This window comes from Periplaneta americana, chromosome 9 (genome assembly GCF_040183065.1).
Source record: "Periplaneta americana isolate PAMFEO1 chromosome 9, P.americana_PAMFEO1_priV1, whole genome shotgun sequence".
Classification (NCBI taxonomy): domain Eukaryota; kingdom Metazoa; phylum Arthropoda; class Insecta; order Blattodea; family Blattidae; genus Periplaneta; species Periplaneta americana.
In genome coordinates, this window is record NC_091125.1 from 3,868,180 (window position 1) to 3,940,268 (window position 72,089).

At 37.9% G+C, this 72,089-nt stretch overlaps 4 pseudogenes; all 4 read left to right on the top strand.

The window, feature by feature from the left end:
• Nucleotides 1–2,182: 2,182 nt before the first annotated feature.
• Nucleotides 2,183–3,144, top strand: LOC138705725 (NADH-ubiquinone oxidoreductase chain 1-like; annotated as a pseudogene).
• A 1,805-nt stretch (nucleotides 3,145–4,949) lies between these two features.
• LOC138705726 (NADH-ubiquinone oxidoreductase chain 1-like) lies at nucleotides 4,950–9,728 on the top strand (annotated as a pseudogene).
• Nucleotides 9,729–10,211: 483 nt separating this feature from the next.
• Nucleotides 10,212–20,439, top strand: LOC138705727 (uncharacterized; annotated as a pseudogene).
• Nucleotides 20,440–22,956: 2,517 nt separating this feature from the next.
• On the top strand, nucleotides 22,957–23,904 carry LOC138705632 (NADH-ubiquinone oxidoreductase chain 1-like; annotated as a pseudogene).
• The last annotated feature ends 48,185 nt before the right edge of the window (nucleotides 23,905–72,089 follow it).

Genomic DNA, 72,089 nt, shown 5'->3' on the forward strand with positions numbered 1-72,089 from the left:
CGTGATTTAATTATTTTTATCTTAATGATTACTTAATTTGTTGTTCTTTCGCAGTAATAAGTTTTGTAAATTTATGGGAATTTGCTTTGGTAATTTTGATTTATTATTGGTAAAATTTGTGCCAGAATCCGCGGTTATACAATGAATATAAGTAAATCTTTTTAGTTGAAGTAGTTAAGAGTTTTGTTAGAGGTTATTTTATTATTTTTGAGTGAAATCTTAATATTTATTATGACTCTATTTTATTTGAGGCTATGAAACCTTTTGTTTTAAACTAGGATTAGATAACCTATTATTTTAGATATAAATTATTTTTAACTTGAGTAGTATTAGTTAGGGTCTTGAAACTTAAAGAATTTGGCGGTATTTTAGTCTTTTAGAGGAATCTGTCCCTTAATCGAAAGTCCGGATTGAACCTTACCAAGATTAATATATGTATACCGCCGTTATAATGAAAATCTTCTTAGGGTTAATGACATTTTCTTAATTTAATTTTATAAATTATTTCAGGTCAAGGTGCAGTTTATGTTTTGGTGGAGATGGATTACATTTATATTTATTATTGGATTATTATTTGAAATTTTATTATGAAATTGGATTTAATTGTAATTTTTTGCAGATTGTAATAGTGATTTTGGCTCTAAAATAAAATGTAAACATCTCCCGTCGCTCTCATTCTTTATTAGTTGAGATAAGTCGTAACATAATGATTGTACCGGAAGGTGTGGCTGGGATAATAATTTAATACGGATTAAATCTTTAAGTTAAGAATTTAATTTACAATGATTAATTTCATCGTGCAATTCAATATAATCTGAAATATTATATAATTTTTCTTTCATTTTATTTTTATGTTAAACTTAATTAATTGTTTTTCTATATATTGTTGATTAAATTTTTTGCAATTATAGTTCAATTTTACTGTAAAGGTTACATGATTAACTTATAAAAGTAGATTTTTATTGTACCTTGTGTATCAGGGTTTATTAAATTATATAATAAATTTATTGTTTCCCGATTTTGAAGGATCTAATTAATTATTTTAGTTACTGTTTTATAATTATTAATAATTATTATTTAGTAGTGAAATGTTATTCGGCTTCAATGGTCTCTGGTTTTTCAAGAAATGAATTTAATTCATAGGCCTATATTATTATTATTATATTTCTATCTCTTTAGTTTTTATTTTATTAATATTAATGATATGGGGGATATGCTCTCTAACATATTTTTATAATTTTTATTATTATTTATTGATGTTGGTTTTATAATAACTATCATTTTAAATGAGTTAAATTTTTTTTTTTATTTCTTTTAGATTTTGATTTATTAATATTTAATTGTTGTATTGGAATTTTTTATTAAATTATTATTTATTGTAATTATGATGGAATTAGTAATTTTGTAATTGCATTATAAAATTTTTGTTATGATTTTAAAAGGAACTAGGCAAGTAAATTTATTCTCGCATGTTTATCAAAAACATCTTTTTTTGTATTCTAATATGAAATATGACCTGCGCACTAATTAGTTTTCAAGGGACGCCGTATTTTGAACGTGCAAAGGTAGCATAATCATTAGTCTTTTAATTGTGGACTGGAATGAATGGTCGGACGAGGAATAAACTGTTTCTTATTATTTTTGTTGAATTTAATTTTTAAGTTCAAAATCTTAAATTTATTTATAGGACGAGAAGACCCTATAGAGTTTATATATATTATTTTATTAATTTTGTTTGTTTATTTTATTTACTATTTGATATATTTTGTTTGGGGTGATGGGAAGAATTAATTAACTCTTTTTGTTTAATATACATTTATTTATGAATACTTGATCCAATTTTGTTGATTATAAGATTAAATTCCCTTAGGGATAACATAATAATCTTTTTTGAGAGTTCTTATTGATAAATGGGTTTGCGACCTCGATGTTGATTTAATTTGGGTGTAGAATTTCAATTTGTTTAGGTCTGTTCGATCTTTAAAATCTTACATGATCTGAGTTCAGACCGGCGAGAGCCAGGTCGGATTCTATCTATAATAAATTTTATATCTTAGTACGAGAGGACCAGATATTTGGAATAATGTTTTGTTTATGATTATTATTAATTGCTACTGTTTTGGCAGATAAGTGCAATGGATTTAGAATCTTTGAATATAGATTTATTCTATAAATAATATTTATGTTTAGGGAGATTTTTGGTTTATTTATTATTTTCATTTTACTAGTTATTTTTGTTATAGTTGGTATTGCCTTTTTAACCTTGTTGGAGCATAAAGTTTCCGTTTATATTCATATTCGTAAAGGTCCGAATAAGGTTGGTGTTATTGGTATTTTGCAGCCTTTTAGAGATGCAATTAAACTTTTTACTATGGAGCAGACATTTCCTTTCTTGTCTAATTATTTATGTTATTATTTTGCTCCTGTTTTTAGATTATTTTTGTCCTTGTTATTGTGATTTGTAATTCCTTACTTTACTGGATTTATTTCATTTGAGTTGGGTTTATTATTTTTTCTTTGTTATACTGGGTTTGGGTGTATATACTGTTATAATTGCTAGTTGGTCATCTAATTCTAATTATGCATTATTAGGGTGATTACGCGCTGTTTCTCAGACAATTTCTTATGAAGTTAGATTGGCTTTAATTTTGTTGTCTTTTGTATTTTTAGTAGGTAGCTATAATTTAATAATATTTTGTGGTTTTCAGATTTACATTTGAAAATTTTTTTTTTACATTTCCTTTATCAATAATTTGGTTTACTTCATGTATGGCTGAAACCAATCGCACTTCTTTTGATTTTGCTGTGGGTGAATCAGAATTGGTTTCAGGTTTTAATGTTGAATATAAAAGGGGAGGATCGGATCGTGTCGGGGATCGGATCGGATCGGAGATCGGGTTGGATCGGATCGGAGATAGGATCGGATCGGAGATCGGATCGCATCGGAGATCGGATCGGATAGTATCGTATCGGAACGGATCGGATCGGATCGGGGATCGGATAGTATCGGATCGGGGAACGGATCGGATCTGGGATCTGATCGGAGATTGGATCGGATCGGATCGGGGGTCGGATCGGATCGGATTTGATCGGAAAAGGAAAGAGATCTGTAGTTATACTGTTACTGTTAAAGAGAAGAGATAATTTTATTGTACACTAGTGGTCAATGCCTCAATTTTTTTTTATTAGTCCCGTAGTTTTAGATGTTTATTTAAGAGTTTAAGAGTTGATGTAGGAGTTGTGTTGAGGATACTTTGTGAGTTGGTTAAAATGTATGGACAAATTCGGGTTTTACATTTTTGTTTCATTTTATATAATCTTTATTTTTGTATTTAAGTCCAATTTTTGTTTTAGTATTTATTTAAATAAGTTTTATTCTTGCGTATTTATATGCTTTTAATTATTTATATGTAAGGTTTTGCGTGATTTAATTATTTTTATCTTAATGATTACTTAATTTGTTGTTCTTTCGCAGTAATAAGTTTTGAAAACTTATGGGAATTTGATTAGGTAATTTTGATTTATTATTGGTAAAAGTTGTGCCAGAATCCGCGGTTATACAATGAATATAAGTAAATCTTTTTTGTTAAAGTAGTTAAGAGTTTTGTTAGAGGTTATGTTATTATTTTTGGGTGAAATCTTAATATTTATTATGACCTTATTTTATTTGAGCCTATGAAACGTTTTGTTTTAAACTAGGATTAGATACCCTATTATTTTAGATATAAATTATTTTTAACTTTAGTAGTATTAGTTAGGGTCTTGAAACGTAAAGAATTTGGCGGTATTTTAGTCTTTTAGAGAAATCTGTCCCTTAATCGAAAGTCCGGGTTGAACCTTACCAAGATTAATATATGTATACCGCCATTATAATGAAAATATTCTTAGGGTTAATGACATTTTCTTAATTTAATTTTATAAATTATTTCAGGTCAAGGTGCATTTTATGTTTTGGTGGAGATGGATTACGCTTGTATTTATTATTGGATTAATATTTGAAATTTTATTATGAAATTGGATTTAATTGTAATTTTTTGCAGATTGTAATAGTGATTTTGGCTCTAAAATAAAATGTACACATCGCCCGTCACTTTCATTATTTATTAGTTGAGATAAGTCGTAACGTAGTGGTTGTACCGGAAGGTGTGGCTGGGATGATAATTTAATACGGATTAAATCTTTAAGTTAAGAAATTAATTTACACTGATTAATTTTATCGTGCAATTCAATATAATCTGAAATATTATATAATTTTTTTTTTCATTTTATTTTTATGTTAAAATTAATTAATTGTTTTTGTATATATTGTTGATTAAATTTTTTGCAATTATAGTTAATTTTTACTGTAAAGGTTATATGATTAATTTATAGAAGTAGATTTTTGTTGTACCTTGTGTATCAGGGTTTATTAAATTATATTATAAATTTATTGTTTCCCGATTTTGAAGGATCTAATTAATTATTTTAGTTACTGTTTTATAATTATTAATAATTATTATTTAGTAGTGAAATGTTATTCGGCTTCAATGGTTTCTGGTTTTTCAAGAAATGAATTTAATTCATATATTATTATTATTATTATTATTATTATTATTATTATATTTCTATCTCTTTAGTTTTTATTTTATTAATATTAATGATGTGGGGGATAAGCTCTCTAACATATTTTTATAATTTGTATTATTATTTATTGATGTTGGTTTTATAATAACTATCATTTTAAATGAGTTAAATTTTTTTTTTATTTTTTTTTTAGACTTTGATTTATTAATATTTAATTGTTGTATTGGAATGTTTTATTAAATTACTATTTATTTGTAATTATGATGGAATTAGTAATTTTGTAAATGTATTATATAATCTTTGTTAAGATTTTAAAAGGAACTAGGCAAGTAAATTTATTCTCGCATGTTTATCAAAAATATTTTTCTTGTATTTTAATATGAAATATGACCTGCGCACTGATTAGTTTTGAAGGGCCGCGGTATTTTGAACGTGCAAAGGTAGCATAATCATTAGTCTTTTAATTGTGGGCTGGAATGAATGGTCGGACGAGGAATATACTGTTTCTTATTATTTTTGTTGAATTTAACTTTTAAGTTCAAAAGCTTAAATTTATTTATAGGACGAGAAGACCCTATAGAGTTTATATATATTATTTTATTTATTTTGTTTGTTTATTTTATTTAATATTTGATATATTTTGTTGGGGTGATGGGAAGAATTAATTAACTCTTTTTGTTTAATATACATTTATTTATGAATACTTGATCCAATTTTGTTGATTATAAGATTAAATTGCCTTATGGATAACAGCATTATCTTTTTTGAGAGTTCTTATTGATAAATGGGTTTGCGGCCTCGATGTTGAATTAATTTGGGTGTAGAATTTCAATTTGTTCGATCTTTAAAATCTTACATTATCTGAGTTCAGACCGGCGAGAGCCAGGTCGGATTCTATCTATAATAAATTTTATATCTTAGTACGAGAGGACCAGATATTTGGAATAATGTTTTGTTTATGATTATTATTAATTGCTACTGTTTTGGCAGATAAGTGCAATGGATTTAGAATCTTTGAATATAGATTTATTCTATAAATAATATTTATGTTTAGGGAGATTTTGGTGTATTTATTATTTTTATTTTACTAGTTATTTTTGTTATAGTAGGTATTGCCTTTTTAACCTTGTTGGAGCGTAAAGTTTTCGGGTATATTCATATTCGTAAAGGTCCGAATGAGGTTGGTTTTATTGGTATTTTGCAGCCTTTTAGAGATGCAATTAAACTTTTTACTATGGAGCAGACATTTCCTTTCTTGTCTAATTATTTATGTTATTATTTTGCTCCTGTTTTTAGATTATTTTTGTCCTTGTTAGTGTGATTTGTAATTCCTTACTTTTCTGGTTTTATTTCTTTTGAGTTGGGTTTATTATTTTTTCCTTGTTGTACTGGGTTTGGGTGTATATACTGTTATAATTGCTAGTTGGTCATCTAATTCTAATTATGCATTATTAGGGTGATTACGCGCTGTTTCTCAGACAATTTCTTATGAAGTTAGATTGGCTTTAATTTTGTTGTCTTTTGTATTTTTAGTAGGTAACTATAATTTAATAATATTTTATGGTTTTCAGATTTACATTTGAATAATTTTTTTTTACATTTCCTTTATCAATAATTTGGTTTACTTCATGTATGGCTGAAACCAATCGCACTTCTTTTGATTTTGCTGAGGGTGAATCAGAATTGGTTTCATGTCTTAATGTTGAATATAGAAGTGGGGAATCGGATCGTATCGGGGATCGGAGTTCGTGTCGGATCGGAGATCGGGTTGGATCGGATCGGAGATAGGTTCGGATCGGAAATCTGATCGGAGATCGGATCGCATCGCATATCGGATCGGGGATCAGATTGGATCGGATCGGGGATCGAATCGGAATCGGATCGGATCGGGGATCGGATCGGATCGGCGATCGGATCAGGGATCGAATCTGAGATCGGATAGGATCGGGAATCGGATCGGATCGGATCGGGGGTCGAATCGGATTGGATTTGATCGGAAAAGAAAAGAGATCTGTAGTTATACTGTTACTATTAAAGAGAAGAGATAATTTTATTATACACTAGTGGTCAATGCCTCAATTTTTTTTATTGGTCCTGTAGTTTTAGATGTTTATTTAAGAGTTTCAGAGTTGATGTAGGAGTTGTGTTGAGGATACTTTGTGAGTTGGTTAAAATGTATGGAGAAATTCGGGTTTTACATTTTTGTTTCATTTTATATAATCTTTATTTTTGTATTTAAGTCCAATTTTTGTTTTAGTGTTTATTTAATGAGTTTTATTCTTGCGTATTTAATTACTTTTAATTTTTTTATATGTAAGTTTTTGCGTGATTTAATTATTCTTATCTTAATGATTACTTAATTTGTTGTTCTTTCGCAGTAATAATTTTTGTAAACTTATGGGAAATTGATTAGGTAATTTTGATTTATTATTGGTAAAATTTGTGCCAGAATCCGCGGTTATACAATGAATATAAGTAAATCTTTTTTGTTAAAGTAGTTAAGAGTTTTGTTAGAGGTTATTTTATTATTTTTGGGTGAAATCTTAATAATTATTATGACTTTATTTTATTTGAGGCTATGAAATATTTTGTTTTAAACTAGGAATAGATACCCTATTATTTTAGATATAAATTATTTTTAACTTTAGTAGTATTAGTTAGGGTCTTGAAACTTAAAGAATTTGGCGGTATTTTAGTCTTTTAGAGGAATCTGTCCCTTAATCGAAAGTCCGGGTTGAACCTTACCAAGATTAATATATGTATACCGCCATTATAATGAAAATCTTCTTAGGGTTAATGACATTTTCTTAATTTAATTTTATAAATTATTTCAGGTCAAGGTGCATTTTATGTTTTGGTGGAGATGGATTACGCTTATATTTATTATTGGATTATTATTTGAAATTTTATTATGAAATTGGATTTAATTGTAATTTTTTGCAGATTGTAATAGTGATTTTGGCTCTAAAATAAAATGTACACATCGCCCGTCACTCTCATTATTTATTAGTTGAGATAAGTCGTAACGTAGTGGTTGTACCGGAAGGTGTGGCTGGGATGATAATTTAATACGGATTAAATCTTTAAGTTAAGAAATTAATTTACACTGATTAATTTTATCGTGCAATTCAATATAATCTGAAATATTGTATAATTTTTTTTTTCATTTTATTTTTATGTTAAAATTAATTAATTGTTTTTGTATATATTGTTGATTAAATTTTTTGCAATTATAGTTAATTTTTACTGTAAAGGTTATATGATTAATTTATAGAAGTAGATTTTTGTTGTACCTTGTGTATCAGGGTTTATTAAATTATATTATAAATTTATTGTTTCCCGATTTTGAAGGATCTAATTAATTATTTTAGTTACTGTTTTATAATTATTAATAATTATTATTTAGTAGTGAAATGTTATTCGGCTTCAATGGTTTCTGGTTTTTCAAGAAATGAATTTAATTCATATATTATTATTATTATTATTATTATTATATTTCTATCTCTTTAGTTTTTATTTTATTAATATTAATGATGTGGGGGATAAGCTCTCTAACATATTTTTATAATTTTTATTATTATTTATTGATGTTGGTTTTATAATAACTATCATTTTAAATGAGTTAAATTTTTTTTTATTTCTTTTAGATTTTGATTTATTAATATTTAACTGTTGTATTGGAATTTTTTATTAAATTATTATTTATTTGTAATTATGATGGAATTAGTAATTTTGTAAATGTATTATATAATCTTTGTTAAGATTTTAAAAGGAACTAGGCAAGTAAATTTATTCTCGCATGTTTATCAAAAACATTTTTTCTTGTATTTTAATATGAAATATGACCTGCGCACTGATTAGTTTTGAAGGGCCGCGGTATTTTGAACGTGCAAAGGTAGCATAATCATTAGTCTTTTAATTGTGGGCTGGAATGAATGGTCGGACGAGGAATATACTGTTTCTTATTATTTTTGTTGAATTTAACTTTTAAGTTCAAAAGCTTAAATTTATTTATAGGACGAGAAGACCCTATAGAGTTTATATATATTATTTTATTTATTTTGTTTGTTTATTTTATTTAATATTTGATATATTTTGTTGGGGTGATGGGAAGAATTAATTAACTCTTTTTGTTTAATATACATTTATTTATGAATACTTGATCCAATTTTGTTGATTATAAGATTAAATTGCCTTATGGATAACAGCATTATCTTTTTTGAGAGTTCTTATTGATAAATGGGTTTGCGGCCTCGATGTTGAATTAATTTGGGTGTAGAATTTCAATTTGTTCGATCTTTAAAATCTTACATTATCTGAGTTCAGACCGGCGAGAGCCAGATCGGATTCTATCTATAATAAATTTTATATCTTAGTACGAGAGGACCAGATATTTGGAATAATGTTTTGTTTATGATTATTATTAATTGCTACTGTTTTGGCAGATAAGTGCAATGGATTTAGAATCTTTGAATATAGATTTATTCTATAAATAATATTTATGTTTAGGGAGATTTTGGTGTATTTATTATTTTTATTTTACTAGTTATTTTTGTTATAGTAGGTATTGCCTTTTTAACCTTGTTGGAGCGTAAAGTTTTCGGGTATATTCATATTCGTAAAGGTCCGAATGAGGTTGGTTTTATTGGTATTTTGCAGCCTTTTAGAGATGCAATTAAACTTTTTACTATGGAGCAGACATTTCCTTTCTTGTCTAATTATTTATGTTATTATTTTGCTCCTGCTTTTAGATTATTTTTGTCCTTGTTAGTGTGATTTGTAATTCCTTACTTTTCTGGTTTTATTTCTTTTGAGTTGGGTTTATTATTTTTTCCTTGTTGTACTGGGTTTGGGTGTATATACTGTTATAATTGCTAGTTGGTCATCTAATTCTAATTATGCATTATTAGGGTGATTACGCGCTGTTTCTCAGACAATTTCTTATGAAGTTAGATTGGCTTTAATTTTGTTGTCTTTTGTATTTTTAGTAGGTAACTATAATTTAATAATATTTTATGGTTTTCAGATTCACATTTGAATAATTTTTTTTTACATTTCCTTTATCAATAATTTGGTTTACTTCATGTTTGGCTGAAACCAATCGCACTTCTTTTGATTTTGCTGAGGGTGAATCAGAATTGGTTTCATGTCTTAATGTTGAATAAAGAAGTGGGGAATCGGATCGTATCGGGGATCGGAGTTCGTGTCGGATCGGAGATCGGGTTGGATCGGATCGGAGATAGGTTCGGATCGGAAATCTGATCGGAGATCGGATCGCATCGCATATCGGATCGGATCTTATCGGATCGGGGATCAGATTGGATCGGATCGGGGATCGAATCGGAATCGGATCGGATCGGGGATCGGATCGGATCGGCGATCGGATCAGGGATCGGATCTGAGATCGGATCGGATCGGGAATCGGATCGGATCGGATCGGATCGGGGGTCGGATCGGATTGGATTTGATCGGAAAAGAAAAGAGATCTGTAGTTATACTGTTACTATTAAAGAGAAGAGATAATTTTATTATACACTAGTGGTCAATGCCTCAATTTTTTTTATTGGTCCTGTAGTTTTAGATGTTTATTTAAGAGTTTCAGAGTTGATGTAGGAGTTGTGTTGAGGATACTTTGTGAGTTGGTTAAAATGTATGGAGAAATTCGGGTTTTACATTTTTGTTTCATTTTATATAATCTTTATTTTTGTATTTAAGTCCAATTTTTGTTTTAGTGTTTATTTAATGAGTTTTATTCTTGCGTATTTAATTACTTTTAATTTTTTTATATGTAAGTTTTTGCGTGATTTAATTATTCTTATCTTAATGATTACTTAATTTGTTGTTCTTTCGCAGTAACAATTTTTGTAAACTTATGGGAATTTGATTAGGTAATTTTGATTTATTATTGGTGAAATTTGTGCCAGAATCCGCGGTTATACAATGAATATAAGTAAATCTTTTTTGTTAAAGTAGTTAAGAGTTTTGTTAGAGGTTATTTTATTATTTTTGGGTGAAATCTTAATAATTATTATGACTTTATTTTATTTGAGGCTATGAAATATTTTGTTTTAAACTAGGATTAGATACCCTATTATTTTAGATATAAATTATTTTTAACTTTAGTAGTATTAGTTAGGGTCTTGAAACGTAAAGAATTTGGCGGTATTTTAGTCTTTTAGAGGAATCTGTCCCTTAATCGATAGTCCGGGTTGAACCTTACCAAGATTAATATATGTATACCGCCGTTATAATGAAAATCTCCTTATGGTTAATGACATTTTCTTAATTTAATGTTATAAATTATTTCAGGTCAAGGTGCAGTTTGTGTTTTGTTGGAGATGGTTTACATTTATATTTATTATTGGATTATTATTTGAAATTTTATTATGAAATTGGATTTAATTGTAATTTTTTGCAGATTGTAATAGTGATTTTGGCTCTAAAATAAAATGTACACATCGCCCGTCACTCTCATTATTTATTAGTTGAGATAAGTCGTAACATAGTGGTTGTACCGGAAGGTGTGGCTGGGATGATAATTTAATACGGATTAAATCTATAAGTTAAGAATTTAATTTACACTGATTAATTTTATCGTGCAATTCAATATATTCTGAAATATTATATATATATTTTTCATTTTATTTTTATGTTAAAATTAATTAATTGTTTTTGTATATATTGTTGATTAAATTTTTTGCAATTACAGTTAATTTTTACTGTAAATCTTACATGATTAATTTATAAAAGTAGATTTTTGTGTACCTTGTGTATAAGGGTTTATTAAATTATATCATAAATTTATTGTTTACCGATTTTGAAGGATCTAATTAATTATTTTAGTTACTGTTTTATAATTATTAATAATTATTATTTAGTAGTGAAATGTTATTCGGCTTCAATGGTTTCTGGTTTTTCAAGAAATTATTTTAATTCATATATTATTATTATTATTATTATTATTATATTTCTATCTCTTTAGTTTTTATTTTATTAATATTAATGATGTGGGGGATAAGCTCTCTAACATATTTTTATAATTTTTATTATTTTTTATTGATGTTGGTTTTATAATAACTATAATTTTAAGTTTGTTAAAATTTTATTTTATTTTTTTTTTTTAGATTTTGATTTATTAATATTTAATTGTTGTATTGGAATTTTTTATTAAATTATTATTTATTTGTAATTATGATGGAATTATTAATTTTGTATTTGTATTATAAAATTTTTGTTAAGATTTTAAAAGGAACTAGGCAAGTAAATTTATTCTCGCATGTTTATCAAAAACATTTTTCTTGTATTTTAATATGAAATATGACCTGCGCACTGATTAGTTTTGAAGGGCCGCGGTATTTTGAACGTGCAAAGATAGCATAATTATTAGTCTTTTAATTGTGGACTGGAATGAATGGTCGGACGAGGAATATACTGTTTCTTATTATTTTTGTTGAATTTAATTTTTAAGTTCAAAAGCTTAAATTTATTTATAGGACGAGAAGACCCTATAGAGTTTATATATATTATTTTATTTATTTTGTTTGTTTATTTTATTTAATATTTGATATATTTTGTTGGGGTGATGGGAAGAATTAATTAACTATTTTTGTTTAATATACATTTATTTATGAATACTTGATCCAATTTTGTTGATTATAAGATTAAATTGCCTTAGGGATAAGAGCATTATCTTTTTTGAGAGTTCTTATTGATAAATGGGTTTGCGGCCTCGATGTTGAATTAATTTGGGTGTAGAATTTCAATTTGTTTAGGTCTGTTCGATCTTTAAAATCTTACATTATCTGAGTTCAGACCGGCGAGAGCCAGGTCGGATTCTATCTATAATAAATTTTATATCTTATTACGAGAGGACCAGATATTTGGAATAATGTTTTGTTTATGATTATTATTAATTGCTACTGTTTTGGCAGATAAGTGCAATGGATTTAGAATCTTTGAATATAGATTTATTCTATAAATAATATTTATGTTAAGGGAGATTTTGGTTTATTTATTATTTTTATTTTACTAGTTATTTTTGTTATAGTAGGTATTGCCTTTTTAACCTTGTTGGAGCGTAAAGTTTTCGGGTATATTCATATTCGTAAAGGTCCGAATGAGGTTGGTTTTATTGGTATTTTGCAGCCTTTTAGAGATGCAATTAAACTTTTTACTATGGAGCAGACATTTCCTTTCTTGTCTAATTATTTATGTTATTATTTTGCTCCTGTTTTTAGATTATTTTTGTCCTTGTTAGTGTGATTTGTAATTCCTTACTTTTCTGGTTTTATTTCTTTTGAGTTGGGTTTATTATTTTTTCCTTGTTGTACTGGGTTTGGGTGTATATACTGTTATAATTGCTAGTTGGTCATCTAATTCTAATTATGCATTATTAGGGTGATTACGCGCTGTTTCTCAGACAATTTCTTATGAAGTTAGATTGGCTTTAATTTTGTTGTCTTTTGTATTTTTAGTAGGTAACTATAATTTAATAATATTTTATGGTTTTCAGATTTACATTTGAATAATTTTTTTTTACATTTCCTTTATCAATAATTTGGTTTACTTCATGTTTGGCTGAAACCAATCGCACTTCTTTTGATTTTGCTGAGGGTGAATCAGAATTGGTTTCATGTCTTAATGTTGAATATAGAAGTGGGGAATCGGATCGTATCGGGGATCGGAGTTCGTGTCGGATCGGAGATCGGGTTGGATCGGATCGGAGATAGGTTCGGATCGGAAATCTGATCGGAGATCGGATCGCATCGCATATCGGATCGGGGATCAGATTGGATCGGATCGGGGATCGAATCGGAATCGGATCGGATCGGGGATCGGATCGGATCGGCGATCGGATCAGGGATCGAATCTGAGATCGGATCGGATCGGGAATCGGATCGGATCGGATCGGGGGTCGGATCGGATTGGATTTGATCGGAAAAGAAAAGAGATCTGTAGTTATACTGTTACTATTAAAGAGAAGAGATAATTTTATTATACACTAGTGGTCAATGCCTCAATTTTTTTTATTGGTCCTGTAGTTTTAGATGTTTATTTAAGAGTTTCAGAGTTGATGTAGGAGTTGTGTTGAGGATACTTTGTGAGTTGGTTAAAATGTATGGAGAAATTCGGGTTTTACATTTTTGTTTCATTTTATATAATCTTTATTTTTGTATTTAAGTCCAATTTTTGTTTTAGTGTTTATTTAATGAGTTTTATTCTTGCGTATTTAATTACTTTTAATTTTTTTATATGTAAGTTTTTGCGTGATTTAATTATTCTTATCTTAATGATTACTTAATTTGTTGTTCTTTCGCAGTAATAATTTTTGTAAACTTATGGGAATTTGATTAGGTAATTTTGATTTATTATTGGTAAAATTTGTGCCAGAATCCGCGGTTATACAATGAATATAAGTAAATCTTTTTTGTTAAAGTAGTTAAGAGTTTTGTTAGAGGTTATTTTATTATTTTTGGGTGAAATCTTAATAATTATTATGACTTTATTTTATTTGAGGCTATGAAATATTTTGTTTTAAACTAGGAATAGATACCCTATTATTTTAGATATAAATTATTTTTAACTTTAGTAGTATTAGTTAGGGTCTTGAAACTTAAAGAATTTGGCGGTATTTTAGTCTTTTAGAGGAATCTGTCCCTTAATCGAAAGTCCGGGTTGAACCTTACCAAGATTAATATATGTATACCGCCATTATAATGAAAATCTTCTTAGGGTTAATGACATTTTCTTAATTTAATTTTATAAATTATTTCAGGTCAAGGTGCATTTTATGTTTTGGTGGAGATGGATTACGCTTATATTTATTATTGGATTATTATTTGAAATTTTATTATGAAATTGGATTTAATTGTAATTTTTTGCAGATTGTAATAGTGATTTTGGCTCTAAAATAAAATGTACACATCGCCCGTCACTCTCATTATTTATTAGTTGAGATAAGTCGTAACGTAGTGGTTGTACCGGAAGGTGTGGCTGGGATGATAATTTAATACGGATTAAATCTTTAAGTTAAGAAATTAATTTACACTGATTAATTTTATCGTGCAATTCAATATAATCTGAAATATTGTATAATTTTTTTTTTTCATTTTATTTTTATGTTAAAATTAATTAATTGTTTTTGTATATATTGTTGATTAAATTTTTTGCAATTATAGTTAATTTTTACTGTAAAGGTTATATGATTAATTTATAGAAGTAGATTTTTGTTGTACCTTGTGTATCAGGGTTTATTAAATTATATTATAAATTTATTGTTTCCCGATTTTGAAGGATCTAATTAATTATTTTAGTTACTGTTTTATAATTATTAATAATTATTATTTAGTAGTGAAATGTTATTCGGCTTCAATGGTTTCTGGTTTTTCAAGAAATGAATTTAATTCATATATTATTATTATTATTATTATTATTATTATTATTATTATTATTATTATATATATTATTAAAATTCTTTCTCTTTAGTTTTTATTTTATTAATATTAATGATGTGGGGGATAAGCTCTCTAACATATTTTTATAATTTTTATTATTATTTATTGATGTTGGTTTTATAATAACTATCATTTTAAATGAGTTAAATTTTTTTTTTATTTCTTTTAGATTTTGATTTATTAATATTTAATTGTTGTATTGGAATTTTTTATTAAATTATTATTTATTTGTAATTATGATGGAATTAGTAATTTTGTAAATGTATTATATAATCTTTGTTAAGATTTTAAAAGGAACTAGGCAAGTAAATTTATTCTCGCATGTTTATCAAAAACATTTTTTCTTGTATTTTAATATGAAATATGACCTGCGCACTGATTAGTTTTGAAGGGCCGCGGTATTTTGAACGTGCAAAGGTAGCATAATCATTAGTCTTTTAATTGTGGGCTGGAATGAATGGTCGGACGAGGAATATACTGTTTCTTATTATTTTTGTTGAATTTAACTTTTAAGTTCAAAAGCTTAAATTTATTTATAGGACGAGAAGACCCTATAGAGTTTATATATATTATTTTATTTATTTTGTTTGTTTATTTTATTTAATATTTGATATATTTTGTTGGGGTGATGGGAAGAATTAATTAACTCTTTTTGTTTAATATACATTTATTTATGAATACTTGATCCAATTTTGTTGATTATAAGATTAAATTGCCTTATGGATAACAGCATTATCTTTTTTGAGAGTTCTTATTGATAAATGGGTTTGCGGCCTCGATGTTGAATTAATTTGGGTGTAGAATTTCAATTTGTTCGATCTTTAAAATCTTACATTATCTGAGTTCAGACCGGCGAGAGCCAGATCGGATTCTATCTATAATAAATTTTATATCTTAGTACGAGAGGACCAGATATTTGGAATAATGTTTTGTTTATGATTATTATTAATTGCTACTGTTTTGGCAGATAAGTGCAATGGATTTAGAATCTTTGAATATAGATTTATTCTATAAATAATATTTATGTTTAGGGAGATTTTGGTGTATTTATTATTTTTATTTTACTAGTTATTTTTGTTATAGTAGGTATTGCCTTTTTAACCTTGTTGGAGCGTAAAGTTTTCGGGTATATTCATATTCGTAAAGGTCCGAATGAGGTTGGTTTTATTGGTATTTTGCAGCCTTTTAGAGATGCAATTAAACTTTTTACTATGGAGCAGACATTTCCTTTCTTGTCTAATTATTTATGTTATTATTTTGCTCCTGCTTTTAGATTATTTTTGTCCTTGTTAGTGTGATTTGTAATTCCTTACTTTTCTGGTTTTATTTCTTTTGAGTTGGGTTTATTATTTTTTCCTTGTTGTACTGGGTTTGGGTGTATATACTGTTATAATTGCTAGTTGGTCATCTAATTCTAATTATGCATTATTAGGGTGATTACGCGCTGTTTCTCAGACAATTTCTTATGAAGTTAGATTGGCTTTAATTTTGTTGTCTTTTGTATTTTTAGTAGGTAACTATAATTTAATAATATTTTATGGTTTTCAGATTCACATTTGAATAATTTTTTTTTACATTTCCTTTATCAATAATTTGGTTTACTTCATGTTTGGCTGAAACCAATCGCACTTCTTTTGATTTTGCTGAGGGTGAATCAGAATTGGTTTCATGTCTTAATGTTGAATATAGAAGTGGGGAATCGGATCGTATCGGGGATCGGAGTTCGTGTCGGATCGGAGATCGGGTTGGATCGGATCGGAGATAGGTTCGGATCGGAAATCTGATCGGAGATCGGATCGCATCGCATATCGGATCGGATCTTATCGGATCGGGGATCAGATTGGATCGGATCGGGGATCGAATCGGAATCGGATCGGATCGGGGATCGGATCGGATCGGCGATCGGATCAGGGATCGGATCTGAGATCGGATCGGATCGGGAATCGGATCGGATCGGATCGGATCGGGGGTCGGATCGGATTGGATTTGATCGGAAAAGAAAAGAGATCTGTAGTTATACTGTTACTATTAAAGAGAAGAGATAATTTTATTATACACTAGTGGTCAATGCCTCAATTTTTTTTATTGGTCCTGTAGTTTTAGATGTTTATTTAAGAGTTTCAGAGTTGATGTAGGAGTTGTGTTGAGGATACTTTGTGAGTTGGTTAAAATGTATGGAGAAATTCGGGTTTTACATTTTTGTTTCATTTTATATAATCTTTATTTTTGTATTTAAGTCCAATTTTTGTTTTAGTGTTTATTTAATGAGTTTTATTCTTGCGTATTTAATTACTTTTAATTTTTTTATATGTAAGTTTTTGCGTGATTTAATTATTCTTATCTTAATGATTACTTAATTTGTTGTTCTTTCGCAGTAACAATTTTTGTAAACTTATGGGAATTTGATTAGGTAATTTTGATTTATTATTGGTAAAATTTGTGCCAGAATCCGCGGTTATACAATGAATATAAGTAAATCTTTTTTGTTAAAGTAGTTAAGAGTTTTGTTAGAGGTTATTTTATTATTTTTGGGTGAAATCTTAATAATTATTATGACTTTATTTTATTTGAGGCTATGAAATATTTTGTTTTAAACTAGGATTAGATACCCTATTATTTTAGATATAAATTATTTTTAACTTTAGTAGTATTAGTTAGGGTCTTGAAACGTAAAGAATTTGGCGGTATTTTAGTCTTTTAGAGGAATCTGTCCCTTAATCGATAGTCCGGGTTGAACCTTACCAAGATTAATATATGTATACCGCCGTTATAATGAAAATCTCCTTATGGTTAATGACATTTTCTTAATTTAATGTTATAAATTATTTCAGGTCAAGGTGCAGTTTGTGTTTTGTTGGAGATGGTTTACATTTATATTTATTATTGGATTATTATTTGAAATTTTATTATGAAATTGGATTTAATTGTAATTTTTTGCAGATTGTAATAGTGATTTTGGCTCTAAAATAAAATGTACACATCGCCCGTCACTCTCATTATTTATTAGTTGAGATAAGTCGTAACATAGTGGTTGTACCGGAAGGTGTGGCTGGGATGATAATTTAATACGGATTAAATCTATAAGTTAAGAATTTAATTTACACTGATTAATTTTATCGTGCAATTCAATATATTCTGAAATATTATATATATATTTTTCATTTTATTTTTATGTTAAAATTAATTAATTGTTTTTGTATATATTGTTGATTAAATTTTTTGCAATTACAGTTAATTTTTACTGTAAATCTTACATGATTAATTTATAAAAGTAGATTTTTGTGTACCTTGTGTATAAGGGTTTATTAAATTATATCATAAATTTATTGTTTACCGATTTTGAAGGATCTAATTAATTATTTTAGTTACTGTTTTATAATTATTAATAATTATTATTTAGTAGTGAAATGTTATTCGGCTTCAATGGTTTCTGGTTTTTCAAGAAATTATTTTAATTCATATATTATTATTATTATTATTATTATTATTATTATATTTCTATCTCTTTAGTTTTTATTTTATTAATATTAATGATGTGGGGGATAAGCTCTCTAACATATTTTTATAATTTTTATTATTTTTTATTGATGTTGGTTTTATAATAACTATAATTTTAAGTTTGTTAAAATTTTATTTTATTTTTTTTTTTTAGATTTTGATTTATTAATATTTAATTGTTGTATTGGAATTTTTTATTAAATTATTATTTATTTGTAATTATGATGGAATTATTAATTTTGTATTTGTATTATAAAATTTTTGTTAAGATTTTAAAAGGAACTAGGCAAGTAAATTTATTCTCGCATGTTTATCAAAAACATTTTTCTTGTATTTTAATATGAAATATGACCTGCGCACTGATTAGTTTTGAAGGGCCGCGGTATTTTGAACGTGCAAAGATAGCATAATTATTAGTCTTTTAATTGTGGACTGGAATGAATGGTCGGACGAGGAATATACTGTTTCTTATTATTTTTGTTGAATTTAATTTTTAAGTTCAAAAGCTTAAATTTATTTATAGGACGAGAAGACCCTATAGAGTTTATATATATTATTTTATTTATTTTGTTTGTTTATTTTATTTAATATTTGATATATTTTGTTGGGGTGATGGGAAGAATTAATTAACTATTTTTGTTTAATATACATTTATTTATGAATACTTGATCCAATTTTGTTGATTATAAGATTAAATTGCCTTAGGGATAAGAGCATTATCTTTTTTGAGAGTTCTTATTGATAAATGGGTTTGCGGCCTCGATGTTGAATTAATTTGGGTGTAGAATTTCAATTTGTTTAGGTCTGTTCGATCTTTAAAATCTTACATTATCTGAGTTCAGACCGGCGAGAGCCAGGTCGGATTCTATCTATAATAAATTTTATATCTTATTACGAGAGGACCAGATATTTGGAATAATGTTTTGTTTATGATTATTATTAATTGCTACTGTTTTGGCAGATAAGTGCAATGGATTTAGAATCTTTGAATATAGATTTATTCTATAAATAATATTTATGTTAAGGGAGATTTTGGTTTATTTATTATTTTTATTTTACTAGTTATTTTTGTTATAGTTGGTATTGCCTTTTTAACCTTGTTGGAGCGTAAAGTTTTCGGGTATATTCATATTCGTAAAGGTCCGAATGAGGTTGGTTTTATTGGTATTTTGCAGCCTTTTAGAGATGCAATTAAACTTTTTACTAGGGAGCAGACATTTCCTTTCTTGTCTAATTATTTATGTTATTATTTTGCTCCTGTTTTTAGATTATTTTTGTCCTTGTTAGTGTGATATGTAATTCCTTACTTTACTGGTTTTATTTCTTTTGTGTTGGGTTTATTATTTTTTCTTTGTTGTACTGGGTTTGGGTGTATATACTGTTATAATTGCTAGTTGGTCATCTAATTCTAATTATGCATTATTAGGGTGATTACGCGCTGTTTCTCAGACAATTTCTTATGAAGTTAGATTGGCTTTAATTTTGTTGTCTTTTGTATTTTTAGTAGGTAACTATAATTTAATAATATTTTATGGTTTTCAGATTTACATTTGAATAATTTTTTTTTACATTTCCTTTATCAATAATTTGGTTTACTTCATGTATGGCTGAAACCAATCGCACTTCTTTTGATTTTGCTGAGGGTGAATTAGAATTGGTTTCAGGTCTCAATGTTGCATATAGAAGTAGGGGATCGGATCGTATCGGGGATCGGATCGGGTCGGATCGGAGATCGGGTGGGATCGGAGATCGGTTCGGATCGGTTCGGAGATCGGATCGCATCGGATATCGGATCGAATGGAATCGGATCGGATGGGGGATCGAATCGGAATCGGATCCGATCGGGGATCGGATAGTGTCGGATCGGGGATCGGATCTGAGATCGGATCGGATCGGATCGGGGGTCGGATCGGATCGGATTTGATCGGAAAAGAAAAGAGATCTGTAGATATACTGTTACTATTAGAGAGAAGAGATAATTTTATTATACACTAGTGGTCAATGCCTCAATTTTTTTTTATTGGTCCCGTAGTTTTAGATGTTTATTTAAGAGTTTAAGAGTTGATGTAGGAGTTGTGTTGAGGATACTTTGTGAGTTGGTTAAAATGTATGGAGAAATTCGGGTTTTACATTTTTGTTTCTTTTTATATAATCTTTATTTTTGTATTTAAGTCCAATTTTTGTTTTAGTGTTTATTTAATGAGTTTTATTCTTGCGTATTTATTTGCTTTTAATTTTTTTATATGTAAGTTTTTGCGTGATTTAATTATTTTTATCTTAATGGTTACTTAATAATGTTGTTCATTCGCAGTAATAATTTTTGTAAACTTATGGGAATTTGATTTGGTAATTTTGATTTATTATTGGTAAAATTTGTGCCAGAATCCGCGGTTATACAATGAATATAAGTAAATCATTTTGTTAAAGTTGTTAAGAGTTTTGTTAGAGTTTATTTTATTATATTTGTGTGAAATCTTTTTATTTATTATGATTTTATTTTATTTGAGGCTATGAAATATTTTGTTTTAAACTAGGATTAGATACCCTATTATTTTAGTTATAAATTATTTTTAACTTTAGTAGTATTAGTTAGCGTCTTGAAACTTAAAGAATTTGGCGGTATTTTAGTCATTTAGAGGAATCTGTCCCTTAATCGATAGTCCGGGTTGAACCTTACCAAGATTAATATATGTATACCGCCGTTATAATGAAAATCTTCTTAGGGTTAATGACATTTTCTTAATTTAATTTTATAAATTATTTCTGGTCAAGGTGCAGTTTATGTTTTGGTGGAGATGGATTACATTTATATTTATTATTGGATTATTATTTGAAATTTTATTATGAAATTGGATTTAATTGTAATTTTTTGCAGATTGTAATAGTGATTTTGGCTCTAAAATAAAATGTACACATCGCCCGTCACTCTCATTATTTATTAGTAGAGATAAGTCGTAACATAGTGGTTGTACCGGAAGGTGTGTCTGGGATGATAATTTAATACGGATTAAATCTTTAAGTTAAGAAATTAATTTACACTGATTAATTTTATCGTGCAATTCAATATAATCTGAAATATTATATATATTTTTTTTCATTTTATTTTTATGTTAAAATTAATCAATTGTTTTTGTATATATTGTTGATTAAATTTTTTGCAATTACAGTTCATTTTTACTGTAAATGTTATATGATTAATTTATAAAAGTAGATTTTTGTTGTACCCTCTGTATCAGGGTTTATTAAATTATATTATAAATTTATTGTTTCCCGATTTTGAAGGATCTAATTAATTATTTTAGTTACTGTTTTATAATTATTAATAATTATTATTTAGTAGTGAAATGTTATTCGGCTTCAATGGTCTCTGGTTTTTCAAGAAATGAATTTAATTCATAGGCCTATATTGTTATTAATATATTTCTATCTTTTTAGTTTTTATTTTAATAATATTAATGATATTGGGGATAAGCTCTCTAACATATTTTTATAATTTTTATTATTTGTTATTGATGTTGGTTTTATAATAACTATCATTTTAAGTTTGTTAAAATTTTATTTTGTTTTTTTTTTTCAGATTTTGATTTATTAATATTTAATTGTTGTATTGGAATTTTTTATTAAATTATTATTTATTTGTAATTATGATGGAATTAGTAATTTTGTAATTGTATTATAAATTTTTTTTAAGGTTTTTAAAAGGAACTAGGCAAGTAAATTTATTCTCGCATGTTTATCAAAAACATTTTTTCTTGTATTTTAATATGAAATATGACCTGCGCACTGATAAGTTTTGAAGGGCCACGGTGTTTTGACCGTGCAAAGGTAGCATAATCATTAGTCTTTTAATTGTGGACTGGAATGAATGCTCGGACGAGGAATATACTGTTTCTTATTATTTTTGTTGAATTTAATTTTTAAGTTCATAAGCTTATATTTATTTATAGGACGAGAAGACCCTATAGAGTTTATATATATTATTTTATTTATTTTGTTTGTTTATTTTATTTAATATTTGATATATTTTTTTGGGGTGATGGGAAGAATTAATTAACTCTTTTTGTTTAATATACATTTATTTATGAATACTTGATCCAATTTTGTTCATTATAAGATTAAATTACCTTAGGGATAACAGCATAATCTTTTTTGAGAGTTCTTATTGATAAATGGGTTTGCGACCTCGATGTTGATTTAATTTGGGTGTAGAATTTCAATTTGTTTAGGTCTGTTCGATCTTTAAAATCCTACATGATCTGAGTTCAGACCGGCGAGAGCCAGGTCGGATTCTATCTATAATAAATTTTATATCTTAGTACGAGAGGACCAGATATTTGGAATAATGTTTTGTTTATGATTATTATTAATTGCTACTGTTTTGGCAGATAAGTGCAATGGATTTAGAATCTTTGAATATAGAGTTATTCTATAAATAATATTTATGTTTAGGGACATTTTTGTTTTATTTATTATTTTTATTTTACTAGTTATTTTTGTTATAGTTGGTATTGCCCTTTTAACCTTGTTGGAGCGTAAAGTTTTCGGGTATACTCATATTCGTAAAGGTCCGAATAAGGTTGGTTTTATTGGTATTTTGCAGCCTTTTAGAGATGCAATTAAACTTTTTACTATGGAGCAGACATTTCCTTTCTTGTCTAATTATTTATGTTATTATTTTGTTCCTGTTTTTAGATTATTTTTGTCCTTGTTGGTGTGATTTGTAATTCCTTACTTTTCTGGTTTTATTTCTTTTGAGTTGGTTTATTATTTTTTCTTTGTTGTACTAGTTTGGGTGTTTATACTGTTATAATTGCTGGTTGGTCATCTAATTCTAATTATGCATTATTAGGCTGATTACGCGCTGTTGCTCAGACAATATCTTATGAAGTTAGATTGGCTTTAATTTTGTTGTCTTTTGTATTTTTAGTAGGTAGCTATAATTTAATAATATATTATGGTTTTCAGATTTACATTTGAATAATTTTTTTTTACATTTCCTTTAACAATAATTTGGTTTACTTCATGTTTGGGTGAAAGCAATCGCTCTACTTTTGATTATGCTGAGGGTGAATGAGAATTTTTTTCAGATTGTAATGTTGAATATAAAAGTGGTGGTTTTATATTAATTTGTTTGGCTGAATATGCTAGCATTTTTTTTATGAGAATATTATTTTGTATCATTTTTTTGGGTAGTGATATTAATTCTATATTTTTTTTATTTTAGGCTTTCTTTTTTTCTTTTATATTTATTTGGGTTCGTGGTACAATACCTCTTTATCATAATGATAGGTTGATATATTTGGCTTGGAGGAGATTTTTAACCTTATCATTAAATTATTCACTGTTTTTCTTGGGTATTAAGATTTATTTATTTTTATTATTAATTTAAGTAAAGTTATTAGAAGATTTTAACTTCTTTCTTATGCTTTCAAAACATATACATTTCTTTAAAGCTTTTTAACTTTAATTATTTTAATTATCTCAAAATTTTATTATTATTGGGTGGATAACGTAATGTAAGAAATATAAAACTGTTAAGATTTGTCCAGTAATAATATAAGGATCTTCTACTGGTCGTGCTCCAATTCATGTTAATAAGATTACAATATTTGTTATTAATCAAAATATAATTTGATTAATAGCATAAAAATTGTATACCTCGGAAATTTGAATCATATATAGGTATAATAAACAAAATTGCATATGCAAATAGAAAGTATCATTCTGGTTGAATATGAACTGGGGTAACTAATGGGTTTGCTGGAGTAAATCGGACCGGACCGGATCGGATCGCATCGGGGATCGGTTCGGATCGGTGATCGGATCGTATCGGGGATCAGATCGGGTCGGATCGGAGTTCGGGTCGGATCGGAGATCGGATCGGATCGGGTCGGAGATCGGATCAGATCGGGTCGGAGATCGGATCAGATCGGGTCGGAGATCGGATCGGATCGGATCGGGGAATGCTCTTGCCCACATGGTAGGGAGGTTGGGATGGGCAGGGCGGAACTCGTCATGCAGCCACCTCCACGTGGTGAGTTCTGGGTTGTTTCATTTCATAGAGAATTAAACAAGCAAAGAGCTGCATCTCAACTGTGAATAATGATGATGATATGGTTTATTTAACGACGCTCGCAACAGGAGAGGTGTGCCGGAATTTTGCCCCTGAGTAGTTCTTTTACATGCCAGTAAACCTACTGACATGAGCCTGTCGCATTTAAACACACTTAAATATCATCGTCCTGGGCCAGAATCGAACCCGCAACCTCGAGCACAGAAGGCCAGCACTATGCCAACTACGCTACCGATGCTGACTCTCAACTGTGAATGATGGTAAGAAAATGTACAGGATAAAAGGAGTTCAATAACAGTAATTTCACATACTAAATCCTTGAGATAAATGGAATAGAATCTTCCTTCGCCATTTTTGTTTTCATTTAATAAGAAATCGGTTTTTTTTCTAGGAATGGTCGCTGTGAATTCAGTAGCACTTGCCAACAGGCGGAAACGCTCTTTCCTGCAGCTCTGATGGCAGTCACGAGGAGACTGCGCTTACACCTCATCTCCGCCGTGCTCAAGTTTAAGGTGAAGTACGCGTCTTGTAGCAGCCTTGCAAAATGCCTATTCATAAACTGATTTACTATTAATACAAGTATTAAAATAGTTACTCTTAAACTGCAAATGTAACAGAAACAATGCAAAATTATTTGTTGCAACTGGAAAGTGTAATGTAGACATGTTCACAAGATGTGTGTTCATAAATTTGTTTAAAAGGTAATGGTATCAAAAATAATATAGCGATGTATGCAAAAATTTGTGAAATGATAGCGTTTTAAGCATGAGAGTTGAAGATTGCCCACAGATCCGAAGGGAATTTATGTTTTCAGTATTTCTAATTAGCGTGCTTAAAAATTATTTAGGCACGGAAATTTACTTTTAGATACGCTAATTTGTGGTTGTAGAAATCAGTGACTTTTCGATACTAAAATGGGAATCGAAAAGTCGTCTTTATGAAATAACTATCTGAAAAATAATAACATTATTTCTGAGAAATGTAAGCTCAAAGCAATTATATGTTAGAGAACTTTTCCAGTTACACTATGCTTAGGATCCGTCTCCCAAAGGACTATTACCGAAATCGTTCCGTCCCGTATAATCTTTATTCATTCTTACATTCAGGTAGAATATTAGGAATAGTTTTCAATTTAGTGCTTAAACTTCACAAAATGTAACAAGGATAAAAGAAGCAGAAACACACACTAATTAACAGACTCCATTAAAACAAGAGAATAAAAATATTACATTTTCTTCAGAAAAAAATACATTGAGGTATGATTAGGGTGACTGAACGAGATAAAAAATCTTCAAAATTGCTCCTTGGCTGCTCAGGATAAGAAGTCAGCATATTCAAAGAAAAATCGGGTTTCCAATCATGTAATGAGACATAATTTGTCAATCATTTAAGAACTAATTGCTGTATATTTTCCATTCTTAACATCACGCTCTCATAACTTGAAGGGTTGTCTACTGTGCTAAGTCTTTCGCATCTCACTAGTTAGTCTCTAATTGTTTGGATAGCCAGGTGACCTGGGAGATTAAGCAGTCTTCAGTTTTTGGGGACATAGCCCTTTTGATAGTACCAGAAAGTAGGCCCTAATTCTGAATCGTCCGAGATGTTAAGTGTCTGCGTACTGCCGAAATCCAAGCCGAGGACACCTAGAATATTATCAAATGCATTATAATTGTTATGTTTGTTTTTTGGCTCCGGTTAATACTAGTGAATGGGACTAATTTAATAAGCCACACAAGTGTTAAATCTATTATGGTAGTCCTGAATTAAGGAGCGGAGGAACGGGGTAAATAGAATTTGCTGCAGATTGAATGCTGACCCTTCAGGTGAGTGGCTACTAGCTTATTTCACTGTAATGCTGTTGTGCTGTACACGTGCAAGACAAGGTAGGTTAAAGCTGTTGAGTTCTCACAATAAACAGTAAAATCATTGTGTACCTACTTTTAACATTTCACATCACTGATTGAAGACTAAAAACAAAACGAAACTCAGAGATTATGAATGTAGGTTGAAGATTGGAACATTGGCCCACAGTTCCAATTGCTTAATTTCAAGTTAACTGGAATCAAATGAAATTTGATATTTTTGATTATGACAGTAACTATGTGATTTAAAATATACACTATAGGCTACATTTGTAAACTCTTTCAACCAGTAAATTTGAATACAAATGGGAACTGTACTGATTATATTAATCAACTTACTAAGTCTCTTTATAATTTCGGTATATTTAAAGATTTACTTGTCTAAAATCACGTCATCTTTAACTATTTCAGCCGTTAAAATTTAATTCTTGTAAAACATTAAGAATGCAATTGACGTTCGGAAACCAATTTTTTTACAACTGCAATATTGCAATAATATCTTGATAATCATACTTTCATAAAGGTAGACAAACAGACAGACAGACAGGCAGGCAGGCAGGCAGGCAGGCAGGCAGGCAGGCAGGCAGGCAGGCAGGCAGACAGATAGTTAGATATATAGATGGATATTTATTGAGCATATTATGCATACAGATTCACTACACTATCAGAACTTTCTCTTAAATCCAATGCACGGGTCTTTTGATCGTACGTACTTTACAAAATATGTCCTACTTTGTAGGTTTCACCTCCATCAACTATTTCATAAAGTACGTAATGTGAACCATGCAGAACGCATTCTAGGGACAAAAATTAAATGATTAAGTTCACGTATCCGTGACGGAATTACGCCGAGCATTCACGGAAACAAACAGCGGGAGTAGCGTGGGAATTTTTCCAGTGGTCGGCCTATCTACATGATGTCAACTATCCTTATTTCACCTATCGAGCTCAGTAACTCTCAAATGATGTTCGCTATGAGAGAAAGAGAATTAATGTTATATGATATAAAGAAAACTAATTCAAGAGCAGTAGCGATTCGTGATATTTTTTGTATGTAAGATATATAATTGACGATTGATGACCAAGACAAACTAATAATAATAATAACAATAATAATAATAATAATTATAATAAAATAATAATAATAATAATAATAATAATAATAATAATAATAATAATAACATAACAATAATACTTACTTACTTTCTTACTGGCATTTAAGGAACCCGGATGTTCATTGCCTCCCTCACGTAAGCTCGCCATCGGTCCCTATCCTGAGCAAGACCAATCCAGTCTCTATCATCATATCCCACCTCCCTCCCTCCCTCCCTCCCTCTTCCCATCTACGTCTCGGCCTTTCCAAAGGTCTTTTTCCCCTCCGGCCTCCCAACTAACACTCTATATGCATTTCTGGATTCGCCCATACGTGCTACATGCCCTGTCCATCTCAAACGTCTGGATTTAATGTTCCTAATTATGTCAGGTGAAGAATACAATGCGTGCAGTTGTGTTGTGTAACTATCTCCATTCTCCTGTAACTTCATCCCTCTTAGCCCAAATATTTTCCTAAGCATCTTATTCTCAAACACCCTTAACCTATGTTCGTCTCTCAAAGTGAGAGTCCAAGTTTTACAACCATAAGGAACAACCGGTAATATAACTGTTTTATAAATTGTAACTTTCAGATTTTTTGACAGCAGACTGGATGATAAACACTTCTCAACCGAATAATAACAGGCATTTCCCATATTTATTCTGTGTTTAATTTCCTCCCGAGTATCATTTATATTTGTTACTGTTGCTCCCAGGTATTTGAATTTTTCCACCTCTTCAAAAGATAAATTTCCAATTTTTATATTTCCATTTCGTACGATATTCTCGTCACGAGACAGAATCATATACTTTGTCTTTTCGGGATTTACTTCCAAACCTATCTCAATAATAATAATAATAATAATAATAATAATAATAATAATAATAATAATAATAATAATCATTATCATCATCATCATCATCATCCTTGCATGTATTGGGCCTAGTGCCCCGTTACGGTCTCTTGCCAACGCTTGAACGGTCTGCCCAAGGATCTCTTGCCCACAGGATGGTAATTTAAAATTTGGCGTGGAATTCTAGGACAAGGCATTCTGATGACATGTGATCTCCTATTTTTTCAGTATTTCTGTAGGTATTCCGTAATCGGTTCAATCTGCAATTCTTTCATAATGTCAAAATTTCTAATGTGATCCAGTCTCGTGTATTCTGCAGTACGAAGCATAAATCTCATTTCTGCCGCCATTAATCTTTGTGAATCAATATTACGAATCGTCCAAGCTTCACTACCAAAACAGAGTATAGGTCTGGCCAATGTTTTATAAATTGTGGTGCGCGTGTGTTTTAGTACTAAGGTTAGTTTGAATATCTGATTAATTATCCCCATTGTTCTGTTGAATTTAATAATTTTCTCATTCAAATCTTTTTCTTCTTCATTATGAAATTTGGTAGTCGAGATAACTAAAATTTTTAACTTGTTCGATGATCTTATTATTGATGCAAATTTTGCTACGGACTGGTTGCTTTCCTAAAAAAGCCATCACTTTATATTTGACAGTTGAAATTTCCATATTGAAACTTGAAAGTTGTAAACCAAACATTGTAAATTATCTTCTGAAGTTGTCATAAACACAATATAATCATCTGGGAACCGAGTCATGGCGGTATAACCATTACATCTAGTACAGAGGAAATGCTGTACTCCCATGCCTATCCAGAGGCTATAGGTGGCAACCCCACCACTGGACTTACTTCCTCCAGGCTAGTAACCTGTTGGAAGGACATCTTCTTACTAAAAAGTCTCTACAAACACACAATAATAATAATAATAATAATAATAATAATAATAATAATAATAATAATAATAATAGTAATAATAATAATAATAATAATAATAATAATAATAATAATAATATAGGTAACATAAACATAGCATGTAGTATTGCAAATATTGTATGCAATGGAACATGCTGTTTTAGCACAATAAAGGAAAAAAATAATAATAACAACAATAACAACTACAATAACAATAATAATAACAATAATAATAATAATAATAATAATAATAATAAAGATTGCAAAATCAACACAAATAGGCTTATGTTAGTCTTTGGTCGACTATTCTGGAACTGGAAATTTATTTGTACGGGTAGTGAAGTTCGAATATTTGAAACTGAAAATAGGTTTAATCACACCGTAAAATTTCTCACATTCTTGTACGTGAACCACGTTTGTTAAGATAATGGTCAAGTGCTGTAAAAACACAAATGAATTACAAACAAGAGATGAACAATACAGACTTAAATATAAAAAATCTGGTTTGAAATGGAGTCTAACATTCTGCATTTTAACGGTAAATAAATAGGCCTGTTGCGTTCATGAAAACAGGCAAGAAAGCTCACAATACAGTACAGACTGATTTCCAACCTATAAATATCATCATGACCTAAGAAATAGGGCCCATAGTATATTGGCTCTAATCCTTTTTCATATTTAGTACTAAATTGTAAATTAGGGAAAACCTGGCTAATTTCAATACACGCTCTTATTTTAGCACACTCGCCTTTCTGGTTTTCCTCTTTGTTCTTCTCGACTCCTCATTCTTCTGTGCTTCCTCCTCTTAATATTACTCCTCGCCTTCCCTTTCTTTTTGTTTTTCTGCTTTTCCTCTTATATTTTCTGCTATTCCTCCTCGTATTTCTATTCCTCTTCTTCTTTTTATTCTTTTTTCTCGTCAGTCTGTCCGTTTTTCTATTACTGCACTTTTGGACTTATTGTTCTTCCTCTTAACCTTTTAATTTTTCTCGTCTTTCTGTCCTTCCTTTTCGTCTTTCTTTTCTTCCTCTTCATATTTATGTCCTTCCTGCTCGCCTTTATATTCTTCATTCTCATTATTCTGTGCTTCCTCTTAGTTTTTTATTCCTCCTGCTCTTTATATTCTTCCTCGTAGCCTTTCTGTTTCTCCTCGTTTTTCTTTCTTTTTCCTCGAGTTTCTGTTCTTCTTTATCATTATATTCTCTCTCCTTTCCTTTCTGCTTTTCGACGTCTTTATATTAATCTTTCTAGTATTTCTGTTCTTCCTCATCTTTCTGTTCTTCCTCCTCGCCTTGTGTTGTAAAAGCATTTGTCTTGAGATGAGGGAAAGAACAGTGATTTTTATTTTTTTTGACATATATATTCCCCTTTATAGTTGTAGAGACAAGAAATATCTGGCGAAACTACCGACAGTGAGTGTGATAGTACCATTTCACAAGGAACACTGGAGCACACTTCTGAGAACTGTGGTCAGCGTCCTCAACAGGTCACCAGAACATCTCCTCAAAGAAATAATTTTAGTTGATGACTTCAGTTCAAAAGACAAGTTGTATAGGTACTAACTACCATATCCACAGACCCATAGAGACAAATGAGGCAGCTTAAGTCAAAATCTATGCTTCAGTAGCTGGCCATGATAATATCTTTGAAAAATATTGGAGTGCAAGAGGTCAAATGACTTTATTGGCATTAGATAACAATGACAACAACAACAACAACATATTTATATCACCATATTTGTTCTATGATGTTATTATTTATTACAGACTTAGCTATGATATTACCAGCTTCCTTAAAAATGAGGACCTCGGTCTTTATGGAGATATTTATATTATGACTGTTCTAAGTGAGAAGAGATTGTTGAAGATAATTCTCTGTGTCGGCAAACGAAACCTAGTCATGAATAATTTCGAGGGAAAAATTGTTCCGGGGCCGGATATCGAACCCGGGACCTTTAGTTAAACGTACCAACGCCCTTCCAACTGAGCTACCCGGGAACTCTACCCGACACCGATTCAATTTTTTCTTCTATATCCACAGAGCTCAAAGTGGGCTGACAACCGTCAAGCAACCAACATTTGAATGCACACTAACTCTGTGTGACTTTAAATTGTGGGTTTCTGTTACGTACAGTGACGTGTCTTATGCAAATTAAGCTTTCAGGAATAACTCCCTGTAAAGTTAATTTGAATAATTTCGAGGGAAAAATTGTTCCGGGGCCGGGTATCGAACCCGGGACTTTTGGTTAATCGTACCAACGCTCTCCCAACTGAGCTACCCAGGAACTCTACCCGACACCGAGTCAATTTTTCCTTCTATATCCACAGACCTCAAAGTGGGCTGACAACCGTCAAGCAACCAACATTTGAGTGCACACTAACTCAGTGTGACTTTAAATTGTGGTTTTCTGTTTCGTACAGTGACGTGTATTATGCAAATTAAGCTTTCAGTAATTACTCCCTGTAAAGTTAATTTGAATAATTTCGAGGGAAAAATTATTCCGGGGCCGGGTATTGAACCCGGGACCTTTGGTTAAACGTACCAACGCTATCCCAACTGATCTACCCGGGAACTCTACCCGACACCGATTCTACCCGGCCCCGGAACAATTTTTCCCTCGAAATTATTCAAATTAACTTTACAGGGAGTTATTCCTGAAAGCTTAATTTGCAAAACCTAGTCATTTCCGAAGAGTAATGTGTTAAGGGATTTTTTTATAAAAAATAAGTACGTACATCTATACAATTTACGTTAAATACTATTATCTTTTAATGGGGTAAATATATTTATGAATGGAATGAAACAGAAGTGTCTGTTTCTTGACCAATTTTTTTCTACAACAATGTAAAACATTTCTCAAGTTGTTCAAATATACCTAATACAGTGCAAATAAAATATTTATAAACCTAAGAACACCAGCCCTACTGATGACATGCAATTTTTTCTCAAGAGAAGAAAATAACATGTAAGCAAGTGTAGCTCAATTGGTAGGGAGTTGGACACGTACTGGAAGATTCCGAGTTTATTTCCGGATCGTGACGGGATTTCTGTCGTTTCCAGAGCTTCTAGAATGGTGACGATGCCCACTCAGTCTTTTATGAAACTGAGTACCGGGACTTCCCGGGATGAAAGTTTGGTTGAAGCGTGGTGTCGACCACACCTGCTCATTCTAGTGTCGTGGTCAAGAAAATAAAGAGCCTTACCTTCCTACCCACTAAGCACTTTCATGGGTTTGTTTCTAAAGAGGATACATTTAACTTTTTTTTACATGTAAGGAAAGATGAAACAGAATACCAGCTACACTGTTTCTGTACGTAACAATGCTGAAGTAGGGATCTGCTCTCGTTTTACAGTTGGTTATGCCGTTCTCGAGTTTGAATATAAAGCCCGCATAAGAGTTGCGGCTTGGCTCCGGCATTAAGCGCGAGTCCCTAGGGACCGCACGACCCTCTCATCTTCTTACCGCACCTTTGATCTCCCCATTGAAACTAAACAGGGCTGTCCAGTTGGTGCCAAGTGTAGATCTCTGTTTTAGTGAAAGTTTATTCCAGGTTGTCCAAACTTTATTTACACCTTATGCTCTAATAAAACTAGACTTTATCTTTTTTTGTCTCGCTTTCTGTGAGGGCGGGAGGAGAACATTCCATGCACCGCGACCTGAGGTCTATTGTGCGCCCCTGGGATGAGTTGCATGCCCACCGACGTCACCTACACCAAACCAACCTAATCGCTAACACCCTGAGGACCAGTCCCGCCGTCCTTCTAAACCAGTATACCAGCCCCCCTCAAACGGTCTGAGTTGTAAGCCCCCTCTCTTGTCTACTCAACTATCTGAGATGTAAGCTCCCTCTCCCATCGGGAGGGAAGTGTGTTCCACTGCTGGCCACCAACTACCACATCTTGACATATCCACGGAGGCCGGCCAAGAGTGTCAGCGGCTCTGGAGGGCCGCCGCAGGCGCGATCTGAAAACCAAGTAAGACAACCAGAATGATGAGGAAAGGATGATAGGGGAGGAAAGGAAGTGGCGAGAATGAATGGGGTTCCATACACCTGATAAAGTTACCGGATATTCATCCATAGGAGTGAAGGAAAAACCCCGAAAAAACTTCATCCAGCAACTTATCCTAAGCGGGGAATCGAACCCCAGTCCGCTGGGTTCGGGAGTGAAGACGCTACCACGAGACCACAGCGGTAGATAAACTTTATCTTTAGCATATTTATTTTAAATTTAATTTAATGTCATCAAAAAGTATACGAGCAATGGTGTACCTTCACATTGCTGTATATGTGTACTCACCACAACTGTGGAATAGAATGAGGGGTCCAGCACTGCGACCTGTTACTAACTCTTAAGCTAGGCGCATTCCCAAACCCACATCCGCGCATGCAACTCTCCTCGTCCGTGGGTCGCCAGCCGGAGATCGGGGAATGCTATGGAATGATGACGATATGGGGAAATGATGACGGAATGATGTAGATGCCTAAAATAGGGAACAACGGGAGACTGCCGATAAAACCCCAACTGTGACCATGTAGTATTAGTAGTAGTATTTATTTAACCCGGTAGAGATAAGGCCGTCAGGCCTTCTCTGCCCCTTTAACAGGGGATTACAACTATAATATGAGAATAAAATTACAATTTATATTAAATCTGCCACAAGTGTGAATAAAAAATCCCATGCCTCACCTGGACTCGAACCCGGGCCACTGCGTGATTGGCTGAAATTCTGACTACTCAGCCATTGCAAGCGTCACCAGAACTATACATACATTCTTACATATTGTTGATATTTACATTCTGAAGCATTTAAGCCTTAAGGTACTCTAACTATAGTTTAACTATTATTATCTTTAAAAGACTGTAGATACATATTTCACCAGTATCTGTGTAAAAATAAGTAGTATAGATATGTAGTATACCGCATAACAAAAACTAAAACCCCAGCATACAGCTTGGTGAATTAGGGTTCTTTTCCGCGGATATTTAATAATGATAATAATATTTCTCTTTCAAACAGCATTATCAAAAGTGACATCAGAAAACTGAAGAAAAGCGTGTGAATGTGTAGAAAAGCAGAAAACGTTTTATTCGGAGAAAGAAAGTTTAATTGACGAAGTCATCGATCAGTTTGTAATCAACAAAGGAGAGACAGATAGCGAGGACGAAGCATGTGAACAATCTATAGAGGAGCAAGCCGCCACTGACATGATGGAACAATGCCAACAACCCCACAATAGTAGCTGTGCGAGAGAGAGGGTAAGTACATATGATTTCTCTGTTCAATATTTTGTCTCAACTTGTTGCTCAAATACTGTCTGTAGTTAGTAGTATTTTGTGAATAGTGAATTTGTGTCTTGTTGTACCAATTTAATATATAATTCACAATTTAAACAAAATGTTTTCGGAGATGCGTGGTTTCACTGTTACCTTAAATATTGTAATAGGGTGTTATGCTCTTGTTTTTAATAATAATGGTAGGCAATATGGGAAAACGCGGTGAACCTTGAAGTCGGACGGTATGAGCATGGCTATTAATGCACACAAATTCTTTATTGAAGAATATGAGTCATTGAAATGCGGAAGGCAAACAATATCTGTGCCGAGTGTTATCGAAAGAACTGGTGCAGCGACAGTTACATCATCAAAATAGTGTTAACAGGATTAAAAAAATAAAAGGAAGCACTAGAAAGTGGAAATGGAAGTGTGCTGCGAATTCCAGGAAAGAAACGCCCGAACAGGACCCCTAAAAAACTGCAATTGACTCATTTTCTGCCGTCCCTATAAGACGAGTAATTTATTCTTTATATCGAACTCATTTTTTTGCTTAGTTTCAAAAAATATGAATGACGCTTTAATTAAGGAAGACATATTCACTGGGAGCTTATGGAGTTTGAAAGATAAATTAAATTTAGGTATGTTAAAAATACTCAAGATAGATATTTTTTATGGAAAGGTCAGATATTATTAAAAAAATTAAATTCTTAAGAAAAATGAAGAAATTACGCTCTACTGGATGCACTTTTATTTGTGTAGACGAAACTTGGGTTAAAGTGCACCATACGAAAAGCAAAGTTTGGAAAAGCGATGATCACGAAATTGACTTCCCCACTTGAAACCCGAATAGGAAAAGGTAAGCGGTTTATTATTTTACACGCCGGATGTTCAACAGAGTTCGTTCCCAACGCGCTTCTAACTTTCAAATCTGATTTAACTAAGGGCTATCACGAAGAGATGGACAGTACTGTTTTTAAGAACTGATTCATAAATCAATTATTACCAAACATTCCTCCCAATAGTATTATTATGGACAATGTCCCCTATCATTCAACAGAATTCAATAAGGCACCGATTTGATCAACAACGAAATCTGAAATGCAGTCCTGGCTCCGTAACAATAACGTTGGATTTATTTACGATCCACGAAACCTGTATTCTATGAACTTATAAACACGAAAAAAGACAATTTCAAAACATATGAAATCGATCAAATTTCGACAATGTACCCCCCCCCTACTGTAGTGCGACAGCCACCATACTATTGCGACTTAAGCGCGATCGAATTAATATGGGAACAGGTTAAAAATGACGTTGCGAAGCATAATGTATTATTCCAAATTAGATGTGAAATTGTTGTTTGAGAGCGCTCTTGCAAGTGACGCGAGAAAATTGGAGAAAGGTCTGTGAACACGTAGTGAAAGTTAAAAAAAAATTATTGGAAGAAGGATGGAAATTTATGATTGATTGGTAATCAATTTGGACGACACGGACACGGACGATGAACTTTGTGGCGGAGTGGAGTAAGAATTTGAAGAGGAAGAGAATGCCGCCACTGATAACTCGTGGTCGTTGGAAGGAATGTCGACCTTACTAACGTACCATAAATGAGGGTAGAGAGAAATGGTGAGTATTGTTTCTCTTTCTATACAAGTAAATCCTTATGGACTTCAGAGTGTTAGGCCTATGTATTTGACCACATTCATTTTAGATAACTTATACTCTTTAAAAAGTGACAGGGGATTCTGTATTTTCGTGAAAAGTTTATGTTCTCGGTCGAGTGTTATGATTTTGAAGGAATTAGTTGTTATACAGTATGTGAATATGATTGAAAGTTAAATTTAATGTACGAGTAATTTATGTGTTGTATTATTAACTACGATTTTTTATTTCCTTATTAAATACATATGTGTACAAGCATTTAAAATAGATTTACTGCATTTCATCTGAATGATGACAAAATTAATCTTTAATAATATTTTTTGGTAATTTTTCTGGTGATTTTCGATTTTCCAAAAATAATTGGTGGTAACATGTATAATTAACCATCCTGAGACCGAAAATAGCTTTTTTGAAATTTTTGTTTGTATGTCTGTCTCTCTGTCTGGATGTTCGTTACCTTTTCACACGATAATGGCTGAACCGATTTATATGATAATTGGAATATAAATGAAGTTCGTTATAACTTAGATTTTAGGCTATATTTCATTCAAAATACTTTACTTAAAAATGGAAATTATGAGGGGACCTTAATTAAATAAATCGAAATATCTCGCTTAGTATTGATTTTTATAAAAAATATTACATAACAAAAGTTTCCTTAAAAACGATTTCCTATAAGTTTTATTCTATGCAAAATTTTGATAGGACTGATATTACTATGATGTACGTACCGAGGTGCATAATGATATTTCCGTGCAGCAATTCTGCATATATGGCGAGATATATGTTTTAAAATAACTATGCTTTTTATATCATGGCCACGCCGATTAATATATAGCAGTAAAGATAAAATAAATGACTCCGCATTTATTTAAGGCGGCCTTGGAGTCGTTGAACAACAATGGGATTAATATACGGATGATAGATGTAACTTTCTCCATTCTCCTGTAACTTCATCCCTGTTAGCCAGTGGCGGTTATTGAAGTGAAGTACATGAAGGCCACCTTCACCCCTTTTTTCGTGCTTTAATAAAATACATTTTATCAATAAATTAAAATAAAATGAATTCTTAACTAAACCATATTTTGCTCTACTTTTTAATATCTTGTTCGGCTTAATCCGCTCAGTTAACGTTCACTGCAGTACTTCACATGAACCCCTGCCAGTCAGGCCACGTGGCTAGCAGACCAGCTGAAGGTCCGAATGAGCCTTTCCTTTTCGCCTTCAGTACACACACCCGTTTGCCATGCAACGTGTTGCTTACTATGAATTACCAGCCCTTTTTGCGAGGCTATTAGGAAGGTCTGGGGAGCAGGCATTCATCTCCTTTCTCTGTTCTTGAAAGACAGAATCTCTCTCTCGTCCAAACATTGGACCAGGGTGGCAAACTGTAATATTTTGCAACTAAATAAGAAAACATAAAATATTCTGTAAAGAAGTTAAATATTGTTTAAATTTAGTATATAACGTATATATTTTGGTATTTTTTTTAACTTTAGCACCTCTTGAATATTATGTTTTGTATAGATTTTGAAATATTTTGAGTACCCTGTAATAAAGAAAGTTGGCATAACATTTGAAACTACGTTGTACATTTGGCCAGCGCTGACCAACGATTTCGCTTTTAGTCTATAGGCCTACGTATTCTTTGTCGTGACAAGTGCAGTGAAGTGTGAAGGTGTTACCAAGTGTATTGATGCGATGAAAACATGAATCCGTTAAACGATTTAGTGTGTAATCTTTTGAAGCCACCATTCTCTCGTTGTTGTGCAGACGATAAGCAAGATATTTTAAAATAAGTGAAAAGTGGTGGTCGGCCATACAATATTCAGTTTCAAGATTCGTGGTATGCCGATTACAACTGGTTATGTGGGAGTCACTATAACGAGAAGTTATATTGTTGGCCTTGTCTTCTTCTGAGGAACAAGAAACTCGCTTGGAATTCAACTGGATCTTGTGATTTCAAAAATGTCAATCGCGGTCTTCACAGCCATGCAGATTCAGCTGAACACATCAAATGTATTTTGGAATAAAGGCACTGCAGAAGAACATGAACACCATTGCGGATGCACTAAAGGAAAGTTCCAGGTTATACGTAAGTCAATTTAATGAATACGTACGCTTAAATACACACCGTAATCGATACGGTATTGTTTCTAAGCAAGCAGGAGTTTGGCTTTTCGCGGTCATGATGAGAGTATTTCGTCACAGAACAGGGGGAATTTCAAAGAATTATTGGCTCTCCTCATTTCGAAAAGCCCTCTGAAAATTAGAAATCACTATGAAAAAATTAGGCCTGTTTTTTCTGGGAAATCTAAAACGATTCAAAATGAAATAATTGATTGTATTTCCGAATGCATCAATGAACATGTAAGAGATGAAATTACTAATGCCCCTTTCTTTTCCGTTCAAGTGTAAGTTTTCTGTTCAACAGAATACTGCTTTGATTTAATCGTAGCTACTTGATTTTACTGGATAGGTAAGCTTATATTGGAAGTTGCATTTCCGAAGTTGATTTAAAATACGAATACAGTTTACGGTTATGATTGTGATTTTGAATTTTGTTATGGGTAATATTTCTTGTGTACTCTTTTAATTTGTGTTGTGTAAAATGTGTTAGATTTTGTCTTTTTTATGTCCTGTGGACTTGTGGTTGTTTTATTATGTTGTGGTATGTATTGTGTGGAAATTTTGTTGGGACAGTGAATTCTTCGGGGTTGAGGGGACGTAGCTTCCGAAAATGTTGAAAATTTGTTTATTTTATATGCTGTGCTTTTCATAAAACTTAAGAAAATTGTGAATATATTACATTAATTCAATATGGCCATAGTATAGGTTACAAAAGCATTCGCGACGTCATCAACGACGTCACGGCTATATAAAGATTCCAGGAAATTACCTAGAATTCTATTGGCCTTCACCTAATTTATCCCGCACGAGCCGCCACTGCTCTTAGCTCCACATATTTTCCTCGAACATCCTTAACCTCTGTTCCAATGTGTGGTGCGTACAAAAATGTCACATTCTTCAGGTTTTGAATAAGAACCTCCGGGTTGTACACGTGGCCACAGCACACTATTCGCTTCCGAAAAAATCGTGCTGTATGCCGTTTTAATACATTTCAAAAAATATAGTGTACAGATTGTGCTCACCTCTTTATCACTTTACCTCGAAACTCTTTCTACGATTACAAGTTCATAAAAATTACACCGTGCGAAATGTTGGCGACACGATGAAAAATGCAAAGTTGTTACACATATTTCAGTGTATTTGCGCTAGCACTTTAGCCTTATGCTGTCTTGTGTTATCTTGAGGCAGGAAACCTGTCTTTCTCAGTGAGTCCCTTAAATCCCTTCTGAGGAGAGTAAAGTAATATTTCCCATTGACATCTTGTCCCTGGGGCATCCAGCAGTGCAGAATAATCCGTTCTGGCGCCAGAGAAAAGAAGGATGCATGTGAATATTTTTGGCTGGAAGAGGATATACGTTTTCTCTGCACTGACAACTGCTACTTCATTTTAGAATCACTCACTGGACTCTCGTTACACTGGGGCTAGGATTTATATGCACAAAGAAAATGTAATAGTACATTATGCAACGGACCTATAATGGTAGTAATTAAGATGCGAGTATGTTTGTTTATGAAACGAGCGCAAGCGAATTTCATAATTTTCATACGAGCGTCTTAATTACCATTATAGACAAGTTTTTATGCTCGACCATATTTATAACTTGAAATTATTGATAAGTAAGTATTCATGTTATGGGTATGTAAGTGAGGAGCGGAACTGACCTAAATTGTGAGATGTGCGCAGACGCGAAAGTATTGATTTTTTTTTTTCGAGGAACGAATGTCATTGACCTTGATATAATGTAGAGAATAACATGAACATTAGTCTAGATATAACCTGGAAATTGATTTAGAATTGAAAAACGAGATGACAAATTGTATTTTAATATTATTTACAATTAACGCTAATTATTATAGTAACAGAACATAACCTTCTGCGATAGTATTGGATTTTCAGCCTCCGTGACTTTTCGCTAGTTGTCTTTCGATTGCATATCCAAGAATAATCGATACTTGCTGTTTTATAATGGTACAATGGTGATTTCTCATTGGCTGAACTGAATTATAATCAATAGGTGTACTTTAATGAGATGCATTAAAGGGCTACTACCAGGTGTATAATTACAACATTTCGGCATGGTCCAGCATAAAATATTTATAATAAGACAAGAAATTATTAAAAAAACATGCAAAATCCAATTTTTGGTAGGATTCACTATTTCTCTAAAAGAGAAAATGTGGATTATATGTCAGGTGGGTGTACAGGGGGTAGGGGGTATAAGTGCCATCATTTTAACTGATGATTATTCATTTCATAAGGAAGAAAAAATGCCCTTACATTTTTTTTATAATTGCAATATTTTATTAAAGTTTACAATAATAGACGTTTTGCAACGTTGCTGGATGGAGAGGAGGGAGTTTAGGAAGTACACAGTACAGCTCAAGGGGGAAGGAGGGGGTTTAGAAGTGCACAGTACAGCTCAAGCGGGGAGGGGGTTTAGAAGTACACAGTGCAGCTCAAGCGGGGAGGGGGGTTTAGAAGTACACAGTACAGCTCAAGCGGGGAGGAGGGGGTTTAGAAGTACACAGTGCAGCTCAAGGGGTGAGGAGGGGGTTTAGAAGTACACAGTACAGCTCAAGCGGGGAGGGGGTTTAGAAGTACACAGTGCAGCTCAAGCGGGAAGGAGGGGGTTTAGAAGTACACAGTACAGCTCAAGGGGGGAGGAGGGGGTTTAGAAATACACAGTACAGCTCAAGCGGGGAGGGGGTTTAGAAGTACACAGTGCAGCTCAAGCGGGGAGGAGGGGGTTTAGAAGTACACAGTGCAGCTCAAGGGGGGAGGAGGGGTTTAGAAGTACACAGTAGAGCTCAAGGGGGGAGGGGGGTTTAGAAGTACACAGTGCAGCTCAAGCGGGGAGGAGGGGGTTTAGAAGTAAACAGTGCAGCTCAAGCGGGGAGAAGGGGGTTTAGAAGTACACAGTACAGCTCAAGGGGGAGGAGGGGGTTTAGAAGTACACAGTACAGCTCAAGGGGGGAGGAGGGGGTTTAGATACACAGTGCAACTCAAGCGGGGAGGAGGGGGTAAAGAAGTACACAGTACAGCTCAAGGGGGGGAGGGGGTTTAGAAGTACACAGTACAGCTCAAGCGGGGAGGAGAGGGGTTTATAAGTACACAGTACAGCTCAAGGGGGGAGGAGGGGGTTTAGAAGTACACAGTACAGCTCAAGCGGGGAGGAGGGGTTTAGAAGTACACAGTGCAGCTCAAGCTGGGAGGAGAGGGTTTAGAAGTACACAGTACAGCTCAAGGGGGAAAGGGGGTTTAGAAGTACACAGTGCAGGTCAAGCTGGGAGGAGGGGGTTTAGAAGTACACAGTGCAGCTCAAGCTGGGAGGAGAGGGTTTAGAAGTACACAGTACAGCTCAAGCGGGGAGGAGGGGGTTTAGAAGTACACAGTGCAGCTCAAGCTGGGAGGAGAGGGTTTAGAAGTACACAGTACAGCTCAAGGGGAGGAGGGGGTTTAGAAGTACACAGTGCAGGTCAAGCTGGGAGGAGGGGGTTTAGAAGTACACAGTACAGCTCAAGCGGGAAGAAGAGGGTTTAGAAGTACACAGTATAGCTGAAGCGGGGAGGAGAGGGTTTAGAAATACACTGTACAGCTCAAGCGAGTGCAGATATACCGGTATAAAACAGATGCTCTGTTCTAACGCAGGAATGACCATGACAATATTGTTATTTACATAAAACGAGCAGCAAATACAAATTTACATTTTATGTAACAATATTGCTCAATTTTTTATTGTACGTCTAAAAATATACAATAATGGTTTTCTGCACAAAATCACACGAACTTTTTTTCTAATGCAATATTTTAATCTCTCCCACTTCCTTAAAGCAGTATCATTTTAAAACAAATTTCTGGTTGTGTGATTTTCGAAACGAGTAAGAGACTTCTAGTTTTTAAAAATCGTTAGAAACTGCTACAAAAGTTCGCCGAGTAGGTAACCTTCTTTGAGTAAGACGTTGACAGTACATCCTTCTTGCTTCACTTGAATTATGACGACTTTCTCCATAATTGATAACATATAATATTCCTAAACTGTAAATGACATTGTAAGTTGTTCATCGAATACCCTGTACTGAACTGTCATCCGCTCTCCAGTATACCTATGGAGAGGGAGCTTGAACTCAGCTGACTTGTACTTACGTCTGTTCGGAGTACTGCCTGCTGAACACGTTGCCACGTCTCTCACGCCAGAATATTAACAAATTTAATCATGCATTGTTATCTAATTTCACGGAAACGTAATACAACACACAAATTTTTATTTAAACTAATATTAACTCTTTGCTAGATATACCTACTGTTGTAATTGTTTTCGTAATTTTACTAACGATATAAGCAGTATAACGCAAATAAAATAAGGAAATACTTTTTTCTGGGAAAACTATCAAGTTTTGACCCTATGTAGCATGGACATTTTTTGATCCTGTAGACCGTCCCCGACGACTGTGAAAAAGACGGCACTTATACCCCTTACACTCGGTATACCCGTATGTTTTTTGACATTAAGATTCTTCATTCCTTTGTTTACTTTACTTTTTCTGGTTGAAAAACACAAGTAACAACGTTTCAAGGGTCTCTATTTTCATACTTTGTTACCTACAAGAATAATTTTTGTGCTGAAAATGATCGTTCACCATCACATGAGATTGCTTGAACATTTTAGTGTGCAGAGTGGGAGTTTTAAAGGTCCAGATACAAATAAGTACAAAACCTTATTCACTTCGAGTACAGTGCTGTAACCAGAATTTTTTTTATAGCATTATGTCTGATTTTAACTTTACAACTTCATCAGTGGCCTCTTGTGCGTGGAAAATTTGTTCTGTTAGGGATTCAATAATTTACAGGAGGCATTGCGATCGAACGCAATCCGCACGCAAAATACAACAAAATCACGCACTTGACACTCGAACTGCTGACACATCAACTGAGAAAAGATGGGTAAGGAGTGTTAGTTAGGATGTTTGGGAATGCTCTGTGTTATGCAGTAGTTCAATGGAACAAAAACAGAGAATGGTTGTTTTTATATTTCCAAAGCTAGCCTTTATAAGCAAGAAATTTTCATCCATCGAGTACAGTAAATAAAAATATTATGTTGACAATTGAATAATCCAGAATCTATTTCTTTTTACGAACTAAGAAAATTTGGGGTTAATGCAACAAAGTCCTGAAAATATGCTACCAGTATTAAGTAGGGGCACAATAATCTAGGCTTATTATATGCAGGCACGCGTGAAATATGCACAAATAAACAGGAATATGCAGGATTAAGTTTGGATATTCGTCATCACATAGTTAAAAACGTGTGTAAAATGTTACTGTATGATTTTCAACTGGCTAGTAAAAATATGCATTAGCATACGAATCCTGAACCTACTCATTACATATTCTGTTAAAAAGTTATGGATAATTATTTGATTGTTCTTCATGATTGCGAGAAATTTTCGCTTATTTATTTCTTATAGTAGACTACAAAGTAAAAGAGGAAGTATTGTGACACCACAAGCATTCGATTTCTACGTACTCGCAGAAATATACACTTGTATATTACTGATATTGTGTCCAGAAAGTGGTTTTGGATGTGTTACGCATAACATTTAAGTACTGGTCAGATTTTGTTGATATTCAATCTGAAGTAAATTTATGAGTATAACTTAAATTGCCTCATAGAAATACATGTGTAAATGTAGGTAACTGTGGACAATGGTTGTTTTAAGAAAAAATGCTCTGTTGTGGCTGAAGTGTGCCTTTCCTTTAAACTTCTTTTTCTTTATTATATCCTGTTTCGTCTCCTCCCGTTGCTTAAGTTTCTTCCATGGGGTTACTTCTGCACCTAAAGATGACTCCGTAACTAATACAGGAACATCGTTTTATTTTTACTAACATTTTTAATGTTAACTTGCCTATACCTCTGGAACAAAGCCGTTTGCTACCTCCTTCCACGACTGGAGGTCGATGATACTGGCGTAATATACAAACAAATCACTTTACTGGATATAGGAGGGAAGAAAAGTAGTTCATACATTTACGTAAACTAGGAAATATTGCGCTTTTAAGTTTGATTATTTTCATCAGATTTTGTTTACTCAAAATACAGTACAGTATTAATAATGAGTGTTTTTACTCGCGAACTGAGCTGTCCATGTGGACGTATTCATTATGCAGTGTATATTATACTGTCTACAGCACATTAGCGTACGATGTAGAGAATGAAGTTAAATTGAAAAATAATCATAATATGGATATTTAAACACATTTTTTAAAATGGTGGCCATTCATTTCGATACAGGCTTCAGTTCTAATGTGCATATTATCGCACTATAGACTATTGTACCTAATCCCAATTACCAGTTTCGTCCTTCGTACTAGTAGCTCATGTTGAAATAATTCTGTACCTACTCTATAAAAGAGTTCTTTACGTACTGTAAATTCAATCTTCACTTCTGCCCGATCCGAAAACATAAAATTACTCAGACATACTATCTACTGTCCGTCCAAGTGGTTATGTCGTAGGGTCGTAGAAAGGGAGGAAATCACGTGACAGTTAATTATTTAACGAGGCCTTTTTATCTAAGTTATTTTAAACAGTTGTATAATATTACATAGACGTCCAATTCCTAACAGAAATTAATGTTCTCAGAAAAGAGCTAAGACAGCCCAGCCATTAGCTGGCGAATAAAAGCTGGTGGGGGGAACCGGGATACGACGTAGGCAAATGGACGACAGTATCTTTGCGAAAATGATTCAATATTGAAAGCTCTTTCGTCACTAGAAAACGCGAACATATTTTTGGAACATACTATTTACTATGACTGTATATGCGGTCTTGGATACTTGTGGAGGACGGTTGAACTTCATTAGTAGAAGGGGTAGGAGTGAAGTACATTAAAAAACTCAGGTACAATAAAAATTGAAGCAAAAATAAAATGATGTCCCTGTATAACAATTCACGTACCGAGGTGGTTTAGCTGCGTATACATAAGAAGCATTACTGCCGATCTACTACAGTTTAAAATATTGTATGGATAAATGTTTCAAGATGTAAATGCTACCATCGTCCTGGCTGGACAATGACTTCATAAAAAATGTAGGTCTTGGACTACGGTTGTTTTATAAAAACCACTGAAAATTTCCACTCCTATGACATAGGCCTATCGTGTTTGTTTTAACCTAACAACTAATTGAGTAGATGGCCGCTACAATACGTTCACCATATACTTAATATCTGAAATTTGCATTTTTTTGGACTATGGTTTTTTCCCTTAAAATGATTTGAGCCTACAAGGCTCGTCCTAGTATCATAAATTTCCAATTTGTTCCATCAGTTACTTTCAAGTCGACCTACATTTTCTCACTCTATGGGCTTATATGTTAAACAAGAGAAACGTGAAATAGAGGAAACAGTTAATCTGTCTCGGTTCTGCTGGACCAAAATTCCCCTGGAGGAATTCTCGATTTAAGCTCCAGTAGGCCTACGCCTTCGAAGCATTTAAGCAAGCAGATACACACATATCTATCGGCCAGTTTCACAAACATTCGCCGGGGTTTTCTTAATGCATGTCAGATTACCAACTGCTAATTTTATAGCGTTTCGTTAATTTCAACATCTATCAACAAATAATTAACAACACACTTTATGCCTGGAAACATACAGGGTGTAAGGTATTTAATGACAGTCCTTTTAATGAACGAATTTTCGCTTAGATTTTCCAATGTTACATTTGTTCGGATCAAATTTTTGCATATTTAAAGGACAAAACTAAAATTCTTTCACTCATTTATTATCACAAATTCAGTGAGCATATTGTAAATTAAATCAATGGCTTTCCCAAATCACGCTTTGGAATGTTTCATATAAAACAAAGGAACCAAAAATTATCAAAATTCGATGGTGTTCGGGTAAAGGGGGTTGTATTTTTTTTGTGGAAAAATGGAGTTTTGTTCCCTAGTGGAATACACAAATTAAATTTGACCACCTCTGTGGTGTAGGAATCAGCATGCTGGTCTCTTACGCTGAGGGCTCGGGTTCGATTTCCGGTCGGGTTGAATTTCCTGATTGAGGTTTTTCAGGGTTTTCCCTCAACCGTAAGGAAAATGCCAGGGAATTCGTGCCACAACATCCCTGAATATCACCGGGCTCATTCATCACCGAAATCATATTCATAACAAAATAATCAGTAAGACATAATTCTACAGTCCCCATCTAGTTCACAACAACAGAACCAGTCTCAACAATAGTACACAGGCCTTCGGATTTCACCCAAAAGATTAAATATGACTAACGATACTTCCAATTCCTAACAGAAAATAATGTTTTCAGAAAAAGAGCTAAGACAGCCCAGCCACTAGCCTTTACAGAGGGGCGAACATGAGCGAGTAGGGGAAACCGGCATGCGACGTAGACAAATGGACGACAGTACCTGTGCGAAAATATGATTCAATATTGAAAGCTCTTTCGTCACTGGAAAACGCGAACATATTTCTGGAACGTACTATACTCACTAACTCAGTACTGTTTACAATGAACGTAAGGCTACTATGACTGTATATGCGGCCTTGGTCCTGTGTGGAGGACGGTTGAACTTCATTAGTAGAAGGGGTGGGAGTAAAGTACATTAAAAAAGTCAGGTACAATAAAAATTGAAGTAAAAATAAAATGACGTTCCTGTATAAATGTTCATTATTTCAGTGTGACAAAAGTTTCCGGTTAAGTAGAAAAAGTAATGGTGGTAATAGTGGTGGTGGTAGCAGTACAGAAGAAATACTTTATTTAACGACACTTTCAGTTGTAGTGATATTTAGTGTCGAAATTCAGGATGGGCGGGAAATAGACAAATTTTTGAACATGAAACCTTTATGCACTTGCGTCCCTGGAAATACTTCGATCAGGTAACTTATACCAACCAGGATTTTAACCCGGTTTCGTTTCACGGTCAGACATGCTAACCGTTACTCCACAGAGGTGGACTTTCTGTAACTGAAATAGAAAATAACAATTAACATGTTAGTCACAGACGGGGAGAGAGAGTATAATGACTTCAGTGCAGGGTGGGTTATAGCTCAAGAGAGGGTAGCTTTGCAGCAACAAGTGAAGTTAGTTTTTGTCGTCTTTTGTGCCGTGAAGCGTGTTTGTTATTACGTCACTAGATACGTCACTACAAAGGAACTGCGTTTCCGATTTTGTTCTCGCTGCGGACGTCGATGGACACAGAACTGAGGGTAAATGGAAGAGGAAGTGGAAAGGGACGGAGAGTCAGTCATTAGCGGCGAAGAGTGCAGAAAATGTCGCATCTGTCAGATGCGTCTGCGTGCTCGTGGTTAGTAAAGAAGAGCCAATGATGGCTCGAGAGCAGGAAGAAATGTCAAGAGAAAACTAAAACAGAAATTAAACACAAAAATAAAAAAATAAAATGAAACGAATGGGCAGAAATAAGAAAAAGGAGACCGCCTTTGTGGTCAGCATGCTGGTCTCTTACGCAGAGGGTCCGGGTTCGACTCCCGGTCGGGTTGAATTTCCTGGTTGAGATTTTTCAGGGTTTTCTCTCAACTGTAACACAAATGCCAGGAAATTCGGGCCACACATCTCTGAATATCACCGGCTACATTCATCTCCAAAATCATATTCATAACAAATCTGTAATATATCTATAGACGCGTTCACAACAATAGAATCAGTGTCAACAATAGTACACAGGCCTTCGGATTTCGCCCAAAAGATTATCTCGCGATATGACCGGAGATGTTAAGGCGAGTATAAATAACAGCAAAAATAAATAAATAAATAAATAAATAAATAAATAAATAAATAAATAAATAAATAGATAAATAAATAAGTAAATAAATGCATTGTTTCTTATGTTCACTTTAACATTTGATTAACACTTTAAAACGTTCTATAGTTAAAACGTTAAAAGTGTTATAATTAAAAAAAACGGTAATGTATCTTCATGACAAACGGGCCCCGTTTCAACACCGATGTGGTGTCATCTTCAGTGACGAAAGCAAACGCCGCAAAACAAGACTAGCTCGAGCAGCAATAGTTCGAAGGACACTGAAGATGACGCCACACCGATGTTGAAACGGGGCCCGTCTGTCATAAAGGTACATTACTTTTTTTTTAATTGCAACACTTTTAATGTTTTTAATTATAGAAGGATTTGGAAAAATAAATGCAAATGAATAAAATAACCGGAAGGAAATAATTTAACAAATGAATGAAGTGTAAATGTCACTGCCAGTTAGTAATTCAATTAGTTTATCAATTAATTCTCTCTGTACAACCAGTAGGTAATATATATATATATATATATATATATATATATATATATATATATATATATAACAGTTTTACTTTGTTTTTTAGTTTTCCGTTCTTCTACTTTCTTTTTCTCAAATTAACACAAACACAACACCCATGTCCGAAGCGTAACCCGAACTCTCACTACTTCGGACCAAGCAGTAAAGACATTCCGTGCCCATACCGCTTGCTCCACCCAGGCCGGTATGTGTCAGTAAGTTTGTTCAATCAGTGAGCTATAGTCTTTGCATTTCGAGCTGGCGAATCAAGGTCATTTCGTCTCTTCCACACTGTACGTACCCCTTCTCCTAAGCTCTGGCTGATCCCCTTCCCCTCTAATATGCCGCGCCACTGGTCCAGCTGACTTTTCTTGAGGAGAACGGTCCAAGAGTGGAGGTAAGCATGCATGGCAAATGTAGTCCATTGCTTGACCTTGAGCCGCCAATTCGAAATGCACAGATTATAGTAGGCAATCAGCAAATGTGTGAGTCAGACAATCTGTCCAAACAGTCACTGTTTAATCAGTAAGTAAATCAGTCAGTCAGTGAGTAAATCAACCAGTCACTAAGTAAATAAATAAGCCAGTCAGTCAGTAAATCAGTAAGTCAGTCCGTCAGAGAGCAAATAAGTCAATAAGTCAGTAAATCAGCCAGTCAGTAAGTCAGTCAGTCAGTAAGTCTATAAGTCAATAAATAAATCAATGTCAGTAAGTAAGTAGTTAGTCAGTAAATCAATCAGCCAGTCAGTAAGTCAGTCAGCCAGTAAATCAGTAAGTCAGTCAGTCAGTAAATCAGTCAATCAGCCAGTCAGTCGGTAAATCAGTCTGTCACTTAGTGAGTTAGTCACTCAGTCAGGCATCAGTAGTCAACTAATCAGTCACTCAGTCAATCAGCTAGTCAGTTAGTCACGCATCAGTTAGGCAGGCATCAGTCAGTCAGCAAGCCAGTCAACCAGTCAGTCACTCAGTCAGCCACGCTTCAACCAATCAATCAATCAGGAAGTCAGTGACTCACTCAAGCATGCAGTCTGTTAGGCAATCAGACAGCAGTCAGTCAGGCATGCAGTCATTAGTAGCAAGATTCTGAATGCCACTTCAACTTCTATATATTCATTTGTCTTCATCAATTACCTAAGAAAGCGATATCTGTGCACACTGATTGTGAATCAAGGAGACGAGTTGCGACGCTAGCGATGCAATGTTGAGTTAAATTGCCGCCGCCTCTACTTCAGAGCGTATTTTTCAGCTATACAAGATAACCTAGATCACGGCAACAACAGTGCTTATCTCTTCACACCATTTTGAAATGATGTTATTGCGCAGGTGCTGTTCTGGTAACAGCAGATAGCAGGAGTAAGATTATTTGAATTTCAAATTGCTTGGTCGATCAGAATGGCTTGGAGTGTTTCGAGGAGACAGGGTTGGGGGATTTTCTGCATTTGAAGAGAGTTTCCTTTTACCAACGCAGACTCGGGTATCCTTCTTTAAAAGGTGTTTGTCGGGTTGACTAGAGTGCCCCTGCTTCAGAATGTGTTGAAGTTCGTTGAGGAGGGACTACGGATGATGGAGATGGCGCTGGTGTGTGTACGCGTAAGAAATCGAATTTATTTTCTCAATCGATCCTCGTATCTCGCAATGCCTAATCTCCGTTCTTACATTCAGATGAATGTTGTATGTAGTCGCGTAACCAGCGAATAAGGATTACAAAGAATGGACACTGAGCGAATTTTCCTGTGTTTTGTTTCTCTGTGCGCCGGCGTTTAGTTCCACTTTCAAGCGCTAGAGGTTAGTGTAATCGAGCATACGCTAAGATAATAATTGAGTATAAAGTTGAGACACAGGATCCAAACATCGCCTACCTTATTGCATAATCCAGTAACGCTTTGCTTAGAATAAATTCAAGTTAACAGCTTTTCCTTATTTCTCAGTGGCAAACTAGTTGTAATAATATATATATATATATATATATATATATATATATATATGTATATATATTGTATTTCAGGTATAATAAATTATATTATAAAATAATTTAATACATTATAAAATCAAGTATCAAATTCGTTTAATATTTGTATGTAATATAATATAGTTATATGGTTTTACTTCTCATAAGAGTTTTGTTTTTCCATTTTCAATGCTATCAAATCATTACATATTTTAATTGTTGTTGGGGTCAACGTCTCAACTCTCATTATAAAGGAACTCTAGAGTATAGACATTATAGTTAATGACGGATTTATTATTTTATGGATCCAGTTTATTTTATATGAGTACATAATGTACCTTACTTACTTACTGGCTTTTAAGGAACCCGGAGGTTCATTGCCGCCCTCACATAAGCCCGCCATTGGTCCCTATCCTGAGCGAGATTAATCCATTCTCTATCATCATATCCCACCTCCCTCAAATCCATTTTAATATTATCTTCCCACCTACGTCTCGGCCTCCCCAAAGGTCTTTTTCCCTCTGGCCTCCCAACTAACACTCTATATGCATTTCTGGATTCGCCCATACGTGCTACATGCCCTGCCCATCTCAAACGTCTGGATTTAATGTTCCTAATTATGTCAGGTGAAGAATACAATGCGTGCAGTTCTGTGTTGTACCTAGATGTATTAATTATATGTGTTATATTTCCGCTGTGTCGACTGCTAGCTGGTGTGATGTGAGCGCCAACTCTAGGGAGAAAGCAGAATCTCACGCTCTAGCTGGCTTGAAGGTCATTGAAATCAGTCCGGCTACATCAAAGGTACCGACGCGAAGTGTTCACACTTAATTACCTATACGCTGGTGTAACAGGGATAATAATTTTTGTTCATAGACGTCGCTGTTAGCCGATAGAAGGTAATCAATAGAAGTGGCGGACGGTGGGTTTGAAAGTTGAGGAGGCCAAGACGTTACTGACGAGAGTTTGTATTTTATGTATTAAAAATATAGGGCCTGTCGCGTACCTCATTACCAAGCGCCGAATTTTTAAGTTTTAAGGCACTAAAATTAGGTTACCAACCTATGTTTTAGGATTTTAAGGATTTTAAATCTTTCATTCTAGAATTTATATGATTTTACAGAGGGAAAGCAACATACTGTTAATATATTACAATACTGTTAGACTTACATTCAAATATCCGTTATTATACTGTACACCAGAGGTCTCCAAAAAGCGTATAGTCATTCGTGATCCCGATGCTGCCCGCCGAACACAGGGTGCTGTAAAGCTAGAGACTCGTACCTCAACAGATGGGAGCGGTCAGTGGGGGATTGCGGCAACTATCTGCTTATGTTTACAAATAATAACATCAAAAGGATAAGAAATATCATACGTTTGTATATTATTTTGACATACAGTAAAATGTTCATTAGCTCCTCGGATGAAATTGGCTAGGTGAGCTTTGTCATTTCTATCTGTGCTTTCGTCCAATGCTACAGACTGGTTAATTGTGGTTTTGACTTCAGATTCAATTACATTTGCAATCTTGCAAATCCTTCTCTGAACTATGTTTGGGGACAATTTAATTTTCTTAAACTTGTGACTTTGTTCTGGACACAGTATTTTAGTAACGTCTTGTATGCACGATTTTACAAATGCTCATTCTGCAAAGGGCTTCATTAATTTTCTATTATTCCAAGTCAGAACATAACTAGCAAGAAGTTTTTTTTGTTTAAGACTGAGGATACGTGTGTGATTTATGTTTGTATGTTCTTGTTTCAAATTTATCAAAATATTTGTACATATTTCACCTAAAATGAAACGAAAAACCAACAGTTATACAGACGTCCCAAAATAAATTATTGTCACATGTCCAGCATACCTGTAACTGTATGATATTCTTTGCGAAGAGTCGAGTAGTGTCGTCGCATGTTGAATTTTAACACCCTTAAGAATTTTCGAATAAATTAAACATTTCATATTCTCCCTACTAACACAAAAAATTCTCTTCCTATTTACCCTTGAATGTACTACGTACATGATTAGAAGACATTGTGAAACGGTCGAACACTCCGACCAACACAATGATAATGGCAGTCCGCCACCGCTCTTCGTTTGCGCAGTACAGTACAGGTGGGGATGGGTGAGGTGGAGGGCGCTCATTACGTACTGGCTTCGGTTCCGTTCAGGGGCTTACTCGCGAGTACGGTTTTGGAGACGTCTGCTGTAGACCAAACATTACAAATCTAAAAAGTAACCTGGTGGTGAAATGTTTTACGGAACTATTTACCAATATTAATAGATTCACATATTAATAGTGTTTTATGTTTACAACACTGTATCTTTATGAAGTTATTAAATCCGCAAATCACTCTTTTAAGTAGTGCTCCTTATATGAATTAAGTCTCTTTAGGCCATTTTAGGTCCTAACTCACGAATTAGATCTTTTTAGGTCATATTAAATTTAGGAATGTTATTCGTTGCTACATAAATCGAATAAGAAAATTAATATTTCGAGAGTAACGAGATAGCACCAGAATAGGTTCGAACCTAAGAATCCGGAGCTTGCTCATTACTATTACATAGCCTACTTGTACAGCATATTCACTCGACGAACCTCTTTCTTCGCAAAACGATAAATTAATTAGGTGACAACGTAAAGAAAACAAGCAAATTAATAAGTAAATAAATAAATAAATAAATAAATAAATAAATAAATAAATAAATAAAAATAAAAAAATAAATAAAAATAAATAAATAAATAAATAAATAAATTAATTAATTAATTAAATAAATAAAACGAATAGTAGTTGAGGGAACACTATTCTATGAAAAACACGCGGAATACTTCTCTTTACATGGGAACTACAACAATGAAGAGAGTTTTCTTAATTCTTATTCGATATAATGTATAGCGTTATTATGTTGCTAAATCCTTTCAAACAATTGAATTTGCAATAACAATAATCATTCTGCTGCTGTCCAGAAATGTGGAAATTACTGAAGCCGTGAAATATGTGGAAGAATAATAGCTATTGTTCAAGTATATAGGCTATACCAATCGCAAAAGTTCCACTAATCATTAAAACAAATGAGAAACATGTCATTTTTTTATTTAACACTTACGCCACGTTTACAATCTGTCTACAATAGACAAGACGTAAATACAGGGACATAATTTTATTTTTCCTTCAATTTTTATTGTACCTGAGTTTTTGAATGTACTTCACTCCCACCCCTTCTACTAATGAAGTTCAACCGTCCTCCAAACAGATCCAAGACTGCATATACACTCATAGTAGCCTTACGGTCATAGTAAAGGGTACGTTCCAAAAATATGTTCGCGTTTTCCAGTGAGAAAGAGCTTTCAATATTGCATCATTTTCCATTTGCTTACCTCGCATCCCGGTTTCCCCCACCTGCTTCTATTCGCCTCTCTGTAAATGCTAGTGGAACATTAATTTCTGTTAGGAATTGGATGTCTACGTAACATTATACCCATACAATTGTTTAAAATAACTCAAATAAAAGGGCCTCGTTAAGTAATTAACTGTCACGTGATTTCCTCCCTTTCTACGACGCTGCGACATAACCACTTGGACGGACAGTAGATAGTATGTCTGAGTAATTTTATCTTTTCGGATCGGGCAGAAGTGAAGATTGAATTTACAGTACGTAAGGTCTCTTTTATAGAGTAGGTACAGAATTATTTCAACATGAGTTACTGATACGAAGTACGAACATGGTAATTGGAATTACGTACAATAGTCTTTAGTGTGATAATATGCACATTAGAACTGAAGCCTGTATCGAAATGAACGGCCACCATTTTCAAAAATGTGTTTAAATATCCATATTATGATTATTTTTCAATTTAACTTCATTTCTATAGTGTGCGCTAATGTGCTATAGACAGTATAATATACGCTGCATAATGAATACGTCTGCATGGAAAGCTCAGTTCGTGAGTAAAAACACTTATTGTTAATACTGTACTGTGTTTTGATTAAACAAAAACGTAATGAAAATTATCAACCTCAAAATCGCGATTTTTCCTAGTTTACGTAAATGGATGAACTACTTTTCTTCCCTCCTATACCTAGTAAAGTGATTTGTTTGTATATTACGCCAGTATCATCGAACTCCAGTCATGGAAGGAGGTAGCAAACGGCGTTGATCCAAAGGTATAGGCAAGTTAATATTAAAAATGTTAGTGAAAATAAAATGATGTCCCTGTATTATAAAATAATATGACATGAGTGGAGATATTATCCCATTACAACACTCCAAAAGAAAAATAACAATGTTTCAAATAGCTGTACTAAAAATGAATGGAAGGTCAAGAGCATTGGTTCTTTTAAGTCTTCTTATTGTTTGACTATTATCCAGCAAATTTAATGCATAATGATTGGGATGCTGATTTAATCGGTGCAGGTATTTTTTGCTGAACTTAGATATTTCTTCTTTCACAGTTGAAATGTTTAGGTCACCGTGAATGACATCATTACGGACATACCATGGTGCAGTGACAATGGAACGTAAAGTTTTGGACTGATACCTCTGCAGTATTTCAATGTTTGAGTTGCTAGCAGTTCCCCACAGTTGGATGCCGTATGTCCAGATTGGTTTTAGTATGACTTTATAAACGTGAAACATGTCATTGAAAAGAATTTTTATGGGTTAAATATGATGTGCCACATACGCGATTCACTATTAAATTCACAAAGCTATTGCTCTCTTGATGATATAGGAAGAAATACGGTATCATATTTCAGATTTGCTCGTCACATCTTGTGATTTAAAACGAACATCTTCCTCACACAAATGTTTTTTTTTTTTGAATATAGGAGTATTTCTTTTGATGAAATAAAAATGTACATTATTAAGTATTGTAACAAGTATAGAGACATAGCACTATGTATTTGATTCGTTACTTTTATACTTATTCGTAAATTATTTTAGACTGAAAATTACTAAGGTTCTAATTGATAATTGGTGTCGTGTTATATTATTTTGTGTATTGTGTTTCTTGTCCTATGACCGTGGACCATTGGCACAAATACAAGTTTGGTTACCACACGACTGTACATGTTTGACGACTTTACATGTTTGTTTTGCTGGTTCATTGACATTCAGACCTGCGTTTTTTTTACTAATTTCGGCACCGCAGCCTGAGGCTTATTGTGCCTAGACCCACAACTCTACTTAACACACGCACACACTGCAGGACTCCCCCGTTTACTGGGTCAGGGTACCGGGGGCCACTGCGAGACACCACACACACTGGAACAATGGACAACAACCAGTCCCCGTGAAGAGATCCGAATTAAAATCCTCCTGACTTCACGACTGGAAGTCGAACCCGGGACACTTGGTCAGGAGTTCAGCACGCTACCTCGAGATCAAGGAGACGGACCAGAGCTGCGTTACTACTGTTCATTCGGTGGAGATATAGTGAAAGCTGAAAGAACTTAATAAATTCGGTACCAATTTCCAAGTTCTAATTGTAACATTGATAGGCCTATTGCTTTTCGATGGCCGAATCCGGGAGGATGGCCCTATATATGTAATGATTGTCCAAGGTGGCCTGGGTGGGATTCGTGAATCCGATGCTGACAGGTGGACCATCCTGCCCCAGTCCCTGATATAGTCTGGTCCATTTTCAGTGGAGTACCTGATGAAACCTTAGGAGCCCAGAACACGGAGCTCTCCCCACATCACGCGTCGTAAATCCGTATTTTCCCAAAGATATCCCAATCTAGTTTACTAGTAACTATTGAAAATGATAGCTGAAATGAAGATAAGGTGTTAGTGGAATAAAAGAGAGAAACGAAAGTACCCTAAACTGCAATATTTGCTTTGTCTACCACAAATTTCATCCTGATCTTGCCGGAATCCAACAACATACAGCGCTCCGCCGATTTGGTAGAATGCGTTTGGGTCTAAAGAAAGCAGCAAAACAGTACAATGTGGTCTGTTGTGACGAGAATCCAACCCCCGCATATCGGTAAGGCATCATGTCACCAACACGTTCACGTCGGAGTATTTCTGACAAAGTAAATATTATTCAACGCCTTGAAAACGGTCCAAATTTTAAGGATATTGATGGAGAGTTTAAAGTAATATTCATTCATTCATTCGTCCGTCCGTTTATTTATTTATTTATTTATTTATTTATTTATTTATTTATTTATTTATTTATTTATTTATTTTTGTACTTATTTGCTTCCCTTTTTATTTACTTATTTATTATTGTTATATTTTATAGATAGGCCTAGTTGTATTCTAAATCCGTACTATTATTTTTCTCGCGGTATATGGCATTCAAATCATTCTAACCTATCTGATGATATTTTTTCCCCCTTTCTTAACTACTGTAAATGAGCACAAACGCTAATTAGGTGTAAATTTTTCTGACATTTTGTATATTCGATTTCCTAACCGTTTCAAATGTATATCATTTTACCTTTTAGGATGTGTTTCCAAATTACATGTAATACGCTTTGTCAAATCTGGCAACCTTTTCATAAGGGAAGCTAAATTTATTTATTTTTTTATAACATTCACTTGTATTAACGTATCAGATTCAATTAACAACTCTTAAACACCCATTCCCATAGGATCGAATTTTTACTGGCGTAATATTCCTTGACTTTAATGCTCTACCAAAACATGAGGCTTACCGATTGCAAGGGACTTGCTCTGCATGCTATTTCTAAGTAAGTAAGTAAACGAAAGCTTTCTCCTATATCGACGGAACAGTATATGTAGTTATTTATTACGATTTTTATACCGAAGGATTTTTTTCGTGCAAAAGCTAAGACCTTGGTATTTTCTGTCGACAATTTTCACATATCTTTTTAAAATTGTTTCTAATTTATGTAGTTTATTCATCCCTCCAAATTGTCCACTGCTGTGATCTCGTGGTAGCGTCTTCGCCCCCAAACCCGATTCCCCGCCTTGGACGAATTGCCTGGGTGAGGTTTTTTTCGGGGTTTTACCCTCACACCTATGGTTGAATATCAGACACCTTTATCAGGCGTATGAAACCCTAGTCATTATCGCCACTTCCTATCATCCTTTCCTTATCATTCTGGTTGTCTTACTTGGTTTTCAAATCGCGTCTGCGGCGGGCATCCGAAGCTGCTGACTCTCTCGGCCCGCTTCCGTGGATATGTCACGTTATGGCTTGCAACTCATTCCAGGGACCCACAATAGACCTCAGGTCGCGGTGTATAGGGATGTTCCTCCCCTCCCTCATAGAGAGAGGAAAAAAACAGTCCAGATCTACTATTAGTGCGAAATAAATATAAAATAAACACCATAATACAGCAATTAAAATTAACGATTAAAGGAAACCACATATCAGTACTGCTTACTTGGAGCGTTGGCGCCTGAAATTTTAGTGGACAAGAAGCTTCATTCTCTTTTTTCTTCATTTTTGTTTAACCTCCATTTTGGGGCTTACAAGCAGTGTACATAGGAGAGGGATAATTCTTTGGATTACACACGAGAGATGCCAATGAAAGGTCTTCCCCGGTGAGGGATCAGCTGGACGCAGGGGCCGAGAAATGCCAATGAAGGGACTTCTATAGTGAGGGATCAGCTGGACGCAGGGGCCGAGACATGCCAATGAAGAGACTTCTCTGGTGAGGGATCAGATGGATGCAGGTGCCGAGACATGCCAAAGAATGGACTTCCCCGGTGAGTGATCAGCTGGAGGCAGGGGGAGAGGCATGCCAATGAATGGACTTCCCCGGTGAGGGATCAGCTGGACGCAGGGGCCGAGACAACCAATGAATGGACTTCCCCGGTGAGGGATCAGCTGGACGCTGGGGCCGAGACATGCCAATGAATGGACCTCAAAGTGGGGGATCAGCTAGATGCAGGGGCCGAGACATTCCAATGAATGGACTTCCCGGCGAGGGATCAGCTGGACGCAGGTGCCGAGACATGCCAATGAATGGACTTCCCGGTGAGGGATCAGCTGGACGCAGGGGCCGAGATATGCCAATGAATGGACTTCCCCGGTGAGGGATCAGTTGGACGCAGGGGGCGAGACATGCCTATGAATGGACTTCCCCGGTGAGAGATCAGCTGGACGCAGGGGCCGAGACATGCCAATGAATGGACTTCCCGGTGAGGGAATAGCTGGACGCAGGGGGCGAGACATTCCAATGAATGGACTTCCCGGTGAGGGATCAGCCGGACGCAGGTGGCGAGACATGCCAATGAATGGACTTACCGGGGAGGGATCAGCTGGACGCAGAGGGCGAGAAATGCCAATGAATAGACTTCCCCGGTGAGGGACCAGCTGGACGCAGGGGCCGAGATATGCCAATGAATGGACTTCCCGGTGAAGGATCAGCTGGACGCAGGGGCCGAACATGCCAATGATTGGACTTCCCGGTGAGGGATCAGCTGGACGCAGGGGGCGAGACATGCCAATGAATGGACTTCCGTGTGTGGGATCAGCTGGACGCAGGGGGCGAGACATGCCAATGAATGGACTTACCGGTGAGGGATCAGCTGGACGCAGAGGGCGAGACATGCCAATGAAAGGACTTCCCCGGTGAGGGATCAGCTGACGCACGTGCCGAGACATGCCAATGAATGGACTTCCCGGTGAGGAATCAGATGGACGCAGGGGCCGAGACATGCCAATGAATGGACTTCCCGGTGAGGGATCAGCTGGACGCAGAGGGAGAGACATGCCAATGAAGGAACTTCCCTGGTGATGGATCAGCTAACGCAGGGGGCGAGACATGCCAATGAAAGGACTTCACCGGTGAGAGATCAGCTGACGCAGTAGCCGAGTCATGCCAATGTAGGGACTTCACCGGTGAGGGATCAGCTGACGCAGGGGGCGAGGCATGCCAATGAAAGGACTTCCACGTTGACGGAACAGCTGGACGCAGGGGGCGAGACATGCCAACGAATGTACTTCCCGGTGAGGGATCAGCTGGACGCAGGGGCCGAGACATGCCAATGAATGGACTTCCCGGTGAGGGATCAGCTGGACGCAAAGGCCGAGACAAGCCAATGAATGGACTTCCCGGTGAAGGATCAGCTGACGCAGGGGGCGAGACATGCCAATGAAAGGACTTTCCCGGTGAGGGATCAGCTGACGCAGTGGCCGAGACATGCCAAAGAATGGACTTCCCCGGTGAGGGATCAGCTGGACGCTGGGGGGCGAAATATTCCAATGAATATACTTCCCGGTGAGGGATCAGCTGGACGCAGGGGCCGAGACATGCCAATGAAGGGACTTCCCGGTAAGGGATCAGCTGGACGCAGGGGCCGAGAAATGCCAATGAATGGACTTTCTCCTTGAGGGATCAGCTGGACGCTGGGGCCGAGACATGCCTATGAATTAACTTCCCGGTTAAGGAACAGATGGACGCAGGGGCCGAGACATGCCAATGAATGGACGCACGGTGAGGGATCAGCTGACGCTGGGGGCGAGCCATGCCAATGAAAGGACTTCACCTTGACGGATCAGCTGACGCAGTGGCCGAGACATGCCAAAGAATGGACTTCCCCGGTGAGGGAATAGCTGGACGCAGGGGCCGAGACATGCCAATGAAGGGACTTCCCTGGTGAGGGATCAGATGGACGCAGGTGCCGAGAGATGCCAAAGAATGGACTTCCCCGGTGAGGGATCAGCTGGAGGCAGGGAGAGAGACATGCCAATGAATGACTTTCCCGGTGAGGGATCAGCTGGACGCAGAGGGGCGAGACATGCCAATGAAAGGCCTTCCCCGGCGAGGGATCAGCGGGACGCAGGGGGCGAGACATGCCAATGAATGGACTTCCCCGGTGAGGGATCAGCTGGAGGCAGGGGGAGAGACATGCCAATGAATGACTTTCCCGGTGAGGGATCAGCTGGACGCAGGGGCCGAGAAATGCCAATGAAGGGACTTCTATAGTGAGGGATCAGCTGGACGCAGGGGCCGAGTCATGCCAATGAAGGGACTTCTCTGGCGAGGGATCAGATGGATGCAGGTGCCGAGACATGCCAAAGAATGGACTTCCCCGGTGAGTATCAGCTGGAGGCAGGGGGAGAGACATGCCAATGAATGGACTTCCCCGGTGAGGGATCAGCTGGACGCAGGGGCCGAGACAACCAATGAATGGATTTCCCCGGTGAGGGATCAGCTGGCCGCTGGGGCCGAGACATGCCAATGAATGGACTTCCCGGTGAGGGATCAGGTGGACGCAGAGGCCGAGACATGCCTTTGAAGGGACTACCCTTGTGATGGATCAGCTGACACAGGGGCGAGATATGCGGATGAAAGGACTTCCCCGTTGATGGATCAGCTGACGCAGTGGCCGAGACATGCCAATGAAAGGACTTCCCCGGTGAGAGATCAGCTGACGCAGGGGGCGTGACAAGCCAATGAAAGGACTTCCCCGGTTATGGTTCAGTTGGACGCAGGGGGCGAGCCATGCCAATGATTGGACTTCCCGGTGAGTGGATCAGCTGGACGCAGGGGCCGAGACATGCCAATGAATGGACTTCCCGGTGTGGGATCAGCTGGACGCAGGGGCCGAGACATACAAATGAACGGACTTCCCGGTGAGGGATCATCTGACGCAGATGGCGAGACATACCAATGAAAGGACTTCCCCGGTGAGGGATCAGCTGACGCAGTGGCCGACACATGTCAATGAATGGACTTCCCCTGTGAGGGATCAGCTGCACGCAGGGGGGCGAGCCATGCCAATGAAAGGACATCCCGGTGAGGGATCAGCTGGACGCAGGGGCCGAGGCATGCGAATGAAGAGACTTCTCGGTGAGGAATCAGCTGGACTCAGGAGCCGAGACATGCCAATGAAAGGACTTACCCGGTGAGGGATCAGCTGGACGCAGGAGCCGAGAAATGCCAATGAATGCACTTCCCTTGTGAGGGATCGCCTGGACGCAGGGGGCGAGACATGCCAATGAAAGGATTTCCCCGGCGAGGGATCAGCTAAACGCAGGGGGCGAGACATGCCAATGAATGAACTTCCCGGTGAGGGATCAGCTGGTCGCAGGGGCGGAGACATGCCAATGAATAGACTTCCCGGAGAGGGATCAGCTGGAAGCAGGTGGCGACACATTCCAATGAATGGAATTCCCGGTGAGGGATCAGCTGGACGCAGGGGCCGAGACATGCCAAAGAATGGATTCCCGGTGAAGGATCAGCTGGACGCAGGGGGCGAGACATGCCAATGAACGGACTTCCCTGTGAGGGATCAGCGGGACGCAGGGGCGAGATATGCCATTGAAAGGACTTCCCGGTGAGAGATCAGCTGGACGCAGCTGCCGAGACATGCCAATAAAGGGACTTCCCGGTGAGGGATCAGCTGGACGCAGGGGCCGAAACATGCCAAAGAATGGACTTCCCTGGTGAGGGATCAGCTGGACGCAGTTGGCGAGACATGCCAATGAATGAACTTCCCTGTGAGGGATCAGCTGGACACAGGGGGCGAGACATGCCAAGGAAAGGACTTCCCAAGTGCGGGATCAGCTGGACGCAAAGGCCGAGACATGCCAATGAATGGACTTCCCGGTGAAGGATCAGCTAACGCAGGGGGCGAGACTTCCCAAGGAAAGGACTTTTCCAGTGAGAGTTCAGCTGGACGCAGGGGGGCGAGACATGCCAATGAATGGTATTCCCGGTGTGGGATCAGCTGTACGCAGGAGCCGAGACATGCCAACGAAGGCATTTCCCGGTGACGGATCAGCTGGACGCAGGGGCCGTGACATGCCAATGAATGGACTTCCCCGGTGAGGGATCAGCTGGACGCAGGGGCCGAGAAATGCCAATGAATGGATTTCCCCGGCGAGGGATCAGCTGGACGCAGGGGCCGAGACATGCCAATGAATGGACTTTCCGGTGTTGGCGCAGCTGACGCTGGGTGCGAGACCTGCCAATGAAAGGACTTCCCCGTTACTGAACATCTGACGCAGTGAACGAGACATGCCAATGAATGCACTTCCCCGGTGAGGGATCAGCTGGACGCAGGGGGCGACACATCCCAATGAATGGAATTCCCGGTGAGGGATCAGCTGGACGAAGGGGCAGACATGCCAATGAATGGACTTTCCGATGTGGGATCACATGTACGCAGGGGCCAAGACATGCCAATGAGTGGACTCACCGTTGAGGGATCAGCTAGACGCAGGCGCCTAGACATGCCATTAAGGGGACTTCCCGGTGAAGAATCAGCTGGACGCAGGGGCCGAGACATGCCAATGAATGGAATTCCCGGTGAGGGATCAGCTGACGGAGAGGGCGAAACATGCCAAAGAAAGGACTTCCCGGTGAGGGATCAACTGGACGCAGGGGCCAGACATGCGAAAGAAGGGACTTCCCTGTGAGGGATCAGCTGGACGCACGAGCCGAGACATGCCAATGAATGGACTTCCCCGGTGAGGGATCAGCTGACGCAGTGGCCGAGACATGCCAATGAATGGACTTCCCGGTGAGGGATCAGTTGGACGCAAGGGGGCGAGACATGCCAATGAATGGACTTCCCGGTGAGGGATCAACTGGACGCTAGGGGCGAGACATGCCAATGAATGGACTTACCGGTGAGGGATCAACTGGACGCAGATGGCGAGACATGCCTATGAAAGGACTTCCCCGTTGAGGGATCAGCTGACGCAGGTGCCGAGACATGCCAATGAATGGACTTCCCGTTGAGGGATCAGCTGGACGCAGAGGGCGAGACATGCCAATGAATGTACTTCCCGGAGAGGGATCAGGTGTACGCAGAGGCCAAGACATGCCATTGAAGGGACTTCCCTTGTGATGGATCAGCTGACACAAGGGGCGAGATATGCGAATGAAAGGACTTCCACGGTGATGGATCAGCTGACGTAGAGGCCGAGACTTGCCAATGAAAGGACTTCCCCGGTGAGAGATCAGCTGACGCAGGGGGCGTGACAAGCCAATGAAAGGACTTGCCCGGTTATGGTTCAGTTGGACGCAGGGGGCGAGCCATGCCAATGAATGGACTTCCCGGTGAGTGGATCAGCTGGACGCAGGGGCCGAGACATGCCAATGAATGGACTTCCCGGTGAGGGATCAGCTGGACGCAGGGGCCGAGACATGCAAATGAACGGACTTCCCGGTGAGGGATCAGCTGAAGCAGAGGGCGAGACATACCAATGAAAGGACTTCCCCGGTGAGGGATCAGCTGACGCAGTGGCCGAGGCATGCGAATGAAGAGACTTCTCGGTGAGGGATCAGCTGGACTCAGGAGCCGAGACATGCCAATGAATGGACTTCGTCGGTGAGGGATCAGCTGGACGCAGGAGCCGAGAAATGCCAGTGAATGCACTTCCCTTGTGAGGGATCGGCTGGACTCTGGGGCCGAGTCATGAATATGAATGGACTTCCCGCTGAGGGATCAGCTGGACGCAGGGGCAGAGACATGCCAATGAATGGACTTCCCGGTGAGGGATGAGCTGAAGCTGGGGGGCGAGACATACCAATGAAAGGACTTCCCCGTGAGGGTTCAGATGGACGCAGGGGCAAGGCATGTAAATTAATGGACTCTCCGGTGAGGGGTCAGCTGTACGCAAGGTCCGAGACATGCCAATGAGTGGACACCCCGGTGAGGGATCAGCTGGACGCAGGGGCGGAGACATGCCAATGAATGGACTTCCCGGTGAGGGATCAGCTGGACGCACTGGACAAGACATGCCAATGAATGGAGTTCCCCTGTGAGGGATTAGCTGGACGCAGGGACCGAGACTTGCCAATGAAGGGACTTCCCGCTGAGGGATCAGCTAGACGCAGGGGCCCAGACATTCCAATGAGTGGACTTCCCCGGTGAGTGATCAGCAGGGCGCAGTGGCCGAGACATGCCAAAGAAGGGACTTTCCCCGGTGAGGGATCAGCTGACGCAGGGGGCGAGACATGCCAATGAAAGGACTTCCACTGTGAGGGATTAGCTGACGCAGGAGGTGAGACATGCCTATGAAGGGACAACCCCTTGAGATATCAGCTTGACGCAGGGGGGAGATATGACAATGAATGGACTTCCCGGTGAAGGATCAGCTGGACGCAGCTGCCGAGACATGCCAATAAAGGGACTTCCAGGTGAGGGATCAGCTGGACGCAGGGGCCGAAACATGCCAATGAATGGACATCCCGAAGAGGGATCAGTTGGACGCAGGGGCCGATACTTGCAAATGAATGGACTTCCCGGTGAAGGATCAGCTGACACAGGGGGCGAGACATGCCAATGATAGGAATTGCCCGCTGAGGGATCAGCTGGACGCAAAGGCCGAGACATGCCAATGAATGTTCTTCCCGGTGAAGGATCAGCTGACGGGGGGGCCGAGACATGCCAATGAATAGACTTCCCCGGTGAGGGACCAGCTGGACGCAGGGGCCGAGACATGCCAATGAATAGACTTCCCGGTGAGGGATCAGCTGGACGCAGGGGCCGAGACATGCCAATGAATGGACTTGCCGGTGAGGGATCAGCTGGTCGCAGGGGGCGATACATGCCAATGAATGGACTTCCGTGTGTGGGTTCAGCTGGACGCAGGGAGCGAGACATGCCAATGAATGGACTTACCGGTGAGGGATCAGCTGGACGCAGAGGGCGAGACATGACAATGAAAGGACTTCCCCGGTGAGGGATCAGCTGACGCACGTGCCGAGACTTGCGAATGAATGGACTTCCCGGTGAGGGATCAGATGGACGCAGGGGCCGAGACATGCCAATGAATGGACTTCCCGGTGAGGGATCAGCTGGACGCAGAGGGAGAGAAATGCCAATGAAGGGACTTCCCTGGTGATGGATCAGCTGACGCAGGGGGCGAGACATGCCAATGAAAGGACTTCCCCGGCGAGGGATCAGCGGGACGCAGGGGGCGAGACATGCCAATGAATGGACTTCCCCAGTGAGGGTTCAGCTGGACGCAGGGGTCGAGACATGCCAATAAATGAACTTCCCGGTGAGGGATCAGCTGGACACAGGGTCCGGGACATGCCAATAAATGAACTTCCCGGTAACGGATCAGCTAGACGCAGGGGCCGAGACATGCCTATAAAGGGACTTCCCGGTGCGGGATCAGCTGGACGCGGGGGCCGAGACATGACAATGAATGGAATCCCCTGTGAGGGTTCAGCTGGACGCAGGGCCCGAGACATGCCAATGAATGGACTTCCCCGTGAGGGATCAGCTGAAGCAGAGGGCGAAACATGCCAATGAAAGGTCTTCCCCGTTGAGGGATCAGCTGACGTAGGGGGCGAGACATGCCAAAGAATGGACCTCACGGTGAGGGATCAGCTGGACGCAGGTAGCGAGACATGCCAATGAATGGACTTCCCGGGGAGGGAGCAGCTGACGTAGCGGGCGAGACATGCCAATGAAAGGACTTCCCCGGTGAGGGATCAGCTGACGCCGTGGCCGAGACATGCCAATGAATGGAAATTCCCTGTGAGGGATCAGCTGGACGCAAGGGGCGAGACATGCCAATGAATGGACTTCCCGGTGAGGGATCAGCTGGACGCAGGGGCCGAGACTTTCCCAAAGAAGGAACTTCCCTGTGCGGGATCAACTGGACGCAGGGGCCGAGACAAGTCAATGAATGGACTTCCCGGTGAGAGATCAGCTGGAGGCAGTGGCCGAGACGTGCCAATAAAGGGACTTCCCGGTGAGGGGTCAGCTGGACGCAGGGGCCGAGACTTGCCAAAAAATGGACTTCCCGGTTAGGGATCAGCTTGACGCTGGGGGCGAGACATGCCAATGAATGGACTTCCCGGTGAGGGATCAGCTGGACACAGGGTGCGCGACATGCCAATGAATGGACTTACCGGTGAGGGATCAGCTGGACGCAGAGGGCGAGACATGCCAATGAATGGACTTCCCCGGTGATGGATCAGCTGGACGCACTGGTCAAGACATGCCAATGAATGGAGTTCCACTGTGAGGGATTAACTGGACGCAGGGACCGAGACTTGCCAATGAAGTTACTTCCCGCCGAGGGATCAGCTAGACACAGGGGCCCAGACATTCCAACGAATGGACTTCCCCGGTGAGTGATCAGCTGGACGCAGTGGCTGAGACGTGCCAAAGAAGGTACTTTCCCCGGTTAGGGATCAGCTGACGCAGGGGGCGAGACATGCCAATGAAAGAACTTCCCCGGTGAAAGGTCAGCTGACGCAGTGGCCGAGATATGCCAAAGAAACGACTTCCCCTGTGAGGGATTAGCTGACGCAGGAGGTGAGACATGCCAATGAAGGGACTTCCCCGTTGAGGAATCAGCTTGACGCAGGGGGGAGACATGACAATGAATGGAATTCCCGGTGAAGGATCAGCTGGACGCAGAGGCCGAGACATGCCAATGAAGAGACTTTCCTGGTAATGGATCAGCTGACGCAGGGGCGAGATATGCCAATGACAGGAGTTCCCCGGAGATGGATCAGCTAACGCAGTCGACGAGACATGCCAATGAAGTGACTTCCACGGTGAGGGATCAGCTGACGTGGGGTCGTGACAAGCCAATGAAAGAAGTTCCCCAGTGAGGCATCAGCTGGACGCAGAGGCGAGACATGCCAATGAATGGACTTCCCGCTGAGGGATCAGCTGGACGCAGGGGCCGAGACATACCATAGAATGGACTTCCCGGTGAGGGATCAGCTGGACGCAGGGGCCGAGACATGCCAATGAATGGACTTCTCCGGTGAGGGATCAGCTGGACGCAGGGGCCGAGAAATGCCAATGAATGGACTTCCCCCGTGAGGGATCAGCAGGATACTAAGGCCGAGACATGACTATGAATGGACTTCCATTTGAGGGATCAGCTGGACGCAGGGGCCGAGACATGCCTATGAATGGACTTCCCGGTGATGGATCAGCTGACGCAGGGGGCGAGACTTGCCAATGAATGGACTTCCCGGTGAGGGATCAGCTGGACGCACGGGTTGAGGCATGCGAATGAATGGACTTCCCGTTGAGGGATCAGCTGGAGGCAAAGGCCGAGACATGCCTATGAATGGACTTCCCGGTGAAGGATCAGCTGACGTAAGTGGCGAGACATGCCAATGAAAGGACTTCCCCGGTGAGGGATCAGATTATGCAGTGGCCGAGACGTGCCAATGAATGGACTTCCCCGGTGAGGGATCAGCTGGACGCAGGGGGAGAGACATTCCAATGAATGGACTTTCCGATGAGGGATCACCTGTACGCAGGGGCCGAGACATGCCAATGAGTGGACTTCCTGTTGAGGGATCAGCTGGACGCAGGGGCCGAGACATGCCAATAAAGTGACTTGCCGGTGAGGGATCAGCTGGACGCAGAGGCCGAGACTTCCCAATTAATGGAAATCCCGGTGATGGATACGCAGGACGCAGGGGACGAGACATGCCAATGAATGGACTTCCCCCGTGAGGTATCAGCTGGACGCAGGGGAACGAGAAATGCCAATGAAGGGACTTCTCTGGTGAAGGATCAGTTGGACGCAGGGTCCGAGACATGCCAATGAAGGGACTTCTCTGGTGAGGGATAAGATGGAGGCAGTGGGCGAGACATGCCAATGAATGGACTTCCCCGGTGAGCGATCAGCTGGACGCAGGGGGCCGAAACATGCCAATTAAGGGAAATCTCGGTTAGGGATCAGCTGGACGCAGGGGCCGAGACATGCCAATGAATGGACTTCCCGGTGAGGGATTAACTGGACGCAGGGTGCGAGACAAGTCAATGAATGGACTTCCCGGTGAGGGATCAGCTGGACGCAGTGCCCGAGAAGTGCCAATAAAAGGACTTCCCCGATTAGAGATCAGCTGGACGCAGAGACCAAGACATTCCAATGAATGGACTTCCCGGTGAGAGATCAGCTTGTCGCTGGGGGCGAGACATGCCAATGAATGGACTTCCCTTTGAGGGTTCAGCTGGACGAAGGGGGCGAGATATGCCAACAAATCTACTTACCGGTGAGGGATCAGCTGGACGCAGAGGGCGAGACATGCCAAAGAATGGACTTCCCCGGTGAGGGATCAGCTGACGCAGTTGCGAATACATGCCAATGAATGGACTTCCCCGGTGTGGGTTCAGCTGGTCGCAGGGGCGAGATATGCCAATGAATGGACTTCCCCGGTGAGGGATCAACTGGACGCAGGGGCCGAGACATGCCAATGAATGGACTTCCCGGTGAGGGATCAGCTGGAAGCAGGGGGCGAGATATGCCAATGAATGGATTTCCCGGTGAGGGATAAGCTGGACGCAGGGGGCGAGACATGCCAATGAATGGACTTACCGGTGAGGGATCAGATGGATGCAGATGGCGAGACATGCCAATGAAAGGACTTCCCCGGTGAGGATGAGCTGACGCAGGTGCCGAGACATGCCAATGAATGGACTTCCCGGTGAGCGATGAGCTGGACGCAGAGTGCGAGACATGCCAATGAATGGACTTCCCGGTGTGGGATCAGGTAGAGCAGAGGCCGAGACATGCCAATGAAGGGACTTTCCTGGTGATGGATCGGCTGACGCAGGGGGCGAGATATGCGAATGAAAGGACTTCCCCGGTGAGGGATCAGCTGGACGCAGGGGGCGAGACATGCCAATGAATGGACTTCCCTGTGAGGGATCAGCTGGACTCAGGGGCCGAGACATGCCAAAGATTGGACTTCCCGGTGAGGGATCAGCTGGACGCAGGGGCCGAGACATGCCATCGAATGGACTTCCCGGTGAGGGATCAGCTGGACGCAAAGGCCGAGACATGCTAATGAATGGACTTCCGGTGAAAAATCAGCTGACGCAGGGGCCAGACATGCCAATGAAAGGACTTCCGCGGTGAGGGATCAGCTGACGCCGTTGAAGAGACATGACAATGAATGGACTTACCCGGTGAGGGATCAGCTGGACGCAGGGGGGCGAGACATCCCAATGAAGAGACTGCTCTGGTGAGGGATCAGATGCACGCAGGTGCCGAGACATGCCAAAGAATGGACTTCCCCGGTGGTGGTTCAGCTGGAAGCAGGGGGACAGACATGCCAATGAATGGACTTCCCCGGTTAGGGATCTGCTGGATGCAGGGGGCGAGACATGCCAAAGAAAGGACTTCCCCGGCGAGGGATCAGCTGGACGCAGGTGGCGAGACATGCCATTGAATAGACTCTCCCAGTGAGGGTTCAGCTGGACGCAGGGGCCGAGACATGCCAATGAAGGGACTTCCCCGGTGAGGGATCAGCTGGACGCAGGGGGCGAGACATGCCAATGAAGGGACTTCCCCGGTGAGGGATCAGCTGGACGCAGGGGGCGAGACATGCCAATGAATGGACTTCCCTGTGAGGGATCAGCTGGACTCAGGGGCCGAGACATGCCAAACATTGGACTTCCCGGTGGGGGATCAGCTGGACGCATGGGCCGAGACAGGCCAATGAACGGACTTCCCGGTGAGGGATCAGCTGACGCAGAGGGGAGACATGCCAATGAAAGGACTTCCCCGGTGAGGGATCAGCTGACGCAGTGGCCGAGACATGCCAATGATTGGACTTCCCCGGTGAGGAATCAGCTGGACGCAGGGGGGCGAGACATCCCTATGAAAGGACATCCCGGTGAGGGATCAGCTGGACGCAAGTGCCTATACTTGCGAATGAAAAAACTTCCCCGTGAGGGATCAGCTGGACTCAGGGGCCGAGACATGCCAATGAATGGAATTCCCGGTTAGGGATCAGCTGACGCTGGGGGCGAGACATGCCAATGAAAAAACTTCCCTTTGAGGGATCAGCTGGTCGCAGCGGCCCAGATTTTCCAATGAATGGACTTCCGCGGTGAGGGATCAGCTGGACGCAGGGGGCGAGACATGCCAATGAAGGGACTTCCCCGGTGAGGAATCAGCTGGACGCAGGGGCCGAGACATGCTAATGAAAGGTCTTCCCCGGTGAGGGATAAGCTGACGCAGCGGCCGAGACATGCATAAGAAACGACATCCCCTGCAGGGATTAGATGACGCAGGAGATGAGACATGCCAATGAAAGGACTTCCCTGGTGAGGGATCAGCTTGACGTAGGGGGGAGAGATGACAATGAATGGACTTCCCGGTGAGGGATCAGCTGGACGCAGGGGCGGAGACATGCCAATTAAGGAACTTCCCGGTGAGGGATCAGCTGACGCAGAGGGCGAAACATGCCAATGAAAGGACTTCCCCGGTGAGGGATCATCTGATGCAGAGGGCGAGACATCCCAATGAATGGACCTCCCGGTGAGGGATCAGCTGGACGCAGGGGCCGAGACATGCCTATAAAGGGACTTCCGGTTGGGGGATCAGCTGACGCAGGGGGAGAGACATGCCAATGAAAGAACTTCCCCGGCGAGGGATGAGCTGGACGCAGGGGGCGAGACATGCCAAAGAATGGACTTCCCCGCTGAGGGTTCAGCTGGAAGCAGGGGCCGAGACATGCCAATGAATGAACTTCCCGGTGAGGGATCAGTTTAACGCATTGGCGGAGACATGCCAATGAATGGACATCCCGGGGAAGGAGCAGCTGACGCAGGGGCCGAGACATGCCAATGATAGGAATTGCCCGCTGAGGGATCAGCTGGACGCAAAGGCCGAGACATTCCAATGAATGGTCTTCCCGGTGAAGGATCAGCTGACGGGGGGGCTAGACATGCCAATGAAAGGACTTCCCCGGTGAGGTATCAGCTGACGCAGTAGCCGAGACATGCCAATGAGTGGACTTCCCCGTTGAGGGATCAGCTGGACGCAGGGTGGCGAAACATGCCAATGAATGGCCTTCCCGGTGTGGATGTAGCTGGACGCAGGGGCCGAGACATGCCAATGAATGGAATTCCCGGTGAGGGATCAGCCGGACGCAGGGTCCGAGACATGCCAATGAATGGCCTTCCCCGGTGAGGGATGAGCTGGACGCAGGGGCCGAGAAATGCCAAAGATGAACTTCCTCGCTGACGGATCAGCTGGACGCTGGGGCCGAGACATGCCTATGAATGGACTTCCCGGAGAGGGATCAGCTGGACGCAGGGGCCGAGACATGCCAATGAATGGACTTCACCGTTACGGATCAGCTGACGCAGTGGACGAGACATGCCAATGAATGGACTACCCGGTGAGGGATCAACTGGACGCAGGGGGCGAGACATTCCAAAGAATGGACTTCCCGGTGAGGAATCAGCTAGAAGAAGGGAGTCAGGCATGCCAATGAATGGACTTTCCGATGTAGGATCAGTTGTACGCAATGGTCGAGACATGCCAATGAGTAGACTACCCGGTGAGGGATCAGCTGGACACAGGGTCCGGGACATGACAATAAATGAACTTCCCGGTGACGGATAAGCTAGACGCAGGGGCCGAGACATGCCTTTAAAGGGACTTCCCGGTGAGGGATCAGCTGGACGCGGGGGCCGAGACATGACAATGAATGGAATACCCTGTGAGGGTTCAGCTGGACGCAGGGCCCGAGTCATGCCAATGAATGGACTTCCCCGTGAGGGATCAGCTGAAGCAG